The sequence below is a fragment of the Motacilla alba genome, chromosome 2, assembly GCF_015832195.1.
Source record: "Motacilla alba alba isolate MOTALB_02 chromosome 2, Motacilla_alba_V1.0_pri, whole genome shotgun sequence".
In the NCBI taxonomy this organism is placed as follows: domain Eukaryota; kingdom Metazoa; phylum Chordata; class Aves; order Passeriformes; family Motacillidae; genus Motacilla; species Motacilla alba.
The window spans coordinates 20,060,565-20,132,653 of NC_052017.1; the positions used below are offsets into that span (position 1 = coordinate 20,060,565).

General features: G+C 37.7%; 2 protein-coding genes across 3 annotated transcripts; one reads left to right on the top strand and one right to left on the bottom strand.

Moving 5' to 3' along the window:
- Positions 1–289: 289 nt before the first annotated feature.
- Positions 290–32,657, bottom strand: STAM (signal transducing adaptor molecule). The gene is made up of 14 exons (XM_038126849.1): positions 32,483–32,657; positions 21,905–21,989; positions 15,361–15,436; positions 15,181–15,276; positions 14,477–14,623; positions 14,118–14,208; positions 12,929–13,121; positions 12,499–12,593; positions 11,166–11,254; positions 9,507–9,594; positions 7,000–7,054; positions 6,511–6,664; positions 5,820–5,995; positions 290–4,748 (listed from the first exon to the last, which is right to left on the bottom strand). Exons 1-14 carry the CDS (start codon positions 32,520–32,522, stop codon positions 4,499–4,501), a joined length of 1,635 nt encoding a protein of 544 aa, XP_037982777.1. The 5' UTR covers positions 32,523–32,657; the 3' UTR covers positions 290–4,498.
- A 9,254-nt stretch (positions 32,658–41,911) lies between these two features.
- HACD1 (3-hydroxyacyl-CoA dehydratase 1) lies at positions 41,912–60,468 on the top strand. 2 transcript variants are annotated; one of them, XM_038126851.1, is made up of 7 exons: positions 41,912–42,250; positions 46,361–46,478; positions 47,706–47,724; positions 47,812–47,894; positions 50,617–50,738; positions 53,199–53,377; positions 54,861–60,468. In XM_038126851.1, the coding sequence occupies exons 1-7, from the start codon at positions 42,120–42,122 to the stop codon at positions 54,941–54,943; spliced, it is 735 nt and encodes a 244-aa protein (XP_037982779.1). In that variant the 5' UTR covers positions 41,912–42,119; the 3' UTR covers positions 54,944–60,468. The 2 variants fall into 2 exon arrangements, with proteins under 2 accessions (XP_037982779.1, XP_037982778.1); XM_038126850.1 differs by having other exon boundaries at positions 41,914–42,250; positions 47,806–47,894.
- The last annotated feature ends 11,621 nt before the right edge of the window (positions 60,469–72,089 follow it).

Here is a 72,089-nt window from a genome sequence, read left to right on the forward strand (position 1 = left end):
ATGGAATGTTTTTAAACACAACCATTCTAATTTAAGAAACAAGGCTTCAAAAATGTATGTAGTGTTTTTTACATACTGAAGCAAAAAGTTCAAATGTCAAGGCCTTCTCCATGGTCTCCTATGGTGTTGGACAGTGTATGTATGAAGGTCAACATGCTTCACTGCAGCTGAGAATGAGAAAGGAGTAGCTGTAGTGTGAAGTTGATCAGCTTTACTAAGGTTGAATAACAGAGTAAAAAATGATTCTGCCTGCAATGAAGGTTTTTGTAACTTTTATTCTACCTTTATCTTTAAAAACATCTCTTCCAGTTCTTAACTGAAAAGATTATGCTCCCTGGTTCTTCAAAACAGATACAGACATGTTCTCCAAAGGAAGGTGCAGTTGTGTAATTCAAAGTGCCAGTGTAGCTGTTTTAACTAGAGATGCCTTTTTTCATTCTGTGAACCCCAGCAGAGAAGGAATAAGACAAGACCTTTGTATATAAAGACTGCACAGATATCTTTGAAATATGAGTGAAAAATAAAGTGATATTAGAGAAAACACTAAAAAAATGGAGAATGAGGTATTAAGCAGTTCTCCAGTGTAAATCTGATGTTCCTGCCATCTAGAGGAAATCAGAGAATTATAGTAGCAGCCTAGAGTTGATCAGCAAAATTTATATATGGTATTAAAAGCAAGCCAATCTCTGTTACATCTAACCACTTGCAATTTGGCAGAATTTTCTGAAGTTCAAATTTATTTCAGTTCTCCCTGCCTCAAAATTCATGAACAGTATTTTGATATAAATACTGTGACATGAGGGCAGCACGCTGCTCCACACCTGTTGAGAAGTATGCAGGAATTCTTACATTTTGCTCCTTTTTATTGCTGTCTCTGTGTGCTTTGGCCAATGACATTACAGATACATCTACACAGCACCAGTTACTAAACAGGGCTGGGCAAATATATTGTGACTGTTCCTGCAGCTGCACACTCCGTAACACACTGCCATGATGTCAATACAGAAGTACCCCAGGATTTTTCTTGGGAGGTTTTACAGTAAATCTTGACGCCTTTGTTGTGCCCACATAAATTGAGATGAGACACATGGCTAAAAAAATTTTGCTCATAGAAGTGAAATGCACAGAAGGCACTTTCCAGAGTTTGCTCCAGTTCATGCTAACCAAGATACTGAAATGCCCCTTCTGATGTTAATTAGCATTTTTGCATTCCTTAATGAAAGGATTAAGTAAAAAAGGGTTATACAAAAAATCTGGAAGACATTTTAGCCTTAAACTGACAATTTACATGTAAAGAAACAAGACATTCAAAAATCAGGTCTTCTATTGGAACATGAATAACATTTCCAACGATTCCTTACTTTCAAACAGTTTACATTCCAACACTTTATTTAATTGCTAAAAAACTTTTCCACACAGTACCTGTATGAGTACTTTCCCCTGCTCACTAATATTTCAGTGTTCAACACCATAACAAGGTAGACCATAAGTGAACTTGGTCAAAACAATGCATAAACAAGGAATCTGAGAATAAATCATGGCAGAGAAGCACCAGCAATGGCATCTCCAGGTTCATGGTAACAAACCAGCAGAGAGGATGTGAACTGAAGTATCATTTCTAAGGTATAAGAGAGAATATGAGAGGATGACTGCAGGAATTCATGCAGTGACAGCTTCTAGCAAAGTAGGAGAAGGCATCACTTCAGAGTATCAAGCATACAGGGCACAACTAAGCAGAAAGACATTTTCTGATTAAAAAAATCAACATGAAGTAATGCAGCTCCAAATTCAATTTAATCTGAAAATTGCACATGAAATGGAAAATGTAGGTTGCAACAGAAACACTAAGAGTCAGAACCTAACATTATAGTGACCTACTCCACCAGCTGTAGACAATGAACTTTGATTCAGTCAACTAAAATTCCCAGCCTGCAACTGGAGATACCTTAGAGCAGTGACTTTTATTAAAGTATGAAGGAAAATAGAAAATGTCTATCTTTTTTTCACAACTTTCATTATATTGAATTTAAAGGGGCGCTGAATTTTAGCAAGTGGGTTTTTTGTCATGATGAACATGAAAGGTGATTTTAATTTTCATAAAAATGGATGAATGATAAATTAAGCAAGTTGGAGAGCAGAAAAACTGTGATGCACATAAGGGTTCAGTGTTCAGGTGAGAAACCAGGATCCAGCATTTCTGTAAATCAAGGAAAAACTTCAAAAGTTTTAAAAACAATGACAAATTACTAACAAAATGTATTTTTGCTAGGTCATTTCTGTAAGAAAGTTCCACATGCCCTTATTAGGGAACATGTGACTCAACATGTGAAAACCTAAGAATGCAATTGTTAATATCAAAAAGACTATCTTGATTCTTCAAGCTTCTCCTTGAACCAGGGACTAAGAACAATGGAATAAAAAATTTATTTTCACTTTTGTGTATAAATTATACATTTCTAAACATTGACTACCTGATTTTGGAATAAGATACCTAATGCACATAGAGAACACTATCTAAATTATACCACAAGTCCTTTCTAGAGACATCACTTCTTCAATCCATAAAAAGTCATCCATGACACAGTATGTCAGATTATTTTTTTCTTTAGTATTTCCTTCCAAATTCCACAGCCTTTTGTGATGACACCAAGTACTGAAATAATTAATGACAGTTTGCAAGGATGCTTAAAAATTTTAGAGAAAACAAATGTGTAAAAATCCTATCATTAGATCAACCAGCTGGCTAGACCATCCTCAGCTGGAATAGATCAACCATGGGCACATTTGTAACCCCCCTAGTCAGAAGTTAAGCAAAGCAGTCATCAGAAAGTGTCTGGCAAAACACTGATGTCAATTAAAATAGCGAAACAAAGGCATGTTAGGTAACTGTGAACAGATGCAGGAGTACATGGGATAACAGAGCTCATTTTATAGTATAATGTACAATTGCAACATTTAATTCCAGAAGCATCACGCTAAAATATAGTACACAAAACAAACAACTTCTGACATAGACACAGGACTAAAACAAGATCTGATGTTGAAGCCACCCAGTATTGCTCTAGTGGAATTAGAGCTGCTGGAAAAGATGAAACCAGGATGCATTACAAGATGGAATACAAACACAAAGTAACAACAGTCTTTGTACAAGAAACTCTGCTCATGCACACCGGCAATGCTGCCTTCCATTACAACATTTCTTTTGCAGCACCTCATCCACAGAAAGAAAATACCATGCTTTACAAAGCCATGTGGCTAAGTTACTAAGGAACACAAGGGTTTAAAACAGGCTAATGCACGTTGCCGCAGAAGAGAATTTAAAGTAACCTAAAAGTGGATTTAGATGAGATGCTTCATGAACTATTCAGACTATAGAAGGCTAATAAACTCAAATGGTACAACTGGAAATTGAAACAGACATTTAAGGCAGAAGTGTTTGTGTTAGAACAGTAAACAGAACAAATTGTTAAGCAAGGCCACAAGAGATATAATGAAGCCCTGAAGGTTTGTTCAGCAAAGTGATTTACATGTCCATAATTCTCCGTGTTCTAATTAAGAAGACTTGAATAAAATAGTGTAATTAATGTTGTGTGTTCCAGCTTAAAACTCCATTGTTTCTCTTTCAAATCAATTCCTCTGTCTTTCTTTGGTGTAATCTCTACCAACACACATAGAATACAGTTCTGGTTCTCATTTTAAAAAACAACTTGGAAAAATAAATTACATGCTTCTCATGATAAAATGCTGTTCTGTTTCATGGTCCCATGATATGTTTAGCAGCCTCTGAATAATAGTTTTAAGTTAGTAATTATGTCTGAAGCAGAATCATAATTTGCTGTTATCCCCCCAAATTATTTACTAGTTAACAAGTTTACTTTGGTAGATAAACTATCTAATAGTTATGATACACTTGCGTTCAATTCAAGAAGTAGTGAAACTTAGATAAGTTTATAAATTCATATATAGACCTTAGCTTGTAATTGTAACCATGATATGCAGAATTACTGTTTTTCCTGCACTGGAAAGAGACATTTTATCTGTCTTAAAACTAGACAAAACTATGAAATATGGTTGTCAGTTCATGATTAAAATAAAATAGTAAAGCAAATTATTTTTAAACATTGTGTTAAATATATTCACATGACCACCATAGTTATACGAAATGGGTACTACTGCAATCACACACTATATGTACATAACATATATGCCACAACAGTTTGCAATGGTTGAGTTTTCACAAACTAGCCAATTTAACCATACATAAATAATCTTGTACCAATTTTAGGCATTTTAAAATTAAATTTCCTAAATATATCAGTTCTTCCCCAAAATTAAAAAAAATCCTAAAAAGTCAGTGCAAATTGAACTTGTTCACCAAGAGAGATTCTTATTAAGCTGAGGATAAACAAAGTTTAAGAGATTAAATGAAGGAACTCATAGAATCGCCGACCGCCTTGAGCAGAGGTTAAAGAAGATTAGGAATCAGAAGTCCTGGATCCTATAGCAGAGCCTTCTGAGAGTAACTGTGCTGTGGCTGTTGAGGTGGTGGAGGCTGTGGTTGTTGTGGAGGTGCTTGCTGACTGCCTGCTGTCTGTGGCAGAGCTGTAGATGCTAAGTTATAGTTTGGCACCTGGGACATATTAGTTCCAGCATTCTGATAAGCAGCAACATCAACAGTACCAGGTGGTGGACTGTACACTGAAGGCTGGTTAGAGTAGGTACTTCCAGCAACAGAACCAACCATTGCACTGAAAAAAAAAAAGGAAAAAGAAAAATAACACTTTAAAGTAGAATTAACAATTGCCAACAGAGCAGCAAAACTTTATTGCTTCTTCAGTTGTTCTATTTCTACACACAAAAATCTTCTAACTCTGGACACATGGCATATTTAAAGCTGTAGCTAATGAGTATTCCCATTAAAACTCAAACACACTCCTCAGATTTAAACATACAGTAGACATACCCCATGGATTTAAAATTAGACCATGTATCTGTACTGATTTATTTTAAGGTGCAACATGGAATACCATATATCTTTCATTCTGTTCATGAAAAAAACCAAAACCCAACCGTTTTAAATAGCAAAACAAGACAGATGAATATGCAGAAACACACTTTGTCATTGTATGCTTTACTATCCCAAATAAGTACCTCTGGGGACAAAGACTAACAAATACACTAAGACTTAGATAGATGTCTCTCCAAGTTTTTTAGAATAAAATTACTTTCCACAGAGAGTAAACAAAAACAGAAAACCCAAACAAACAAAAACCACTTAACAAAAACCCACAAACCTTTCCACAATATAGATAACTTAACCAAAACTTTGCATCTTTGGCCATCCAGCCAATGTGAAAAGCCTCTTTTAGCTTCCTTATTTGGGCAAGCTGTATAAGCTTAAGTCAGTATTCAAAGCCCATTCACTTCTTCCCCAAAATGAGCAGAATTCTCTCCATTCTTCTGCGGTAAGATATTTGACAAAGGAGCAGTAGAATTTACGCTCTCAGAAATTATGCAGAGCCATACTACTAAATCATGTCTGTATAATTTTCTCTGTGTTTTATATAAAAGTATAGAGCTATATAAATTACATATTTTGTATACAGAAAATTTTAAACTATATAAAATTAAAAAAAAAAAACAAAACTTAAGAAGTTTGTCAGGAATTTTTACCAAATGCATGACACCAATAAAAAGCACTCTGGAAATGATTGCACTAAAGTATCTCTAAGTTGTGTTTATAATTACACTTCTGTAATTTAAAGAAGAGCCTCTGTTTAAATTGATTTAAACTTGAATTGAAAGATATTTAAAATTACTTTGTGTAAGACGTCTGTGCAGGCTGACCGGGAATTACTGAGCTGGCAGATGGAGTAACTGTGCCTTGGCTGAGAGAAGGGAGCTGTTCTGGAGGAAGATTGTAACCTTGAATGTGGCCCATCTGTGCACTCCCTGCCACCAAATATGCATTACCTTGAGTTTGCCCTGGATAAACCTAGGAAGTTAAATAAAGCAGTATTAGAAATAAAATACAAGAAAATTTGGTATTTAATATCTGACTTTAGAACTTAAAGACTTCTCAAATATTTTTGTTTCCTTTTTTTTTTTTAAATATCAGTGAAGAGCATTTAGCATTTAAATTGCTGAAGTTAAAAATGGTAATTCTTTCATAGCATCATTTTCATGCTGAATTATCTATGAGTGGGCAGGGAGAAATTGTACTCCTTTGGTTGTTTATTTTCTTTGACCCACTATGCAAAGCCCTGGCAATTTTTTAATTTTATGCAACTTAAAGCCCAGGATGGGCTTTTTCCTTGATCAAAAAGAACTTAACAGAAAAACACTAAAAGCATTAGAACCCACAAAAGAAGAGCATCCAAAGCTTGCAGCTGAAAGCAAACTTTTTATTTTTATTTTTTTACATACTGTGCAAAAAAACTAAGAGAAAATACTGCTCAGTCAGTGTCAGAATTTGATAAGGTCAATAGCTGTTAAAGGTTGCATCCATACCTGAGAGCCAGAAACACCAGATGACTGCATGTAATACTGCTGGTTTTGTAGTTTTGCATACATGGAATACATTGGGTCCTCATTCATCAATTTATTATACAAAGAAAGAGCCTCCATTGCTTTAACATTGAGCTCTGAAAGTTCTGAATGTTTCCTAGAAAATATATATTACAGTTACAATATAGTTCATTTTAAAATTTAGATAACTTTATTATAGGACAGACAACACAGAGTAATTTCATTAAGTGTGTTAAGTAATTTTTTTTACTGTGAAGTGATGCTTGACAAGTGCCAAAAAGTGAAATGGCACAACACTATAAATTATTATGCAACTATGGGAAAAAAATCTTCAGACCTATTCTCAGAGAAACTACTAATAAATACACATATTATCTTTGCCAGTATTCACAGAAATTAAGATATTATCAAGTAACAACTCTAGTTTCTAAGAATGAATTTTAACTTCGGTCAAAGCACATTTCTTTTTACCTGTCTATATCCTCCAATTTTTCATCTATGAGAGGTCCCATCTGGTGGCACATTGCTAGAATAGAAAGACATTAAAATATATCAGAGCAATAAACATTTCCATACTGCAAAGTCAGAAAGCAATAAAAAAAAATTAGATAGAAATAGATGCTTGTCCAATTTTGTTTTAGTTCACTACTGTAACCTGTATGTCAAAAAATTTTTAATAATAGAGGTAGCATCATGAACAATTTAAGAATGAGTCCCAACTAAAGTTGTCAGTACTGGTACAATTTTATAAGTATATTTTGAAATAAAAATAAAGTGAAACAAAACACATTTAACATCTAGGATGTATAAAACTGAAACTATTTTGCATAAAATGTTCTGGTGAATTGAAAGCTGATTTCTTCTTCAAGGAAGAAGATTTGGCACTGCAACCTAGATCATGTGCTCACCCAACTTTATTACAAGAAGACTATGTGAAAACAATGAAGGAGAAAACTGGTTGCAATGATTCAATCATCTGCACATCAAAGACACTAACAGCACATTAGTCTCACTAGAATTCTAACTGGGGGAAGGGGGTCTTTTAAACCAGTGACATGTGCAAAAAACAACACAAAATCTTACAGAATCAGAATGAAAAAGCATTAAAATAAACAAAAATGCACCCCATGCCTCTTTTCAGCACAAGGACGTTGGACTCATCTAACTGCCAAGCAAACCATGGCTAATTAGCAGAAAGGCAGAGTTTGTCAAATGTAAAATAAACAGACACAGAAGCTGAAAGGGAAATTTAGGACATTAGAAATGCAGAGGGTTCTGAAAATGTCTGAGCCATAATAAGTGAAAGGACATCATTACTGAGTTCCTTGAAGGCAACTCCAGGTAAAAGAGGAGTTGTATGAGAGGCTCCCATCTGCTTCTTTGAACCTGGGATCAGCAATACATTGGCAGAAATGCTGGGAAAAGATGTAAAAGCTGTTGAAGTTCTGTCTGCTTTTATGCATAGCACAAAGTGTGGCAAAAGGCATGACAAGGATTGCTTAGATGTCTGTTAACATGATGACTGCTCTGCTGCCAACCACAAACTCTGGGCTCCTGAACACCTTAGGATGAGCTCTTCCATTCAAAGACATTTGTGACAGGACATGTGGATGGCAGAAGAAAATGAAGTGGTTTTTCTGTCAAATTTTTGCTATGGATATGCTTTGAGTTCTTGGTTCCTATCAGTGGTGGCAGATGCCGATCAACATTTGACAGAAAACCACTTCATTTTCTTCTGCCATCCACACATCCAGTCACAAATGTCTTAATTAAGTGCAGAGCAAGTAATCTTGAATTAGCATTGTAGAACTATATGTAGGCATATGTTTGGCAAATGCTGTTGCAGGTAGCTGGGGAGTAGTCATCTGACCCCACTACTGCCTTCAGATTCTCGGAGCAGTCCCACGGCTCAATATAAAATTCAGCATTGCTTTAATGATCTCACAACGCATTTTGAAGCAACTCCTAAAGTAAGCCATATCTGCAGGCTGGTTCACAAGCATATCTTTAAGTTCTCTGCCTCTGTCCTGGATCAGACACAGGCAATCTGCTCCTTAGACAACAGCCTCTATAGCTGTATTTGGGACTTGAAAGAATAAAACCAGTCATGGGGGGTTTTTTTACCTCTCTTAGTTTCAGTGGAACTAGAATATGTGCAGACATGTTGCTGATGTCAGTTTCTAGAGCAGGATTCCTTTACAGACATGATGAACCAGATGGGTGTGGAAAGACCGGAGATATCTAAAAGTTCATAAACCTATGCATTTTTAAATTGTTAACTTCTATCTAGATGTAGAAACTGTCATTTTCTTAACAAAGTCTGGTATCATCTGAATTGGCAGTTTAAGCCTATGTTCTGTCTCATAATCAGGAAGTTTCCTTTTTTTCTTTTCCAAATTCCATTTTAAAAATTTTGGTGCATCTGTCAGCCTAGATAAAATGACCTATAATGTCTCTATGAAGAGGTAGTCTAAACAATGACTCTAAGAGTAGGATAATTTGTAGCACTCTATGAGTTATTTGTTAATATGCAACTCCTCCAGAAATACACATGCAAGTGAAAAGCACGTGGGACACCCACAGGTCTACTCTAAACCTCCCTAGTATTTCTGCTTCCTCTCATGGAATCTTCCTGACACTCCTTTTGCCACTCATGCTGTGCTACCTGTGAAGGAAAAAAATGATGAATGAAAATGACCAAATTAGGTACTTATGTATCTTGAAAAGGAAAAATAATTTAGGAAACAGTTATCTTTAGAGAAAAGTAGATTTGTTCTAAGTTAACATTTTTCACTTTGGTCTCATAGATGTAGGAAACAAGAAATGAGAAGATAATTATGGCTCAGGCATTTTTCTCAGGCATGCTTCTAACATGTACACGAAGCTGAAGTAATTTCAGCTTAATTTCAATTTGTGTTGATACAGAAAATTACCAGTGAGGAAAACCACAATGAAAAAACTCATTCTTTTTTTGTTACCCTCGAGATGAAGCAGTTCTGGGAGATCTGGCTGGTCATCAGATGGATCAGCACTTTGTAACATCTGCAAGAGTTGGTCCATTTTATCCTGGAACACAAATTGTATTATTAGGGCAAATGTGGCAGCAAGGGAATTAGCACTTTCAGGATAGTAAATTAAAGAAGCTGTTTACAACAGCCATTTTGATCTCTTGGCACTTGAGAATCAACTAGACTAACTTCAAGAAAATGCAAATTATACATGCTACTTTACAGGAATGAAGATGCTTGAACAAGGAAATGCTAAATGAGAAAAAATAGAGGTAACAAGTGGAATGTTCAGAATACTCCTTTATTCCTAGAAGTCCTTCTAAACATTTATTATTTTCTGAGCAGTTTCTATTTTTCCAGCCTAGATATTACATATGCAATATCACCACCTAGTGGGACTAGTGAAAATGTTTTGACAGAATACATTGAGAAAGTACTTCAAATTCACTGAAAAGCAATTTTAGGTGCATGAGACCTAATCAGTACATGAGCCATGTCATTACCAATGTATGTGGAAGTGTTGTTTTAAGAGGTTTGGAGGCACCTCAGGATTTACTTCAGAATAAGTCAAGCTTAAGTAAGGAGTTTAAATGCAACTCTTTTATAATAAAAACATCAAAGATTAGAAAACAAACAGGCATAAACTCTTTGAAAAATATATCTTGGAGCGAAGTATATTGGGTAAAGTACCAAAAACATTACATGTCAATTATTTTTAATCATTTATTAGCTGAGCACTATCAAATAAATAGCCTTTTTCACATTGAGTTATGTAGGTTGCATTAAAGTAGAAAATAAAACCAGGTTTTGTCCTCCTTAAACCATGGGAAGGTGGAGAAAAGTCAAATTAACTACTTCCTTAAAAATTATACTGTGGCAAATTTAAAAACAAAAGAAGACATTAAACAAAAATCAACAATGGACTCACAGAAAACAAAAGCTGGAAGGCACCTCAAGACAGACCTCAGATAATCTATTTCAGCAGATTACAAACTAGTATCTCCTGGGAAGAAGAGTTTTTAAGGTGGGACTTAAATAGGACTTCAGGAAGGCAGTAACTGATTCCTCTTTTCAAAAACAATGACAGAACCCAGGTTGAGGTTAAAAAAAAAAGGGGGCAAGAAAAACTTCCTGGACTGAATGCTCCTGGAAATCCTATAGGATCACTGTGGTGAAATTGTAAATATCTTACTAAATATTACTTACACAGGAACAGAATTTCAGACTTTTCTGGGACAGAAAGAGGGTAGACAGTGGTGGTTATACTGGAAATAAATCTAAGTGAGTAGTCAAGATAGGTAGCTCTGTGGTGAAGTTCTTTAAGCAAAACTTGAAAGTAGATGTGCCACTCAGCACTAAAATTCTAGCTTGGAGGTAAATAGATGTACAATCCTCAAGTAGGGCCCTAAATGGAATGCAGCTCCAAATTCAGTTTCAGAAATTCCTAAAAACTTCAAGACTCTTAAACAAAAGAGAATACTGAAGATTTTATTTATTACTTTAAAGAAAACTCTCTTTCCACACTCTTTTTATCATATTTTTGAAGTACAAGATGAAAGGGTCAAACATCACATATTTAAATGTCCCAGCAGTGCATTTTATACCAATCAGCATTTTTGCCATGCTTACTTCATCAATATAAACTGGTTCTGGCTCAGGTTCTATTGTCTCTACTTGAACTTCATCACTGAACTGCACTGTTTTCTTCTCAGCTTTCACTGCAAGATAAACAGTCAGATTTAATTTTATAAAAGAAAAAATAAACAATGACATAGATATTATATAACCTTTAATTTATAGGTTCCTTGCATTTGAAACCTCTACTGTGAAAATTTTACAAATTAGTATTTTATTGACATTTGAAAGCCACAGACCTAAATAATTTTCTTATCTGTAAATCACATTATAAAAAAATAGATCAGTTCACACAAGCTCAGCAGAAATATGCTTTAGCAAGTGAATGTCTTTATCATAGTCTCCTTACACATAACACATATTAAAAGGTCATCAGGATAAAAGACTCAGAGTGCTTGGAAACAATAGGGCTATCAAGTCAAGTTTAAGATAAAACTGCTAAAATCATCTATGGCAAACTGAGCCTTCTTTTCTCCAAAGCAAAGTCCACAATTGAAAGGTCTCAAGTTTCTCTATTCTTTCTTCACCAAATCCTATATGCAAAGCATCCCATTCCTCTGTAGTGGAGACTAGCACAAAAAAGTTCTATATTTAGCAAAAAAAGCCATATTTGTATGACTCTTATTAGATAGTCTTAGCATAGCACAAATGACTGGTACAGCATTGTAATTCTGCTGACCTGCTCACACTTCTAGCATCCTCAAATTGAGAGCACAGATTAATCTTGCAAACCCATGAGATTTACAGAAACCAGCTCTAGAATCTTGAAGTCTTACCTAATATTTAATATTTTTGTTAAACATTTAAAGTAGATTGGATGGATATACATAAGCTGCATGCAGAAAATCCCTCTGTTCACTATGCACATGTACATACCTACAGTAGGAAGGTTTCTTGATCTATTTGAACAACACTGGTAATCTATCTCCAAGTCCTATCTGCCATGGGGCCTTCAGTTTCATCTCAATTAAATATGCACCATTGCAACTGGACAAAAAGGCAGTTTAGAAAAAAAGCTGCTGTTGTCTACGTTTATTTAGGTGTCAATGGAGTCATTTCATGAGTCTCAAAGAAGCTGCTGACAAAGACAGCAGCAGACAGCAGCATTTTTCAGGAGGTTCATGAATAAAATAAAATAGTAAATTATTGTGCAAAGACAGTTTGGCTAACTTTGGTCTGACTGTTGTTTGTGATAGCATAGCAAGGGCTCCTCAGTTTTAATTCAATTATCACATTAAATTGCAACTGAATCCATCATAAGGGAAAGGAAATCACGCATGAGCCGTGGCAGAGTTAAACATATATACATAAATGTAATGTTACTTACTCATTTCAGGCTCAGCAGAAAGATCAGCTGTTACAAAATTAGATGGAAACAATCCTATACCCTGATGAGTTTCACCCTTCCACCAATTTGGATCACTAAAGATTAAAAAAAAAATAAGTAAATCCCCCATACATCAGAAATCCCATACATCCCATACTCACATGGAACTTTCTAGCAATTGCACAGTATAGGCTTTTCTACCACTAGCACATAAATATAACTCGCATATATGCAGAAATCTTTACACAGGAATTTTTATGCAAATACATTTATTTGTAAAAAATTGAGAAGATAACAAAATAAAGTATTAATACAAAAATACATTTCCATTCATTGTATTTCAAGGTATACTTCTACATAGAAGATATAATTATTTCTAATTAATTTTTACAGTTTAAGATAATTCTAGGAGGCTTTCTATATAACTTACCTGTCATCAAGTATAGTTATAAGTTCTCCAGCTTTAAAAGTTAGTTCATTATCTTCAGCAGCCTCAAAATCGTAAATTGCACGAACCTTTCGGCCCTCATGTTTGTGGTTTGTTAAAAGGCTTGAAGTGCTTGGATACAAACTGGAAAGTGTTGTCTGCTGTTGCCTTTGCTCTTTTAGTGACAGCTCAATAGCTACAAAAGAAGAGTTACTCAGATGAAAATTCCCTATAAAAATGGGTTGATGGATATGAAAATTTAATTCTGTGAAAACTTTTAGTATAATTCCATTCCTGTGGCATTTTAATGACTTTATGTCTTTCTCTTAGAATTAACAGTAAATAACCAAGAGAGCAGAATTCTGCCTATGAATTTACTGAGGCTTCCAACATGGACAGGATGAATAAATAGCATTTAAGAACAAATATAACAACTCCACAAAGTCATCCAATTTTTATTATGATATTATTTTTACAACCTTGAACTGATGTAGAATATTTACATTCTTATTTTACATCTTACACCATGTTGAAGTTTTCCAGATTGCTTGAAACATTAAAAAGATGCATCTGTTCCAATGCACATTGGTTCTCTGTTAAACAGAAGCCCTTAACCTGAATTCACAGAATCAGATTTACACAGACTGGCTGAAGTTGGAAGGCACCTCTGGAAGTCATTTGGTCCAATACCCTGTTCATGCAGTGTCACCACAGCTGACTGCCAACAACAACTTTTTAATATCTCCAAGAATAAAGACACCATGACATCCCCGGAAAACCGGTGCTAGTGCTTGGTCACCTTCACAGTGAAGTGCCTCCTTAATTCATAATTACCAAAATGACTTTTGCCTAAACAAGCAAAAAATTGCCCCTTTCTTTATTTTCCTCCCTATCATTCCTTGAATAATTTCACATTTCTGGGTCATTTTCAATTAGGCTTGACTGAGCAGAAAAGTTTCATTCATATTAAACTCAGCTCGAGTTTGCAGAAAACAATGGATCATATTTAAGAAGGGGCAGCATGGACACAAACATTATGAAACTCATGCAGATATGCTTTTGAGACACAGATCTCTTTAACAGTTAACTTTGGTGGGTTGTCTATTGAAGAAACCATTAGTAACACATACAGCTTGACTATTGTTCATTTAATAAATCAATATGCACCATGTCAGCAAATAAATGCACTCACCTTTAGCTAAATCCTCCTCTTCCTTTTTGGTGGCTACTGTACCAGGATCTTTGGCAACTAGAGCTGGACTTGCTTTTGCCTGTTCAGCAGCCTAGGCAAAAGTAAAAGATGTAAAAATGAATCCAAGAAAAAAAACTGACAGTGCATTAAGTTCACCATTTTGCTTTGTATTCATCTACTATATAAAAATCTAAAACAATTTAGAGCATTTCACTCCTCAAAGTTCTATTAAGACAAGGTAGCTTTCATTTTGTTTGCCAAACATTTTAGAATTCAAGACTACAAACTGTAAAATACAGAGCTGAGGATAAAAAGAATTTGTGACACACTTTGAGAACAACCATAAAAACCTAATATACCTGTGAACCAATAGCTGGGAAAGTAACTCCTTGCTCCTTAAGATTTTTTATCATAGCGGATATTAAACTAAGCTGCGGGTCATTCTTGAATTCATCAGTCCATTCCACCATAAGGGCTTTCAGCTTTTCACAAACTTTTGGATGACCCTGCATGGACAGTAGAAACTAGTTAGATAATGTTAATTATTTAATGTTAATGTAATTTAATGTTAACTGATCTGAATTTCAAGTAATTGCATGTTACTGCCAATATAAAACACATAGATACCTTACTTTGTAGCCAGGTTTAGCCCTCAGTCATTATTAGAAAGGGAGAACAATACATCAGCATTATGTTTATGCCAATACAGTATGTGCTAGGCCCAAAATAAAAGTAAAATAGGATTACACAGAATCCCCTGTTCTATCTCCATTTCATCATATTTGTATTTAATGTTTTACTGAGGTTATTTAAAGTGAAAATACAGTAGCTCATTTATAAATTAACATGCCACACCTGCCCCAGACAGAATACCTATGTTAACTAGTATGAAGTGGCATTCAGGAAGTTCTGAGAGCCACAGTCTTTACAGCAATCTTCTCTCCTTCCCCTCCCCTGTCTTTCCAGTCCTCTAAAAGTAGATTCCATTCCACTTTCAGATTACCTCAATTCTCTATCTAATTTCACTTACAGGTGAAACGTAAAAGTCAATGCAATACATTACCTTATTCAACACATTGCTTACTTCACTGGCAAAATCTCTTGAACAGACTTCTAAATGAAAGATTTTGCCACAGTTTGATACACATGCTCCTAGAAGCTAATAAAAGAAAGATTAAAACTTAGAAATTTTTTGCAATGTAACTTTTCGGGAAGAAAATGAACTACATTAAAAAGAGCCTACTGTTAATGCTTGCATAGCGACGTGTGGATCTTTATGGTTCACTCTCTTCATAATAGAGCGGAGGCAGTCTTTAGGCCTGAAAAACACAAGATAGCTTCAAAAGTATGGACTGGAATGAACATTTCCTATTGCACACATGACAATGCTGACAACATTAGCAGATAGCAAGATCTCCTGAATACCGTGAGTAAATTATTTAACAGCTTGTAATTTAAAACAAGAACATTTAAAAATAAATTAAACACTATAAACAATTATAGCCATTTCTACCTGTAGGATTTATATCTCTCTTAATTATCAAAACCTCTCAGTAATTTATTTTACTTCTTGTACTTAGAGCAAATTACTGTAAATACTCTAGAAATGCATAAAATCCCTTACAATTAGAGAACTGGAATTCTCTGTAGTTCATGCACCTACTCCTCTATATTTCACATATATATGTAAGAACATTTCCTTACATATTGATTTACATTTTTTGATATACCACTATATCCCTCAGAGTCTCTTTTAATCTACTGAATAACATTTATAAAGAAGACATGTAATAAACCAATAATTTCTAAAAAAGACCTGTTAGAGAATCTACATCAAAGTTTCAAAATAATTACATACAGAATTCAAGTCTTACCTATGTTGTGGTAGATAGAAATAACATGAAAAGCAACTTCAACAAAGAATTTGAAAGGGGACTTCAGAAAGTTTAGCATATTAAAATTTATGTGACTTTCTGATACTTTGTTCCATCTATAAAGTACTGGAAAGCTGGGCCAGGCTGAGGTAGGAATTATCAAGGGCATACAATCATTATCTGTTGAACAGCCCTGGAAAGACAACCCTGGAAGAGGGTAAGTAGAGAAGGAGGAAAAGAGAAGGTAAATCTAAACTAAGAGATTTTACACACTTACAGAGTTATAGCATGGCTGTCTTTGGAAGCAAAAGTATTTTTCTGTTGAACTGATATCCAAAAACTAACATGAAACTCAGGTATAAGTTACACCACTGCTTGGCTATACTATATTTGGCAGTGTCTACATTTTACAGAAATGCCCACCTCATATTTAGTGGCACTAATTATAGAAAGTGCTGTCACACAGCACAAGTACATATCATTCAGTGTATACCTTCATATACCAATCATTACAGATGAAGGCTTTAAGGCAAGTACTACATTTTATCTATTAATTATCCAAGACTTCTCATATGTTCACTTTAATTAAGAAAGAATACAGGTAAAATTGTTAGAAATAACTGCTTTCTTAAACCAGTAGTTTATGAGTAGGATTAACAATGTGATATGACTGCAATCTCAAAAAAAGTGCTTGCCCATTGTGAAGCCAGTATTTATAAAGGCAGGGTGCAGGATCAAGAGCTTAGCAGTTCAGCAATAGGATCATTAGCCTATGGTGTTTTTTACAAAGGAATCCAAAGTCTTATTAAAAGTAATAAGAAAGCCTCAAAGCCAAATGATCATCTACATGTCTCAAGTACAATCCACTTGTTCATATATTTAAAAGAAAATATCAATATTTGAGTATTAAATGTTTTTAAATACTCAAATGTTTAAAATAAGAAATCTTTTAATTACAGGAAGATAAAGAAAATAATCCAGGTGTACCAATCTTTAGTCACACAGAGTAAGAAAACCTATTCTAGACAGGCCTGTAATTCTAATTTTTATGTCTAATTAATTCATCATACAATTTAGTGTGTAAATTATGAGAAGCAGAAACCAGAGGGAAGCATGCACTCTATGAGTGTAGAATTCTATCTACTTATTAGGCATCTCTCCAAATTGTACTATACAAATACTCAGCCACAGTTCCGCTACAATGATGATAATTTCAGAGGCACCACAATGAGTAGTAATAAAAAAATAATAGGGTGAAAATATGGCAAGATACAATAGAAGCTACATATCATATGTGGCATCATATGGTATCATAAACCAATTCATATAGAAAATACAATTAATTTCAGGTTTAGTTTTAGAAAGTAGAAAAAATTTCTGATTGCATTTTATTTAGCAAGAACACAATTGGCAGCATTTGCAATCTAAAATACTGCTCTGCACAAAACATTTCAGTTATGTTCAGGAATTTACTGCTCATTTACAGTCTAAAGTAACTCTGTGGGACTCAGCTCTCCTCCTTGCTCCTTCAGAAACAGGCTGGTCATAAAGCTTCCTGGTCAGCCTTCGAGACATACCCTGCAATTACAATGTAACATGCTACCGAGATTGCATAATGTGAGGGGGAAAAATGGAAGACACATCGCAAAACAATCAAGTAAGCAATTTTGCTGTTCCTTCCTGCATGAACAGGCACAAAAACAAACAAAGAAGAAACAGCTAAACAGAACACTGACTTGCTGAGGTAGTGATTAATCTTAAGGAATCAAGACAAAGTTAGGCAAGCAGCAATATGGACAAACCAGTGCTGCAATGAACATTTCTATTTACTCAACCCTTGGTGAAGCCTCTCAGCCACTGGCTCCATTTTTTTTAGACATCTTTTTTTTTTTTTTTAATTTTTTTATTAAGTAACTTTTCTGGAAAAAAACCTGAAATTGTGAAAGTTCCAGAGTAGACTGATATGTCTCATGAAATAAACAGTACAAGTGTCTCAAAGCCAAATGCAAACCCAATGGGAGTTAGGAACTGGCTAGCACTGAACTGAAGAAAGGAGGGCATCTTTGCTAAAATATACCATACCTGTCCATTAATTTTTCCCTTTTTTTGTTTAATGAACCATCCAAATTTTATAATGCTATTTTATTCTGAAATGATAAACTATAGATACAGTTTTGTAAGCACTTTCATTGTAGAAAAGCAACACTATGCAAAAATCTATACCTTTCCTTTGTCAGATTTAAAATGCCAGTCAAATTTACAATCATAGAACATCCTGAGATGGAAGGGACCCCCAAAGATCATTGAAGTCCAACTCCTGGCCCTGCAAAGGACAGCCTCAAGAATCACTCAATGTGATTAAAATTTTAAAAATTTTTTAAATAATCAAGATTTCAAGAATGCTGTACAAAACCAGAAGACAGAAACGATTGCCTCTAACAGTAAAACCTTTGATTTAATCATGTTTCTATGCTGAAAACGCAACTTGCTCATTGAGCTAACATTGGCAAAAAACAGGATACAAACAATGTGATGTGCAACTGCTGAGCTGTATGAGCTCCTAATGGAAATTCAGAGATTAAAAAAAGTGTCCTCATCATTAGACAAATTTTAGATCATCTAAGAACCTGATATGCCAAACATGCAGAAAATGTTAATTCTGTACTACATAGAGTAGTATTTCATATAGGCTATTGTAAACAAGTCATATTGTTTAAAATATTGACATATCTTCTGTCTTTCCTGTGTTTTCTATAAAAATTCTAATAGCAACTCTGATTTTGAAATTCTCAAAAAACAGAGAAAGTAGTCAAAGACAGGGATTCAGTGGAATTCTAACTTGCTAAAAATCTGTTTTAGTTGATTGGATTAAAGGACGCGAGATAACATTTTCAGCAATTTGCAATTATCAGCATGGAGAGTATTACAACATAAAAAATAACAGTAGCACTTATGTTACGGAACTGTAACTAATTTATCTTATGAGAAAATGCAGCACCTTTGTAGCATAACAGGTTTCCAACAATCAATCTGGATACCAACAAGTTTGCAGACAATGTGCTATACCAGAAGTGCTACTTAATGAATAAGTGTTTTTCTAGGCTGCTGTGGCCTTAGGTGTAAGGCAATCCACATCTAGAATGCTGCAGGATGCAATGGAGCTTATAGACTAGTACAAAGAAAATCCACAAAGGAGAGATTCTTTTAATCTAAACTTCTGCCAAGAACACTAACAAACAGCTTCTACTGGAGCAGAACAGGTTAAAAGATTAAAGCCGATCCCAGTTAAGAAGACTTGCATCCTTGTCAGAGGAACTTAAACTGCAGGAGAATTTCAAACAGCATATCTCATTTAAACTTCTTAATGGGAAACATTGTCTTCCTTTACCTTGCTACTGCACAACATAATCCATTAAAAACAAAGGAAACCCACTCTCAGCAAGTTTTAACAGAATCTGAATTAAAGCAACAAGTCAGCTGGCAGCCTATTACAAGCAGGATACATATTACAAAGGTTAAAGTCCCACTTGTCTTTTATAAAACAATTTTATTAAGAAAAATATTTTAATACAAATACACAAAAGAAAAAGACCAAAACCAACACAAAGAAACCTCAGGAATCCTAACAGGAATTTTTCTGCACATTACCTCTAGATCTCTAGCTTTACCTGTACTGCTGTCTCTTGCAGCGACACACTTTTGAGCACTGTTCAGGCTATGTTGCTGCGAGACTAATTTCATCTGTTTTCCACAGAAAAACAGGCTTTCAGTGACTAAATAGAATACTGAAACATTCAGTAATATAGTTACTGTTACAAGCTTGTCATCAACATGCTCAAGGAATAGAAATGCAGTTTTACATATAAAGACTACTGTGAAACATTATTACAACTTGCCAGCTTTTATCTTAACTAGAGTTATACACAACAGCACAGAAGTCTCAATATGCTGTGCTATTTTTATGTACTCCTCCAGAGACCATCTCTAATCCCAAGGAATAAGCTTATTTGCAAACCTGTCCTTGGGAACAAAAGTCTCAGGTGGGACTTTGCTGTCTGGCATCTCATACTGTTTCTAGCAGTTCTACAAGGCAATCAAAGTCATTGTCAGAGAAGCCTTCCACAGCATCAGTGGCAAAACTTTGAGTTTTTTTCCATTCCTAAATTTTTACAATAAATGCTTCAAAAAGGAGTATTTAAAACATTTCCAAGTCCTAACACTACACTGACTGAAAGCACAATAAATACTCTGAAATTATGTCTTTAAACAGTATTTTTGGTTGCTTGTCCAAATTATACTTTATCTTTTCTTGTCCAACAAGTAAGTTCATGCATAAATTCTATGAAAGAGCTCAGTAAATAATCAAACATGGAAACATTAGCAGCCCATATTAAGATGTGTTTAATTTAGTATCACATCTTCAACATGTACATTTTCCAAAGCCCTGCTGACAGAGAACAGCTTCTGAAAACAAGGAGAAGAAACACAAAGCCTTATTGTTTTCTGTGACAAAGACACTGGTGGCTTGATGGTGAGAACAATGGCAGGCATCAGATGCTTTATACCTTGGTTTTAGCAAATTTTTGTCATACAGCTGAAGCCCTTGTAGTGTCCTTATCACATTGCTGGTGAAATATGGGCTGGATAAAGGTGGGTGGAAAACTGGTCTCCTAGGCTCAAAGAGTTGTCACCTGTAGTGCAAATTCCAGCTAGCAGGCAGTATCCTTCAGGATTTCTACTGGGAGCGACAGTGCTCTCAGTAACTTACTGACCAGAGCAAGTTGAAGGGGAGCAATCAGTACACTAGAGGCCATGGCTAATGTTCAGAGGGACCTGGACAGGCTGGAGAAATGGGCAGACTGGAAGCTCAATAAGAACAAAGATAAGGTATTGCATTTTAAATGAAGCCAGTAGCCGACCACATGGAAAGCAGGAAATCATCTACAGGTCCTATTGGGTGAGAGGTGTCAGCAGTGCAGCCTGGCAGCTAAGACAACCAACCGCATCCCAGCTCAAACTACAAGTCAGCACAACCAACAAGGTCAGGAAAGTGACCCTTTCCCTCCATTCTGCACTTGAAGGACTGTGTGTGGAGCATTTTGTCAACTTTGGTGCTCCCCATTGCAAGAAGGCTATTTACACACTGCTCTAAGTCCAATGGATAGCTGCCAGGATGGTCAGGGAGGGTCACATGCAAGGAAAAGATGGGAGAGGTGCTTTCAGATTTGAGAAGAGCAGCCAAAAAGTGGGGCTTACTGCTTTCAACAACCAATTAATCAGAGTATACACAGAAGATGCAGGCAGATTCTTTCTTAGAGCTGCACAGTCACAGGACAAGATGCAACAGACAAGTTGGAAGTAAAAATTGCAAACAGAATGCAGAATTATTTTTTTATTTCCTTACTTAGTAAGTAGAACTAGTTAAATACTGAAACATGTTGCCCACAGAAGTTGCAGAACCTTTGACCTTGGAGGCATTCAAGACTCGACACGGTCCTGAGCAACCTGATCTAATTAGACCTGTTTGAAGCTGGGGGGGTTGGATTAGATGACCTCTGGAGGTCACTTCCAACTTCGATTATAATTCTGCAAGAAAAATGCCTCATGAAGCTACCTAGGTTTACAGTGATAACTGCTAAAACAGATCAATTTATTTTATCTGTTACACTGGAGAAAAGCTGCTGTACACGAGCCTAATTTTAATGCATCAGCCAGTATCTCCAAAGTAAGGATTGCAAAATACTTCAGCAGAAACCCCATACATTTTCCTTTTACTTGTAATCAATTTAAGTTAAATTCAGCTGTTGCAGAAGTTTGTAAAAGATAACCAAAAATTCACTCCTCTCACCTGGGTATGAGACTGAAATAACAGAATTAAAAATGTTTGGGGAGGAAATTCCTGAAGTTACTTACCCTGTGCGTGACTGTCCAACTTTATCACAGATGTCTAAGATGAGGCCCCAGTCCTCTGCAGTGTTCATCTCACTGGTTGCTTTCTCTGATAAATAAAGTATAAGTGAATCAAAATACAAATTTAAAAAAATAAATTATTAACAAAGACATTGATATATTACCTCTTTGTATATTTCTAAATGTATGAAAAATCCCTATACTTAATAAAACTCATATATTAACAATGTTATATCTAATTATTTTTAATTTTCTAATGTTCACTTGTGACCATTAATTTTAATTATTAAGCAAATATATTTTGGGGTTTTTTTTACCACATCATAAAGACGCACACAAAACATGACACAAGCAGTATCGCTATCAACAGATTGTTTTTCCACACGAACTATAAAGTTTAATAGGATATTAATACCCAAAGCATTGGTTCACTGTTTGCAGAGTCAGATGCAACTGAATTTATCACCTTTCCAGACACTAAAGTGCTGTGTCTTGCATTTCCTTTCATGTATTACATCTCAACAAGAAGGATTTAAAAAGTCATCATAATCACTAAACTTCCATATTCCCATTTCTACTTCTGCTTTGGATGATATATTTCACTGTTTCTTTTCAGCTACAAAGACTGCTACCAAAGTTAATTTCAAGGAAGCCATTGTGACTCTTCCTTCCAAATTTTTTGAATAGGACAAGAGTCCCAGGTAAAGATGAAAGAAATAGAGAGAGGAGGTAGAGAAGAAATAGATTCAATGTCAGAAGAAAAAATAGACTCCCTCCCTATTTGTCCCCCACAAGAGCTTAGTTACAGTAAGGATAGCAGTAAATAAAAGCATTAAAGGAAACTGAGCCTTACACTGCAGCTCAATAGAAGATTATCTAAACACTGATACAACAGCTCAGGATTGGAGAGCATAAAGGAATGCACATGCATTTAACCAAACAGTAGGAGAATGGGCATAGAATAAATCAGAAACTTTGTTTCCCATCTCTGCTCTTCATCTAATGTGATGTTTCCCAATCTGCTCTTCAGCTTCTTCTACAAAACACAAAATATGCCTCAGCAGTAAATACCATCTTCAGGGTATGGTAAATACCATCCCACTTAGTTTTATGAAAGGAACCAAAGACTTCCTATAAAAACTTCTCTGCTGGGAAAGATTCATTATCTAGATTAGCACTGGCAAAATTGCAAAGACAAAGACAAAGTAAAGCATCTAATCTCCAAAAATTACAAGGATTATTCATATCAAAGTTGATGGCTTTTCTTATGAATGAGTTTCTCTGTCCTACAAATTGATGTAGGTTACAGTTAATTCATTTCCTTAATTGAACAAAAATGCAGAAAAGTAAAACTCTATGGTCATGTGCTCCCAAAGCATTTCTGAAGAAAAATTGAACACTGACATATATACAACTGAAATGATAACTCATCAGCTCTAGTGCCTGATGCAAGGAAAATAGCAAAACAATATAGGGAAATCCTAAATGGAAGTTAGTTACTATTCTGTATGTTCTCTCAGATAAAGTAGAGAGACATTACCTCTTCTCTCTAAACCCTATCAGAAAACTTGTTTGATTAGAAAAAGCATTCATAATCAACAGAAATATAAAAAATTGTGGGTAGACTTAGTGCTAACATCTAGCACTAAGATATACCAGCTGAGCAACCAACCACTTCATTTTCCTTTCAGTCTGCTCTTGTTCCAATTCATGCTTATGACTAACAATCATAGAAATTTGTGATTTCCTGGTAAGACACTTGAACTCAATGCCTCGCATGAACCATCACAGACCAAGGCAGTCTTCCGAAATTGCAGTCTAGGCACACAGCAGCTGTTCTGCTCCAAAGACAGCCTCAACTCTGCAGCACCAGAACTGCTTTTTTGAAACACAGAGCCTGACTTTCCTACACTGCGTTCCTCAGACTGAAAGCAGCTGATAAGCACAGTCCAGAGACACACAAAACAGACCACATGGAGGCAGTTTACTTCCAGGACTCCACTGCTTCAGTTGGTTGCCAGTTCTGCTGGAGCTGGACCAGCTCCAGTCAAAGAGTGCCTGCACAGTTCCCTCCAAAGCCCTAAGATCCTGCCAGGCTCTGAGCTCGCACAAGGAGCTCGCAAACCCAGACTGGTCACTCTTGCCTAATGCTGCACTTCAGCTAGCACATCCTTTAGCAGAGAGATGAGCAATCCAATGGAACTGAAACCTTGGTCTTTTCCATTGTTCTACATAACAGAGAGTTGTCTGTATTTTTGACAACAAATGATTCTTCTTTCCTCACTATGTCAGCAAAGAGAAGTGGCATAGCTGTCGGTTATGTCTTCTACAAACCAAGGAGTAAAGCAATGCATGCTTAATGTTTTAATATAACAGCAAACTGTGCTTTATGCTAATTTAAATACTTTGGCTAAAACTACAAATAAGATAGTGATTGATGAAATCCCTGATCCACATTAACTACACCGATTATAGCCTTTATTTTAATTCTCAATGAGAACATTTTGCAAATTTATCCATGAGTACAATTACAAGTTTTCTGCTATGGCAATGTTCTTTCTTGGCAGTCAAAGTTAGTCCCATATAAAAAGTACCATTTGCTTGCAATGCCTCCCCTGGGGCATTTCCTCCACCAACAAACACTAGATAGTTTCTTAGTAAATTTCAGCCTGAAAACAAGTTTTTCTGTATACTTTCAGTCTTCTGTAGTAATAATCATCCAATAATTCAATCAGATAATAAAATCAATGGCAAGACAAGAGAAAAAAAAAATGCCTCGAGTTCTACTAAAATTCTGTGTCAAACAAGGAAAGTTAAAAGTTAAGAATGTACTGAGAATGTTAGCAGCACACTGTCTGAGCTGACTGTCCACAAAAAAGGCCTCTTACTAATGCTATGCCAAACACAAAGGAAAAAGGACTACATCACAGCTCTCTTCCATGAAGCTGCACCACACAAATTCAAGGCATTGTTTTCAGAGCATAAGCAAGGCCTACAATAGTAATTTTAAGCAATGCAAGACTGTACAATCTTATGTTGTGTCAGGTTAATTTGTAGTAATTAACAGTTATTATTAATGCTAATTACTATTAATATCAGTTAGTAAAATAGTAGTTCCAAATTCCTTAAACTGTTTTTTTTCCTTGTTTTTTTTTTTTTTTCATTACTTGTCTTTACCACTCACCTTTATTTTTTCAGGAGTTATTTAATATTCTTTTCTTACCAGTAATTCCATAAAGACACGCACACATATTTGTAAGAGCCACAATTTCAGAGGAAAACAATAATTGGATCTATAGGTTCTTTGGTCAAAAACAACAATGATCACGCACAATATAAGAATACCTTTCTAAATTATTTCAATAATTTATTTAGTTCCTAAAACAAACAGAAAAGAGACAAAAAAACTTTTATCATTTTTTGGCCACTTTGCAAGGCGCAGAGCTTGGAATCACTAGGCCTCTCTCCTTATACCTCTGCATTCAGAACACTAGCCATACTGGGCCAGACCAGTTCCATCCTGCCCAACATTCAGTCTCTAAAACATACATTATACCTAAACCAGACACCTAGGAAAACATAAAAGAGAACAAGGTAAGCATTAATGGTACTTTCCTACCAACACACCTTTCAGTGACCAGCAATTTGCAGCTTCGTAACTCCTGAGTCAGAATTGGTGCTCCAACCATGCAAACATTGTCATAAATCACACACAGAACAAATAAAGCATTCTGAAGCAAAATGCACTTTGTTTGGTGGAAATCTCAGCTGTGTTTGTATCTGTAGCTTCTCAATGATTTGTATCTTTACCTTCTCAATAATTTGTAGAATATAATGTCCTTTAAATAAAGCACCTGAAATCATTCTTCCAAACATATATTGTATCTTTTTTCATGACACTGAATAGCACCTGGCTTCTAAGGAAAACATCATTCCTCATTACAAATGCCATAGAATCTAACTGAAATACTGTACCTAAAATCCAGAAAACCGAGTTACACCTATTGAATGAGAAGCCAGGCCAAAAAGATCTAAATATATGAGTTTAATTACTTATGCATTGGTTGAAAGTACACACACTATTGCATGGGCTCTTTTGAGATAGCTAAATCACCCTGCCTCTCCTTGTGTCGTAAGGTTCATTAGGTGTGCTGAGGCTCCATTTCCCTCTAATTTACACAAACCTGAATACTTGGAGCATTGATAAAATTCTGTTTGCTCCTCTGATTTCGTGCATTATTTATAAATTATAAGCAAAGCAAAAAATATTTGCACTGTGATTCTATTTGAAGTTCCCTATTACACACAAAACACAATTGCAGTTGATTATTTTAGGACAGAAGAAAAAAAAAAACCCTTTTCTCAGAAATAAAAATAAAAATTTCCTAAAATACATACCTGTCCTAAAAGAAATTTATCATCGGATTTACAAAGTACTATTAGACAGAAGAAAGGTAGTTCATGCTGAAAAAAATCCCTTGCCAGATTTAGCGGCTGATGCTTTAGGTGCTGGTAAAAGGAATACAAACATGGCTGCAGATTTGCCATGGAAATATGTGCTAGTCACTTGATTTCTCTGCCTTAGTTCTGCATCTTAACAATAGTATTTTACTGCCTTAACAGAAATTTTCACAAGTAAATACTCTCATGACTGTTTGGATAGCGCAGTGAACCACATGATGCATTTCTTAAGGCAGAAAACTTAGCGACTATCCATTGCTAACATCATTTTCAGAGGGAGTTCTTGGCAGGCTTGAGCTTCCCAAGCTTCAGTTTTTACTGAAGTTTATTTCGAAAGAAAAACCCCAGTCTAAGAACTGAGCTATTTTTCTGCAACAAAGTCTCAAAGATGTTAAAACTAGTAAAATTTCAAGAAATAAAAAAATCTAGATCAAAATACCTTCAAACCCAACACTTAAAATGTAATTATTTGAAGCAGTTAAAACAAGTAGCAGTAAAAACTGTCAGAAAATTCTACCAATACAAGGTTTTCAACCATCCTACTTATAATTTGCTGTTACTCTATTCATGGATGTAACATCATTTTCACAGTTGGACATCATTAAAATGAAATACTGAAGTTGTAACTTCAATTACAAAGAGACAAATGGCTACAGAAAGTCTTCAAAAGAATAGCTGAAGAAAGTCTTCAACTCACAGACTCATGTTACAACCACTTTCTAGCATGATAAAAAATCCTCAAAAATCTGTTATATCATTATAAATAACACAGATTTAATGAAAAATTCAACACTCCCACAAGCCTTCTCTCCGATTCTGCTCGAAGTTTTCTTTTCTTCACATAGCAAAATAAAGAAATTTCCCTTCTCTATGAAATTGCAAACACTAAAATTCCAAAGCAATATAGTTTAAATAGCCCATAAAGACTGAAAGTGACTGCAAATTTTTCTTTCTTTTTGCAGGCACTTGCTGAGAAATTTGAATTATATGTCACTCTACATCACTGAAATTAAACACATTTAAGTTTTGCTCTTTTTGTCTGTCAAATAAAAAGAACAAATACATTTGTTGGTCCCTTCTACAGAAGCCACCACTTGAATATTAACCATTTTGCATTTCATTAACATGCTCAGAACTGCACAAGAAGAATATGTCCAAACAGATTCCATTTAGACAAGATTGAAAATACTCCTAACAGGCAATGCCACCATAGAGAGAAACTTGAATTCCATGTACCATTAACTTTGATAAAGCTATTAACCAATTTCTGCAGTTTAATTGTACATGTGCAGTGTTCCCAAGTCCTTCTGGGAGCAATTGTAGAAGGTGTCATGTGAAAGCACTGCAGGTGATCTGAGGCAAAGCAAGCAACAGTGACTGAGGCCACCTCAGCCCCTTCCTTCAGAAAACTGTGTAAGACCTCACCGTGCTTACAGTGGCCCAGCAAAAAATGAACATCCCTCGGCACAATGAACTGAGCAGAATGAAGACAAAAGGATTCACAACCTGGTTAAAAAAGGCTGAAATCATAAGCCTAGCTGAGCAAAAATAATTTAGATGTTTAGATCTCTCACACAAACCCTAACAAATCCACAGAACTCAAACTACCTTTCACCCAGAAATATTACAACACAACAGGAAGGTGAGCACATTGGAGATACATCAGAAGGATGAACAGTCTGTAAACAATGTGTATCACAGGCATGTCATATGAACAAAAGGTGCCAGGATATATTTGCAGAAGCCCACAAGCCAAGCCACAGTACAAGAAGCATTTCAGGAGGAAGATCATCAAGAAACTTAATTTTCCACATCAGGTATGCAATGTTATTTTTATCAGTTAGAGGAACAGATATTACATGTTGAAGATCTACTTTGATTCTTCTAAATTCTGGTATTATAATACACACTGTCACAGCTGAAAGGAGAAGCACTTAAGTGACAGTTCTTCCCTGGGAGGAAAGAAAGAGAATTACCAGAAAAGTAGAGTCTTTCACTATGGAACATATTATGTTGGCTTCAAAGTGCCCAGCTGATCTGACAGCCTGCTAATTGACAGTGGAAAAGATTTTTTTTGTTGACTGATACACTGAAGGCATGTTCCACTTAGTCTTATCCTGTCAGCATTGCCATTTTTCACTGAGGACCTATCACCAAAGTATCTTTAAGTAAGAAGTTCCTGTTTTTCATAAATATTTATAAATCACTGAAAAGGGGGGTGGCTACAGCTCCTTTTCCACACATTTTCTACTCGGTCTCCCTGTTAGCTCACAGTTAATGTCCTTTGTAAAACAAAGCTGAGAAAAAGAGTACGCCAACTCAGGCAAAAAAGTGCCAATCTCCTGACAAGCTGAATCAATCCTTGGAATTCATCTTTCTTTGCAGCCAGATGTTAACTCACAGTCTGCAGTCTCCATAATGATCTGGGGTCAAGAAACTCCTCTATGACAATTTTCCCCTCTTTGGGCAAACCTGGCCCAACAAAAAAGTTCAGCTCAGAGACACATGTAATTGGATGTTTTGAAAATGTTGACTAAGCAAGACGATAAATCTAAAGAACAATGAGCTTAAATAGCAAGAGGATTTTATTTGACGAAATTGCACCATGGGAATCATGGTCAAACCATTTCTTACATTCTAAGAGCATCAAACTGTAGGCTGATCATATGTAATTCAAGCATACTATTAAATATTTGAAGAGTCGATAGCATAAAATTATCAACAACTGCTAGAGTTAATAAAACATGGGGAAAATGATTACAAGTCACATCAAGTTCTACTACCTTACTAAACCACCTGCTTAATTTCCTATTACTATAAATAACAAGCCTGAATTTCTTCCCAATCCTGTGCTGCCTCAAACCATCAGAGCAAGCACAAACACCTTCAACATTTACTGTGTGTAAGGATAAAAAAAAAAAACAACCCAACCCCCCCCCCATGTTTTAAACACCTCCTCCTAATATTACATATGATTTTTATGACACTTTATACCAGAACCTGAGTTACAGATTTTATTCTTGAGATATCTAAATGACACTTGAGAACTCCTTTAGCAGTAAGTTCTTCATCAAACCTAGCCTAAGCACCACTACATCACTAATAATCCTGTCATGACAGATTAGTAGACAGTCTTTTGGTTCTTAAAGCAAATTTCACCATTATTTTAACTGAGTCAAACTTACAGATAAATCTGCATTTCTCAGGAACAACTCGGTGGGAATAATTTGATGATTAGGACTGAGAAATACAGCAGAAACAGAAAACCCACAAACCTAATAAGAACACTTTTAATTCTAACCCCTTAAATGGAAGATTAGAGTTTCTTAATTATAATCTTAACAGGCCCAGTTCTTGATGATTTTTTTCTTTTTTTAAATTCCATTATTATGTTCCTTACTTGGGCACATCATCAAAGGTTCCCCAACTTGACTGTGAAAAGTTGAGTCACCACTGATTAGCATCCCTTCCTGCTGAAATATTCCTAAATATGATAAAAAAGAAACTTCAGAAAATGAAAAGCATTTGGGCTTCATCCAGAGATTTGGACTCTCAAGAATTACAATGGTTAACCTTCTCAAATCTCTGGGCATTCTTTAATATTATTAATTTAATAGCAGTCTTAAACAACATTCTTTAGCCAACTACATCTAAAAAGCCAGGTGTACAAAGTTGGTACAAATGGCAAGCTATTATGGGTGACCAGGTTCCACTGCAGCAGCATGCTGACAGGACAAGCCAAATACTGCTAGTTGGCCAGACAAACTGAAAAATTTGTCCTGAATGTAAGACATATTTATGCTCCTCAAAATGATGGAAAACAATTTCGTTCCAGATATGTTCTCTGCAATCCATTATCCTAAATGGTTCCAAGATAATTTCCAAGTACTCCACAGTACTGATCAGCTTTTCAGTAGACAAGAATGCAGTTATTACAATACTATCAACTACACCAATGTCCAAATTCATATGAAATTAAGAATAGCTGCTGACTGCCTTTCTGCTTCAGGAATCAGATTTTAAAAACAAAACTTTCTTGCTGGATAAGAACAAAAATAGTGCACTCAACTTTCACTCACAGAAAACAAATGAAAAATAGCACTATGGCTTGACAACTTTTGGAAGTTTCCTGAGAACATAAGAGCTTACACTACAGCTGATGCTATCTTATGAAGCCTGCCAAAAAATTAATCCAGATAATAGCAAATTCCCAAAGGACCCAGAGAACAAGAGGCCAGGGACGCTTTCCGGGAGACTTCATCACTCCCATCTCCCTGGCACAAATCCAGTTAAGTGACGGATAAAGGCAGCAGGCTCCTGAAAGCAGGCTGTCACCAACTGAACAGCCTGCTGCTCCTTCAGTCTCCCTCAGGACACCATGAAAGGGGCCAAAAGAAAGGGGCTGCCTACCAGTGAAAATCAGCTCATTGGTCACTATCTGCTTTTCCAAGAACATTTTGGTACTGAGTGGTTATTTCTAGCTCCTCATATGGTTTACAGAATAACACTTTTGAAAAGTCTTCATTGTTGATCATATTAGGCAAGCACAGTAGGTAGGGGGGGGGTTGGCATCCTCTGCACCTGGAAAAGAGCGAATGAGGCACTGAAGTAACTGATGGATGCTGCTGCCTTGCCTTGAGACTCGCAGTGCTGAGGAGCACATCCAGTGAACTGAGCTCTAGAGACACCCCTTCAAGCAGTCTGAGCTTCCCTACCAGCCAGAGGCACTAGGAAGAAAAAAAAAGTAAACACCTGCCAGAACCGGAGCCTATCACTTTTTAATCTTATTAGTTCAAATAGTTCTCTAATAGTCCATGGAAAACTGGCAAGCAGTACAATCTCTTCCTCACTTTCAGCTCCCAAATTTCACTAGAAGACAGCAGAACAACTAAGAAGAATTATTTACTACTTTCCAAAATAAGTCAGTCAAGTTTGCTACCAACAAAAACATTAATTGAAGCGCAGTCTTCAGCTTCAAAGTGTTAGCAGTTCAAAATGAGAAGACCGAGCTGTGTCTTATTTTGATGCAATAGACTAAGAACTTCTGATAACAATCATACAGAATTTATGTTTCAGTACTTTGTTTATGCAATAATCCTTTCTCCTGATAGGTTACATACTTTTCAAACGGTTTTTACTTGGTATCTCTTTAAAGAGCTGGAAGAATTGAAGTGGAGCCTAAATGCCTGAAGTTTGATAAACATTAAGAAACAATGTATCTGTAGCTGAAAGTTACATCTAGTTCAATGCTATTAAAGAAATTACTTTCAAGAGACTTATACAATGTTACACTTCCATTAGGAAATAGCCAAGGGGTGTAGTAATCCACATAGGAGAAAAAGTCCCCTTATATTATGGGATTCCCCAGACAAAGCCTTTATGGCTCAAAGCTAAAGAGATGTCAGCAGCAGGTCGAAAACAAACCATATTACACAATCTCAAATAAAACACACAAAACTAATTATTAACGGCCTATATGTTATTTTATCTTCAGTTTCGACATATCAGGACTAAGTACAATTTTTGTCAAGTAAAAGCAATATACTTCCTCTCCATCTAGTCTGGCCTTGGGACAAGCAAGGTGGGGACAACACCTGAGCTCAGTACGTAAAGCTTTACTTGAAAGGAAAAGAGAAAGCTCCCACAGGAATCCCCTTCAAAGAACTAGATACAAAACGCTTTAATGATTTTCTCAAGCCTGTCTGTGAAGCAACTGTAGATGGTGCTTTTTACTGTTCGTCCTTTCAAAAACACTCCAGCGCGGACCTTTCGCACCCCTTGTTTTGCTGTGCTGCAGCGTTACTCGTGCTGAGCAGGCCAGCTCGTCCCCCACGAGCATCCCCGCGCTCGGCCCCGCGGCCCGCAAGGCCAGAAGGGCCCCGGCGCTGTCCCCGGCCGGCCCCGCCGCCCCGGCCCGGCCCAGCCCGGCCGCTCCCGCCGCACCGCGGCCGCCGGGCCGCCGCCGCCGCTCCCGCTTCCCTGCCGGGCGCCAGCGAGCCCAGCAGCGCCGGGCCGGGACAGCGGGCCGGCCGCCCGCGGGGGATGGAGCGAGAGCGGGTCGGAGGGCCGGCCGGCCGCGGGGTTACCTCGGGGGGAGGCCGGGCCGCGGCAGCCACTCACCCACATCCTGGTCGAAGGGGTTGGTGGCGAAAAGCGGCATGGCGGGGCGGGGGGCGGCCGCCCCTCCCGGCGGCGCGGCGGCAGCGGCGACGGCGGCGAGAGAGAGCAGCCCTCGGCGGCGGCGGCGGCGGCGGCGGCTCCTCCTCCCGCCCCGGGCAGCTCCGCCGCCACCTCCTCCCAGGGCCGGGCGCCGCCTCCCGCGCAGCACGCCGGGAACCGGGGCTGGACCCGCCGCGTTCCGCGGGGGCCCGGCGGCGACACCCGGGCCCAGCCCGCCCCGCCACCCCAGCAGGGCATCTTAGCGCCGGCACGGCTACGCCAGGCGGAGGTTTATGTTATTTAGTTATGTGGAGCTCTTTCCTTCCCCCTGCTCGGGAGGCGAGACGGTTTTGTATCCAGACACGTTTGCTCTCTATGGAAGATTTTTGCAGCTTCCCTATACGTTGGTCTGACTGAATCTTTTCGTTGGTAATGCCGTGGTGCTTGTGACATGGGTTAGCCTGACGGCAAAGTGCAGACCGGTGGTTATGCCAGCACGTCTCAGAGCATCGCACGGGAGCCTGACCAGTTCTCCGCGGCCACATCCCACGGAGAGCAGCCGCTATCAGCTGGTCACAGGGCCTGGAATATCCCGTGGCCTCTGCTTGCCTATCTTGGTGCTCCACTTTGTAAGCCTACGTTGCTGGCTTAAGTGGGGTGTGTCCCGCGTTAACGATATGATTCAGAGGACAAGACACCTTCTGCCTATTCTTGCTGTCACATAAAACTCAGGTCATTATCCTTAAAGCCTTTTAGTACTGTTCGATTACTCTGAACTAGTTAGATTGCAAATTAAGTAAAACTAGGCTTATGTATACACCTGGGGAAAGAGACACACAGCAACAGGGGCATATCACTGGCGTGGAAACAAGAAATGAAAAAGGTACTATGGCTGTTTGCAGGGCAGAAACACTAGATGCAATCAATAGCACAAACCATGCTCAATAATGAATGTGATTGCATGCATTAGGCAGACTTCTGACACATCAAATGAAAACTGCACACCAAGCCTCTTCCCGCAAGGATTTACAGTCACTAGGCACTTTGTTATTTTACTACAGTTTTTTTTCCCAGACCTCTAGTTCTGCTTCTTTACCTATCCATAGCGACTGTTTTCAGCAGCTAATGCAGGTCAACATTGATCTACTGTGTAGAACTGACTAGTTGTAAGGAATTGCATGTTTGCTTTGGATTCTACCTCAATTCAATGATTAGATATCCTCAGAGGGATGCTTTACCTGCTCCCCATTCATCAACCCCCATTATGTTCACAAAAGACATATGGTAGATGCTCTCTGAGCCTGTTTTATCCCCTCCTTTCTCATCCCTTCTTTTTGATGGGTTCTGAACTAGTTGTAGGAAACCTTTCAAAACAAGCAGAGCTTTTATTCGTAGTCCTGCAGGAAGAGCTAACACAACACTCACGGGGAACTGGGGTTTTAGAGTACCTTCAGCCTAAAAGCATTCCAACCCAACTTTCCTTCCCAGTACCCTACTCAACATTTTGAAAAAAAAGCAGTCTATACCAGAAAGCATCTTAAGGGTCTGTAATCATGACTCATATTTTGGTTCTGTAATGTTTTGCTTTTTTTTTACTGTAGACCCAGTATGAAGTCCTTCCAAAACTCCATATTGTATTGTATCTCCCTCTTTTCCCTGTCTCATGGCTCTATCATTTTTCCATGGCACAGCAATGGGTGGTAGGTAGAACACTCTCCCAGGAACTGCGGATTTTGCTATCTCAGACATAAATGGCTATAGAAACCAACTTTTCTACCTTAAGTGTGAGTAGTATAAAGAATATGCTATTAAAAACAGGTGCGTTAATCTATATGCTATTAATAAACAGGTGTGAACTACATCTTTACTGGATGTAGTTCAAAATGCTTGTATTATTTCCTACTGCTGCCTAAGTTAGCTATCTAAAAGTAAGGCATATAGATCAAAGGTACAGTCTTAAATTGCATCTAATTTTGGGGGATCTACAGCTGAAAGAGAATGTAGCAACACTGCCCTGTGCCCACAACTATGTGCTGCCACCACATTTCTTGTATTAGATTTGGAATTTGATCCATTTCATTTGTGGTTGCACAATCAGCTGATCCAGCTGAAAACTACCTCACTGCAGAGAAGTTCCCTGTTGGATCATGTCACGCCTCTGACTCACCTTGGAATTGGATCAGGCATGTGAAGAGGTGGGAAGGCCTGGCTGGAGGCAGTACTGCTGCGGTCTGGGTCAGGAAAAACAGGCATGTCCAGGGGATTATTCATCTGTTCTATTTTGGACCTCATTCTGAAGATGGCCTCTGTAACAGTGACTCTGTGGATTTCACAGATGAGCCTATCTGTCCAACAGTTCTCTGACTTGAGGCTTGTCTCTAGACAGCCTTATAGCAAGTTTCAAGTAGTGTGTTTTTTTTAAAACATGTGCTACTTTTGTCTGAAGTAAGCAGTCTCAGATGACTGGTGCAGACATTTCTTTTTTCTTTGCACACCTCTCTTTTATATAGTACTGTTGTTCAGATACAGCTGAGAGATCATAGAATGGCTTGGGTTAGAATGAACCTTAGAGGTAATCTAGTACCAAAGCCTCTGCCACAGGCAGGGACACTTTCCACTTTCCACCAGATTGCTCATACCCCTTTTCAATCTTTGAACCACTGCCAGGTTTGGGGCACCCACAACTTCTCTGGGCAATGTGTTCCAGAGCCTCACCACCCTGACAGTAAATAATTTCTTCTCAATATATCATCTAAATCCACCCTGTTTCAGTTTAAAGCTGTTAACCCTTGTCTTATTGCTGTGCCTCTGCAACGTCCTTGTTAAAAAGTCTCTCTCTACCTTTCTTGCAGGCACCCTTCAGATACCAGAAGGCTGCAACGAGGTCTCCCAGAGCCTTCTCTTTTCAATCTGCACAGCCCCAACTCGCTCAGCCCATCTCCATAGCAGAGCTGCTCCAGCCCTCTGACCATATTAATGGCCTCCTCTGCACTCACTCCAGCAGGTCCACATCCTTCTTATGTTGGGATACCCAGAGCTGAATCCAGTTCTCCAGGTGGAGTCTCATAAAGGCAGGTAATTTCCAGCATAACACACTTCCTGGATTTTAAAGATGTGACATACATCTAAATTTGATTAAGTGTTTTATTTATGTTGTTTGTTTATATAATTTATTACTTATTTTTTAAATTCTGACAAGAGTTTATCCATATGAAGGTAAATTCTGGATTCTGATGATATACAATTATTCATTTCTTTATAGTCTTCAGTAGGAAAGGATACCTAAGAGGAGCAACTTGTAAATAACAATCTGCTGGGGAAGTTCTAGCGTTCTTTACAATCACTCAATTGACACCCATCTGCATTAGACAAGCATTTTTTAAAAAATAAAACAAAGCCATTGTAGCCATGGAGGCCCACTGCAGCTCCAAGTTTGCTGGGGTAGTATTTTATTTGTCATGCCCATTTATTTTAGCATATCTTAGTTTTGTAGGTGCTGCATTGTAAAAATAAGGTGTACGATGCCAGGAAAAAGTCAGGCCAGTACATTTTAGCAAGGAGACAAATATGAAGAACAATGATTGTCTCACAAATCAGTCCCACTGACCTTTATTTCACTGACCTTTATTTTAACTGCATTTTCATTATAGTCCACTGTGTACATTGTTTTTGGAACTGGAAAGTGTGAAGAAAAGATAATCAAAGGAAAACAGAAAGGCTCAGAATAGAGCAAGTGCCAGCCATCCATTTAATCACAGCTTTTGTCTTTGACAGGGCAAGTACGAAATGTTTTGGATGGCATACAAGATGCTGTACTGCATAATGATATGATGATATGATGAAGACAAAATTTTTCCCAGTTACAGAGCACATGTAAATGCTTTAGCTACTGGACCACAGTGATTTACTTCCCATCTATAATCTTACTGTATATGTTGTAATATTTTGCAAGTGTCCAAGCAGCATCACTTACAGTATTCTTATCTATTTCATTCTGTATAGAGAAAATATATGAAACACATCAATACAGTAAGTCTGGTGTCTGCTGTTAGGAAATCAGGCTAAAATTATTTAATTGTCCCTTTTTGTCTTAATATTTATGAAGTATGCAAGTAGGATTATATGAAGCATGTAACTGGGATTCCTTCAAACCTATGTAATCTTAGAACTAGGCAAATATTCTATAAATAAATTTCATAGAATAGTTCATTTTGCCCTGACAACATTAAAAATTGTGATGTGCAATGTTTTAGTTAATATTTGCACACAGATGCCAGAAACAAGGGTTTATAGCTTCCTCAATCTCTCTGAATTCAAATCAGTAATTTCAAAGCAACTCACATGATGTAATACTTCATATATTTGCACTGAAGTTTTGTTAAATGATTTTGAATAACAAGTTCACTGAAGTCAAACACAAAGATGTGTTTATGCTACTTAGTGCTCTTATGGTAATGTATTGAGATATACCTACCTGTGAAAGGCAGATGACCTGTGAGGTGCTGGCTGCTGGATCTCTGTGTGCCTGGGCTTCCCTGGGGGTGCTGGCCAGAGCATCACTCTGTGCCAGCTTCCTGACACCGCTGTAGGGAACCACTTGTCCTAGTGCTTTTTTAGGCACAAACACCTGTTCTCAGTGTGGCCAAACTGACTACACCCAATATGGTCACTTTTTCATGCTGATAACTCAGACTAGTTTTCAACCAATAATGAGGGTAAAATTAATATTTTTGTTCTTTGCCACTCTTTGAAGAAGTAGAAATACTTCTACTGACCACAGTGGGCATCAGATTGGAACACTACTCACTTGATAAAGAGCCCTTTTTAACTCAAGCTCTTGAAATAAAACTAAATAACAAACTTAGATTGTGCCTGCTCTGAAACTAATAATGGAAGTGGTCTCCTCTATAGAGATTGTAGCCGTCACACAAGCAAGCTACCATTGAAATTTACAGAAAATCAGAAGGAATTTTTAATATTATTGGAGTGTGTTTTGTGAAACTCTGCAAAAAATTTGCCTGATATCTGTTGGGCAAGGTAGAAAAGCTTCTTTAGAGGAAGAATATTACTTTTACTGCATACTATAGAGAAGGAATTTAAGAATATAGTTATGCTACCAGTTAATTTACGAAGTGTATTTTATTTTACTCACATGAACAGTACAATTGAAGTTAATAGTACTAATTTCAGTTTTAATCATTATATATATATATATATATATATACACACAAAATTAGCATATTAAAGTGGAGTTAGTTTCTTGATACAGTCAGTCTGCAGTGTGCAAAGATTCCACCTGTGCAGAGCACCTCATATCTAAAATATCCTATAAAGAAAATAATTGTTGTACAGAGTTCAATTAGTCTATTATAGCAAAAAGTACACTTGAGTTTGGATAAATCAAAAACTCAGATAAACCAAACTCAAATGATCAGGATAGCCATCTCCCTTTAATATGTGTTTGTTCTTCAGCATTGAAGTTTGCATTATGGTTTTGTTCCTGGAGAGGATTAAATACACAAGGGCATCCCAGACTTAATTTACTTTTCAGAACATTTAATAAGCCAATAGGTTTTGGATATGTAGAATCAATAATTTCCATACAAAAAATTTTAAATGTTCATAGCAAAATTATTGTATTTTTATAACAGAAATATAAAATTACACTTCAGCCTGTGTTCATGACACTTCTTTTTCTTTGCTGACTACTTAGCTGTACAGTCAGAGGCTTTAATATGAATAATTTATTTTGCAGTAGCAGTGCAAAATTCCAACTGCCTCAGAAGTGCCAAATATGAGATCTTCTAGTTCTTCCTACAAGATTTATGCAATACATTATGCACATCTTTTGAAAACATCTTCTATCAAATTCCTAGCATAGTAAATTAAATAATAGATCTACACACCTGGATGAATGCACAAAAAGACTCACACACAGTGTTTAATTTAGACAAAATTCTGTTTACTTGCATTTATCCTTGAATATCTCATTGATTCCTGCATACCACAAACATAGATGAGTGTGCAAGTAGTATATATAAAGTCTGTTGTCTAAACCCAGTCTCAACACATCTTGCAGTGTGTTTGGAACCTTAACTGAAGGCAGGGCAGAAGGACAAGTAGAATCAAAGCTGTTAAATTTTTTGACAAATTCCTCTTGCCAGGATTTTAAGTTACTGTCTAACAGTTAACTAGTCTGAAGTATAAAGGTAATTCTGCAGGGTTCATATCAAGTAGTTCTTGAAATGTTCAATAGTAGATGACTTTCCCCTGTGATAGTGGAGCTGATAAGTCATAATTTTTTCCAAGCACTACAATTTTTCATTCTATAGAAGTGTTTCCATATTGAATAGATAAATTTTGTAACAAAAAAACCCCCACCAAAACACTGTAGAACATTTCATTAGAAAATAATCTCGTATAAGCTTCACTTTGTATTTCTGGAAATAGATTGGAAGTAAAAACCATTCAGCTTTATAAGGTTTTGAGTATCTGTGTGTGCAATAGGAATCTAGAAGTAAAGTATATAGGTAATATCAATCATGAAGAAGACCAAGAAAACCACTTATTTTTGTAGTAACAGTATAGCAGTGTTGATGACTTGGAGCTAGAGTAAATAAAGGTAAACTTCCAGGGAAAGTTGAGAATGAATATGAAACACAATGATGCTCTCACCTACAACATAAAAGACCTTGATCTAACTGTCTTGAAATTTATTGGAAAGGTCGGTTTGTGTTTGAATAACAACAAAGTTCACCTCAAATGATAAGCCAGTCATAACTGATTTTAAAAACTGATTTAGATAGTGCAATTATTATATCAGTTTATTCATGTCAATTGATTAAATTTCTGTATGTAAAGAAAATCTATCTTATTAATCATTTTGAGATTTTTGGGGGTAAAAAGGTGCTAGCCAAAGTTGAAATATTAGATCAAATAATTTTGCTACTATAAAAACATTATTTCTAATTAAGTAAAGATACTGGACTTAATGCTTTGAAAACAGCTGTCACTTTATAAAATTTAAATAAAGGATTCAGAAAATACAGACTAGTAACCACAAATACACACATTGTAATTGACAGAAATCGTGATTTAAAGAATAGCAGTAGGAAACTTATGAAAAAGAAATTACATTTCAACTAATTTATTGCAATTCCTGGAACATGCAATTATAAAAACAGATTTGTTAAAAAAAAAAAAAGTATTAACACAACAAATATGCTTTGAAAATGCTGCTGAAAAAATGTCACACAGGAACTACCCAGGATATGAAGTAGTTACAGATTAAGGAATAAAATATCTCCATGGATTAAAACATGGGAAATAGAAACAAGGAGCAACTTTACTACAGCAAAATTACAGCAGTGGGGTGTTCATGAAAGTTCTGTGATATGTTTTGTGCTTGATACTTTAATAAATGTTTGGAAAACATAGCCAAATGGGGATGACACATCTTGCAAATGGAACAAAAAGTTTAGTTTATTTCAATCCAAGAAAAGATTATGGGGATATTCAGAAAGTTTTCATCAATTGGGTGAATGAGTGGTGTTGATAGCAGGAGAAACTGTAAGCGTAATAAATTGTAACGCAATATTAGAGCAAAAGCATTGAGACGCTTATCCTCACCACTGAGTTCTGAATTGACTAAATTAACTGAAGACAAACCCAGTCATCATTACAGATAATGTGTGCATCCAAAATCAATAAATCTGAGCAAATAAATAGGGGAAGGAAAGTAATACAGAATTCTGATGAGAAATAGACAAACTGCTTATCAAATTTCAAAAGATTCTGATCAAAAGCCTGGAAAACATCCAAGGGATTTAAAAATGGAAAATTTTTACTTCAGAAAGAAAATAGGATTTGTTGCCTCAAATCTGCTCTGGAAAAATCTCAAAAGCAACACAGCAAAGGACAGCCAAAAGTAGTAAAAAATAAAAACTGATATTAAAAATTGGGATTGAGTCATGCCTTTCTCCATGTATCATAATTTAAGAAAGTCTTCATCAGTTAATGAATTCATAAATTGACAAGATCAATTGAGGAATAAACCACGTTACTCATAATATTGTTTAATTTTTGATGCCTTTTTCAAAACTACATTGTTAAAGCCAAAACGTTAGAATGGTTTGAAAGGAGAAGAGGAATTCAAGTGGAGAAAATGTGTAAGTAAGATAGCAGGAATATCCAGAATTAAAATAATAAATATTGAAAATATTCTTGAAACTAAAGTTTAAACCAACTTATAGCTGTCACATTGAGATGACATGTAGGCTCAGATTAACCTCTATTGGCAAAAACTTCTGAGTTGGATCATTCAATCCTGTCTGTAAATTCTTTGTCTTGATTTTTTAACTACAGGATTCTCAAACTGGATTATATTTATTTCTTGAACACAAGAAGCATCTCTGTATGTGTAATACTGGTACCTAGTGTAATCTGAGAGCATATATAATGTGCTGTTTTGCCTACTTATTTTGCACATTTTACATTTGCTGTTGCCACTTGGGTGTATGTTTTGTGGCTGAAAGATGAACACCTGCTTGTGTGCTTTGGTGAGGAGGGGGAGACTTGGGTTTTGTTTGGCACATCTGCTTATCTTTACATGAAGGCCCTCGACCTGAGACATCCAGGTGTCTTCAGCATTGAAATACCCACCCATTCTAAAGTAGATAGATTGGACTCTTTAAATTCTACTGAACAAGTAGCATTTCAAATATATCCTGACCCAGTTTTGGAATTTTTCTGCCTGCGTATGACTGTGTCTGAGGTAGTTGGGCTGAGAGGCCATGGTCACCATGCTTAGCTGTGGAAATGAGGAGCCTACATCCCCAGGCTAGCAGAGACTGAGCCAGGTGTCAGGATAGTGGGTGCAGCCAACACTTTTGAAGCATCATGTCACATTAGCTCAGGCTAAGGCTGTCCCCCTCTCAGAGCCAGTCTCAGCAATGCTATCTGTGCTGGCTTAGCTTCCCTTGGCACTTGCACAGAGAGCAGACATTTACAAGGTAACCTGCGTGCTCAAATCTCATCCTTTAGTCTGCCACCTGGGTGCTCTTCAGGCCCTTAGAAGAAATTTCTGCTTCTCAGATGGGAGCCTTATGTATCTTCCTCATGTATTGAAGGTGGTATTTATGGGTACCTCCCAGACCGTCACCCTGGTCACCCTGGTGGCTGTTTGGCCTCTGAGGTGGGGGCCTGGGCATATTCCCACCAGTCGGTCTCTGGCCAGACTCCCAGGTGTTCCCAGTCTCGGACACCTATTTCTGTATTTCCGAGAGCTGCGCTATCTTCTGTCGCTTTTTCTGAGGTGGGCTGTCCCGCTGCTGCTGCCTGACGCCAGGTACCATCCCACCAGGATGTCCCCGCCGATGGAGGCTCGCCCGTCCCCCGCAGGCTCCGGCTGACCCGGGGAGACCCGCGGCGCGGAGGGAGGAGCGCGCAGGGCCATGTGAGCCGCTGGCAGCGGCAGCGGCCCTCGGGGAAGACAGATGGGGTGAGAGACAGCGCCCGGCCCGGCTGTCAGCGCGGCCCCAGCCCCGCCGCGGAGGGAGCCCCTCCTCCCCGTGCGCGCCGCGCTCCCGGCCGGGGAACCATGGCGTCCAGCGAGGAGGACGGAGGCGGCAACGGCGCCGTGGAGGAGAAGGAGAACGGCAAGAAGAAGAAGAAGCTGGGCGTCCTGGCCACGACATGGCTCATCTTCTACAACGTCGCCATGACCGCGGGGTGAGCGGGCGGCGCGGCGCCTCCGCGGGGCGCGGAGCGGGGGCGGCGCGGCCGGGGCGAGGCGGGGGCCCGGCGAGGCCGGGCGGGAGAGCCGGGACGTGGGGGAGCCGCCGGCAGCGGGGCTCTCCTCGCCTGCCGAGCATTGCCTAATACGGTGCAGCGCTGCCAGCCGCCGGCGCGTCACCCCGCGCCCGCCGCGGAGGTTAAGTATAGCCGGGACCGGAATGCCGGGCGGGGGAGCCGCGTCCCGCGGCGCGGCCTCGCCGGATGCGAGGGGGCTGCTGGCCGCCCGCGGGGAGCCGACAGCGCTCCTCGCTGCCGCCGGGGGCTTCGGGGCCGGGGTCCCGCGTGGGGCGGCGCGCTCGGGTCGGTGCGAGCTGGCTGTGAGCGAGCAGAGCCCGCCACGGCTCCCGGCGGGCAGAGCTGTCCAAAGCCAGCCCGGCCCGCGGGCAGGAGCGATGAGCGGGCAGCGGTGGAGGCGGAAGAGTAGCCCAGGAGGTTCATTTGAGCTTGTGTTCCGTGCTGCGAGGCTTTGCTGTGAGGAAGGAGAGTATTTATTTTGAATAACTGGTCATAAGAGCAGTCAGGTTTATGTTGTTAGTGCTCGAAGCACGTATTCTCACTTCTTGAAAATTTTCGCTGTTCACTAACTCTTGGGGGAAAAAACCTCAACCTATTCATTTCCACGTGTTTAAAAGAAAGTTAAGAATGAAAAAAATTACGACTTCTAGTGTGATATTCATCATGAGAACAGTTTTACTTTGGTTATTAGTGGGTGGTCTCACTGCCCTTCGAATCCCGTAGAGTAAAACTGACATGCCGCAGTTGAGGCAGGAGCTCAAGCGCTGCTGGAGAAAGCCAGGAATGTGATCGTAATGGCTTTCTTCTCACTAGCAACTGTGAATCTTGATTATGTATTAAAGTCTGTTCATATATTACTGCAGCACTTTTTGAAAAGTGCTTTTACGTGTGGTTAATGTTACCTCATTGAATTACCAGTCTTGTGCTCCATGTGTGAATTTGCTAATGAACACTGACTCTTGCCACTGACTTTTATATGTCTCTAAAAGATTATCGAACCATATTAGTTTTGACCTTAGGTGCTGCATCAGTATCTCCCACTTCCTTCTCTCTCATTTTCCATTAATATCAAAAGAAATTAAGACACACATTTTTTTTATGTGGAAACAAACAAACAAAAAGAGATAGGAATAAATTCTTATAATCATCTATGGGTACAATTTAAGAGAAAAATACATATTTGAAATACAGGTATACCTAACAGAGACACTACACAGGATAGATATTTAACTAGAACAGTATATTTGTCCAGTTGTCCAGGTAGTGCAATATAGCAAAATGTTTCTGGAGTTTTAACAAACTAATGCATAACTACATGTTAACAACCATTCTAATAAAAAAACCCCGCAGCTTATCTTTGTTTCTAAACAGATTTAAGGGACTAAAATGACAGATCAATACTCAGTTTTGCTGAAAGTCCCAACTGGAGATGCTGCCTTTATTACAGAAGGTGTTTTCCATTTCCTGGTGATTTGTAATAATCAGTACGAGTACTTTCCTGAGATCCAGAGTCAGAGCCATTGACAGCTGAATAAATCTATCTACAGAAATTTATGTCCACATAAAAAGTCCTTAAGAAAAATACATTTGCTGTCTTTGATTCTGGGTGTAGTCCAAGATTAATTCTCTCTGCAGTGCTTATGCTTTGGTTGTGTAATGAGATGCAAAAAATGCCTTGTTAGGTTAAATGTATTATGACTTCTCAGTCTAAGTCTCAGAGCTGTTGCTGCCACATTTGTGCTGCCAGCTGGATGTAAACTCACTATCACCTTCCTCTTGTCAAACACTTCACTGTAAAATGGGGCAGCTCCACTGTAAAAGACTTCCAGTGATATTCCAGTAATTCTTTGTTTCCACAGTGGTTGGAGACAACCTGAAATAAATGCACTCATATTTAAAATCCATTATAAAATCTAAGTAACACTTGCAGGGGAAAACTTTGGAGCACTGACAGATCAGATTCATGGGCTTAAAGTAGAAGGGATCAAAGAGGGGAATCATTCCTGCTGTGTGGGGAAGCCTGACTAATTCTATGTGAGTTTGAATTGCTGTCATGAAGTGCTGGAATGGGGCAGACCAAGTGACTGCATAGCAGTAGCGCCGTGCGTAGGAGCTGTCAAGGGGCTGATACTGAAGTCCGTGCCATCCGAGGTGAACAGGGAGCTGTCAGGATCCAGGCGGCTCTCATGATCCTACAGCAGAGTGGGTCTGACCAAAGATTACTGTTTCCAGGTACCCTGTTTCCAGTGCTAGCCTTTACCTTATGCTCAGGGAGGATTACAAGAGGATGAGTTAAATATTTGTCCAAATGTTTATGTAAATATTTCTCTGAATGTTTATAATCTCTCTGAATCTGTCTCTGAGTGTTTCTGAAGCCCTTTTGCTTTGTCACTTGGGCCCTCGCTTAGCCAGAGCTCATGCTGCTGTAGAATATACTTGCTATGGCTTTATGGAGAATGAAAGGACTGAGTATTTGTTCCCAGCAATTTCAGAGAATATATTAAACTAAATTTTTTGTCATTTTTTATTTTGATTTTTACCTCTCAAAATAGCCATCCATAGCTCTTGTTATGCCTATGTCTATGTTAAAGAATTTTTGTACTTGCTTAGTTTTTTTTTGGATTGAAACCTGAAGTTTTCAGTCTTCTTGCTAATGTGATGTTTTAAGAATGAGGTATAGGTCTAAAAGGCTGAGAGAGTTGGGTTTTTTCAGTCTGGAGAATGGAAGGCTCCAGGGTGACATCATTTCAGTTCCTCAAGGGAGCCCACAAGAGAGCTGGAGAGGGACTTTTCACAAGTGCCTGTAGTGATAGAATAAGGGATAACGGGTTTGAACTGAAAGAAGGCAGGTTTAGATTAGATATTGGGAAGAAATTCTTTACTCAGAGGGTAGTGAGGCACTTGCAGAGGTTGCCCAAAGAACTCCTGGATGCCCCATTCCTGGAAGTGTTCAAAGCCAGGTTGGATGGGGCCCTGAGTGACCTTGTCTAGTGGAAGGTGTCCCTGCTTATGGTAGAGGGGGTTGGAACTAGATCTCTAAGGTCCATTCCTACCCAATCAATCCCATGGTTAAGGAAGATACAGTACACTGTTTTGAAAATCCTTATTATATAAAAATGGGGTTATGACATGGAGGGAATTCCTCATGCCTTGGATTATTTTAGAGAATCTAGGCAGGTGGTGGGATCAACCCACAGTTTAGATGTTTATTTTTTACCTCAATTTCCATTCTAAATCTCAATATAAGTTTTATGTCAAATTCTACTACAATTATAAGATACTGTTACTTTTTCTTTCTTTTACATTAAGGGTTATTAGTTGTCATCATTGTTCAGTTTCCTAAAAAAACAAAACAAATTTATCCAACCCCCTCAAATGTGCTAGTTAAATATATCTGCCTCTTGAAGTCAGGAGCATAAAACACCCATCTTTCAGCACTTTGGAGTCTGATTTTTAAGTCAACTTTTAAAACACTTCTCAACACATTGGAAAACATAATTGTAGTGGAATCTTTGTTTGGACAATCACAAACAGGAGCATTAAAATCACTAGTCAGTCCTGAAATCCGTGAGTTGAGAGGCCATGAAAAAGGTAAAACTGATATGCATAAATTCCAGTCCTTTCCTTTGACAAACTTGCAACTTGAACGGTGACCTCAGTGCCACGCTCATCATGTGGTTTCAAGTAACAGTATTTAACAGTCAAGATACATGAGGATTTAATAGTAAAAATATGTAGTCACTGATGGAGAAAAGTCTGATGGATGGGTGGTTTTGGGGGGTTCCCTCAATTAAGTCAATCCTCGGAAGGCAGCAAGTTATTCTCCATAATTTTCCAAGTAAAGAGATGAGTGTAATGTTTACATAATATTATATCCTATTTATGTCTAAAGATATTTTTTGATGATCTAAGAACACTGACAAGTGAAGAATCAAAGTTAATCTGTGAAGAAGAATACTAAATTATTTACAATGGATGGATATTTTTAGAATTCTAATTTGAAATGTATCCATTCTCTTTCTTTTATAGGTGGCTGGTATTAGGTATTGCCATGGTGCGGTTTTATATACAGAAAGGAACACATAGAGGCTTATTCAGAAGCGTTCAAAAGACGCTTAAATTTTTCCAGACATTTGCTTTGCTTGAGGTAAATTTTAAACATTAGTTTGCTTTACTGGATGCTGCATATAGGCAAAACACATTATTATCCTGAATTTAAAATAAAAATATTATATTAGTACTAAAAGTCCTTTTTACTTTGTTATTTAATGAAGTTTTGGGGGTGGGACAAGGTGATTACTTGAAAGAATTTGGCGTGTGTTTCTCAGACTTAATTCTAATATTTCTTTAAATCAGTGCCTGAGAACTGCTTTGATTTGAGAGTCTTTAATGCAAAAGGCAAAATCTTGAAGGCATTACAGCCAGCAGATCAGCCCTCTAGTGTAGTAGATATCACCGTCTCAGAGATTATAGCTTACCTTATATTCCTTATACTGGACTTACTATCCTTCTGTGCCTTTCCTGCTTCTGCTTATTTCAAGATGGGATTCACTCACCCCATATAATCCATTGCAACGGGGTCTGTGCAAGATGTGCAAAGTATTCTTTAAGTAATACTTTTGCAAACTGTGCACTAGTGGTCTCAGTTCTGGTACATCTGTTGAATGAAGCTTTATTGCTGGGTTTATGGAGCACTTGCAGTTCTTTCCCAGGCACAACAAAGAATGCCTATCTACATTTTAATTTTTTTTTCCTCAATCTGCCTACAACATCTCTAGTTCAAACAACTGTTCAAATCATGTCACCAGCTGCATATAGGCTTTTGTGCTGTTAAACTATCATTGTAAGTAATTCTATTCAAACCTGCCAAATAATGAAAAGCACTTCATTTGCTAAACGTTACTGACCAGAAAATACATTGTATCTAAAGCTTCATAGCTTTAGTCATCAACAAAAGCATAATAATGTTATTAATCTATAATAAATGCAGAACATTTTAAAATTGCTGTGTGTTTAGCATTCCTTATGTGACTTCCTCTACGCTGTCCTGTAAAATTCTTCTTTGAAGATGGTAAAGGAAGAGAAGCTTACTAGTTGAACAAAATGCTTTATAAGTATCTAAATATCTAATATTTACAATTAATTTGGAAAGCAAATGTCTTTCATGTATTTGCACAGCTCAGAGATTGAGACAATCCCTGACAAAACAAACACTGATTGCCAGGGCTCTGCCATGTATTTCATTTTAAGACTGTTAGTGGGAGACAAAAACCAGAATTTAGCCTAGGTTTATATTAATATCAAAAGGCCATGTTTATAGGGTAGCTAGTAACATGCCACGCATCAGTAACATCTGACTTATTTTCATTTGCAGGTAATCCACTGTGCAGTTGGTGAGTTCTTTGTTTTAGTTTCTCCTGTAACTAGTTAAAACATGAATTGTGGAGCAGAGATAACATGTTTCTCTTTTTAAGGAATAGTTCGCACATCTGTGCTTGTGACTGGGGTCCAAGTGAGTTCAAGAATCTTCATGGTGTGGTTCATTGCACACAGTATAAAACAGGTATGTGTCTAAACAAATTATGTTTTGATTGCTTTTAAGGAGAAGCTATTACTACAGTTCTCATTTCATAAGGAAGACCAAGCTAAAAATTAAATATATTCCTGTAGAGAATGCTTACATATTTGTAAGCGCATTATGAGTGCAATTTTGGAAGTTAGGGTTACACAATATAATTTGTGTAATTCTTGCCAGGAGATGGAGTCTGGGTCGTAGCTGTGAATCAGCAGTGTTTTCAGCATTGTGCCCTCTGTGCTCTGCCTAAATGAAATCAATGACTACTCCTATTATTTAAGCAAAACTACCCTAGTGTTAAAAGTTCCCTTTCAAAAATTTTAATTAGCACTTGCTGAATTAATCCAACTAAAAGGTAAATTTATGTCTTGAATTCACATGGATAAACATGGTTGTGATTTTGCTATTTCTTTAGAAACTTTCTCAAAATTTTAATGTTATGGTAAACTTAACATTTGATGACATCTATTGTGTCGCAATGGCACTTAAGGACCTGTGTAAATGACAATGGCTTATTTGCCTGGCTTTGGGTGGCTGTTGTAAGGCTAGTGATCCATTACCAGAATGAAGCAAGCAGTTCTCAACAGTAGGTAGGACATTAGGTTCAGTTTGTGAGGTGTGCTTTCTATGAAAGGCATGGAAAAAAATTAAGTGATAGGTTTTGTGCTCCTGAATTTCTTCAGAACTTGAAAAGCTGAGCCATTAAACTGTCTCACCAGCAGATGGCATAGGCCTTTCTGCAGATGAATTATCCTAGCACCTGCCTCAGTTATCAAGTCTTCATTTCATTTCACATGAGGACTTGTTTTCTACACAAACCACGACAGCATCTTTTCCTTTGACATGGAATAAATTAAATAGGCTTTTCATAGGGTTAAATTTTTGTTCTTCTTTTTTCTTCTTGTTGTTTGTTTTTTCAGTTTGTTTTGAGTTTTTTGTTCTGGTTTAGTTTAGTTTGGTTTTTTTTCTTGTAAGCTAACTTTTTATATTTTTGTGTAAGGCAAAATGTCTCAAAGAGTAACAAGATTCTTATATTGAATATCTGCACGTGAGCTGGACCATAGCACTGCATTTTGCCTTTTTTATTATCTGCGGACTAAATCTTAAGCATATCCAGCAATTTCTTTTATTTCCTCTATCTACACTACTGTAGGCCAAGCTGTGTGCAAGAAGAAATACATTTGAATGTATGTCTGATTGTATTTCACGCTGTTATTGCTTAGCAGGCATGAATGTTCAGGGTCACTTTAGGTGGTGAGAGGCACGCCAGTGATAATAGCCAGAGCCAGACCTCCCCACTTGACTGATTTGCAAGGCAGCAGATAGGCATTCTCTGCATACTTATTTAAAGCTCTTCTGCTTGGATTTAGCACTGTGACATGAATCCAAGTTTGAGTTATCAATGTTTGTCTCTAATGGCATGAGGCAAAGAACAGCCTAATTCTGTCTTTACCTTTGCATACTTGTTTGGTTGTCTTTGCACTTCAGTTGCTGCTATTTGTTTGTGATTTTGGTGCTATTTTTATGTCTCCATTTTCTTTATGATGATGGTGAGTTCCTTGTGCTAAAATTGCACCTTCTTTGATTGACACATTGAGGGTGCGATTTTATGAGCACTTACAATTCTTTTTGACTTTTGTCAGAGTTGTGGATTTTTAGCACCTTGGAGATATATTAAGCTTTGTCACCATGTTGCATTTTATTTTGAAAAATCATTTCCCTTTTTTATAATTTTAACAAAACTTGTGTTGCTTTATTCTATTTCACAGACATCCCTGGAGCTTTTCAGCCTTCAGGCATAGAAGTGTATTACAAAATTCCTTCCCTCTTAAAGGAAAGAAAATTACTTGTGTGTAATTCTTCCTCACAGAAGGTAGTATTTGTAATAGATCCCCAGGTGTCTTCTTTGTATTTGGGGACTTCTGCTTATTGGTTCACTCAGAGTGAAAAAGAACTGGTGTTTTGAAACAGCAGAGATGTGCTACTTACTGATGAGGCAGTTTAATGACTCAGAACTTAAATCTTACATGGGATTGTTGAGTGAGTTTACCCAAAGCTCCTGATCTACCAACTACTCTTCATTTAGTGAACCATCTGTGGTCCAGCTCCTTAACTATCTTAGAGCTCCCTGAAGTCTGCCAAACTTTATCTTCTGTGACCAAGTTCCAGTTAGTAGGTTATGTAAAGCAATTCCTTTTGTCTAAAGTTTCATGGAGATGTGCATTATATATTGAAGAAGAAGCAAGATAAAAAGTAAGAGAAAATCTAGGAAATGGAGTAGTGAAATGCAGAATAATTAAAAAGTGATTATGAGAAGAACATGCCTTCTGTAGCATTTTGTTGTTCTTGCTGTTTTGAGGAGGAAAAACATAAATAAGTAGATAAACCACAAACAGAAGAGGGATAGGTAGTCTAGTGGAATCTAGGTAGAGAATAAAGAGGAAGAATAAGCATAATTATAGGGTTTTATATTTTGATATTGGCGTTATGGATGAAGACTGCTCAGCTGACAAATGTCTGTATGTTAGTAATCACATATGATAATGAACTGTACATGGTAATAGTTTCAACATATCACTTTTGTGCCAAAATTTTCTTTCTTTACAAGGTATTAGTTCTGTTCTATATATCTTAAAGAGAAGTCTGTTGCAGTTTGCACAGAAAAGAAGCCTAAGGATGAAGAAAATGTTGGTTCTTTATCCTTCTGCAGATCCAGAATGAGGAGAGCGTTATTCTTTTTCTGGTCGTATGGACTGTGACAGAGATTACTCGATATTCCTTCTACACATTCAACCTGCTCAACCATTTGCCATACTTCATTAAATGGGCCAGGTGGAGATGTCTTGCACTTAGTTTCTCATGATTCTGTGCATGTTGGTTTCACGCATGCTGAACTAACACACAGGAGAGCAGATGTTTGAGCTTTGGTTATGTGTCAGCAAAGTGCAAGTCAGTTGCTTTCTGTACTTGGGATCATTGTTGCTTGGTTTAATATGTTAAAATATTTTAGCTGAGGTTTTTGGAGTATGGTTTTTTCTTTGCTTTCTGTGTCTCACAGTTTGAACTCTGCTGTCACTTACTCTAATTTTTTTTCTCTATCTTTTTAATTTTATCTCATCTTTTAATTTGCAGTATGACTCTTTATGATGCTCTGAATACAGTGTCCAAAATGAAGCGCCTGTGCTAGTTTTTGTGGATGTTAGTTTTTTGAAAATGTGGGAGTTGTTGTCACTCAATCTGTATTATTACTTTATATGAAGTTCTGCTTTATCAGAGCTTTTGTAAGATTATATTCATGTAGTGAAGTTAAATACTGACTTAGTTTAGGCCACCAAAAATTGAGTTCCAACTCAAAACTATTTTGATTTTAAAGCATTCTTAAGGTTGGCCGCTAGATCACATACACTATAGAGACCGTGTGTGTTTATCAGGAGACTTATCTGGAATAGTATTCTATGCAGTCATTATTTGAAAAATACATGTAAGGCAGACTTATTATGTTAGAAGAAGAATATCTAACCCACATTCAGTACAGGTGACTCTTATTTAAAAGAGTTTGTTTGTTATTTTCCTTTATTTTTGTTTTGTAAATAATGCAGGTTTGATGCTTCTAATGCACTTCTTTGATATGTCTGATATTTTGATATGTCCATTCTTATAAAACATTTCCTTTTTGCTACTGCCTAAGTGAGAGACTTGTTTAAGCACAAAATGACAAACTTAAAGATAGTCAGATTGGCTACCATCAGCAGTTTTTTATACAGACTTCAGAAAGAGAAATGCACTCAGAACAAATTACACTGACAGATAATAATTTTTGCCATCAGGTCAGTGTGCCTTGAATAACAGAATTTTGTTTCCTCAGTATAGACAGTAGGGAAAACCAACATTCTCACTGAAAAGACATATGGTGAAATATTAATATAAACAAAATATTTGAAAATATATTATTTTTTCATAGAGTCTAAAATATCCCTTCAAGATTTATGGATAAACAAACAGTGCACTGGGCATGAATTCAGTACCATGAGAGATGGAATTTCTGATGTTTAGCATATAACTGCATAGAGACAAACAATATGTAAGGTATTAGTTCCTTCTTATCTAATCTACATTCTTCTCAGTGCTGCCAAGCGATAGGACAGGAGGCAAAGGGCAGAAACTGATGCACAGGAAGTGCCACCTGAACATAAAGAAGACCTTCTTTACTATGCACATGACCGAGCACTGGAACAGATTGTCCAGAGAGACAATCCAGTGTGTCCCTCATTGGAGATATTCAAAACTCATCTGAACACAATCCCATTCCATGTCCCTTAGGATAACCCTGCTTGAGTGGGGAGATTGGACCACATGACTCATTGTGGTCTCTTCCAACCTGAACTATTCTGTGATTCCCCTCATCTGTGAGTCTTCTAACCCCTTCTGCTTCTGGGAGGATTTCATGCTTAGTTGCTGCTGTTTTGGATCTTATTTCTTTTGGTCAGGGAGTGCACATTGTACCTTTCTCTCTGTGTGATAGTTCTCATTGCTGTTCCCTATATGAACTGGAGAATTGTTCCACATGAGAACCTGCATATCCATGGTGCACTGTGTGAAAGGACAGCACATAGCCTATTGATTACAATTTTCATTTTGTCACTGTCTATGTGGCCTTTGGCATTCAAACCACATTTTCTTTCAGCTGGATGCTCTGCCTTTTATTTGAACATCATCTCACTTTAAAATGGATCTGATAAGTTTCTGGCATTGTAATTTTTCTTTTTATTCCAATTTTCATTAGTGGTAAATGTAGTATTCCCATGTTGTAGTGAGTAAAACAGGCTTCAGATGTTTTTCAACATTGTCGTTATCTTCAAAAAATTCATAGTCCATACAGTTGACCCAGTGTGTGTGCACTGTGATGAAAATATGCAGGATCATCTGAATCTGAGGTTCAGTCCTGGTCTGAATACTGGCAGTGACAACAGGAGTAAAAACAGTACATTTTAAAAAAATCATTTTTGGAGACTAAAAATTTGAGGGTTGTTCTATTAGAAAGAGATAAAAACGTTCTGATACTTCACTGGTTTTTAAACAAAGCACTGAGGAACGCATTCTCTTGTCAATCTAAGCAGCTCTATCGAAAGTAACTGAAACTGATATTTTGTGTCAAGTCAGGATGTGATCCCTGATTCTGGTGCAGGAATTACTTTAATACATTTCTGTGCCACTAATAACAACAAGAGAAAATTTTAAGTCTATGGAGTGTTTCTCACAAGGTTTTTTTTTTATTATTATTTTTCAATGCAGATACAATTTTTTTATCGTTTTGTATCCTGCTGGAGTTGCAGGTGAACTGCTAACCATATATGCTGCTTTACCCTATGTGAAGAAAACAGGAATGTTTTCACTGAGACTTCCCAACAAATACAACGTCTCCTTTGACTACTATTACTTCCTTATTATTGTCATGTTCTCCTATGTGCCATGTAAGTACTGTTTAACTGTAGAAACATTTTAATATCATAAAAATAAATCTTCAGTGATGCTATAAACACTGCCTGTATTAAAATTTTCTGAATACTTACTTTCTACTGTAAGAGCCTGCTTTCTGTTGTGGCAAGTTTTACTGTGCTTTAATTGGTTAGGCTGAAATTTTCTGTCCTGTTATCTGCTTAGGAACATAATCTGTCTTAAAAATTTCAATGAACATACTAAAATTATTTCTCAGACTTGGACGAAGTAAGAAAAGTTGCTGCTTACACACAGCTATGTCTGTCACTGTGTCGCTGGGACTTTCTAGTGCCTCTCCCACTTTGAAGTCATGACTTTAAAATAGTTCTGCAAGTTGTGCCCGAGATTTGCTGTGACTTTTTACTACTAATAACCATTTACTTTGGAAAAACCATCATTCAAACATGTTCAGGAAAAACTTGAAGCAGCATTCTCTAAGATTTCATTTTCACAGAAATCAACACCCCCCCCCCCCCCCCCCGCCAAACCTCTCAGAACATCTGCAGTCCCTGGTTTAATCAGTTTGTCCTTGTACATATGCATGCCAGAAACCATGGAGGTAACAGCAGAGAGAGTATCTGTCTTTCACTTCCAGTGTTATTTCTACTGCTACCTAAGCAGTGAAGACAAGGAGAAAGCAACCTGATATACCAGATATTCCACCATGAATAGGGCTAGACAAACTAGGCAAATGTAATATTTTATATAATATTAATAATAGAATATATAATATTTTTAAAATAATCTGTACATTGAGGCAGCAGATTAGAGAAAGAAATTGAAAAGCAGGAAGACTGAAGTTAAAGGGTCTGCGTTCATGAGAGGTATTCATTTGAGAAGGCAACATTCAATATGGACTTTTACAATATGCACACATACTTAAATTTTTTGTCCCAAGAAGTCATGAAGGCCAACAAGAGAGATTTATGTCAACAAAAAATATTCTAAGGTGTGATAGCTTACTAACAGTTTTACATCTGGTTATGTATCAACACTTCAGGAATAAATCCAGTTTTCTAGCCATTAAATATAAGGATCAGCCCTGTCTGTAGGACAGTAATGTAATAGATGACAGAGGGACAGCAAAGAGGGATCTCCTTACTTCAGACTTGAACAAATAGGGTAAATTTGTATCCTCCAAGTCTTCAAAAATGCTTAGGACAGATTTGAAGTCTTCAAGCACTACGAGAATGTGGTTAAATCCTATTTCTACAAGGAAACCGTTGGAGTAAAGTTCCTTGAACACAGGGTATTTATTCAGGGATGAATGAGCTTTGACTAATTATTGTTTTTTAAATCACTGCAATGTTCATGACTTGTTATTATTCACCTTAATCAATTCAACCACTATGTGCCATAATTTTTACTCAGTTCATCATTCTGTAAAATTGTGGTTTTCCGTTATGTGATCTGTTGAATTTTTCCATCTAATTTGCTTTCTTTTATGCTTTGATCAAGTATTTCCACAACTCTACTTCCACATGCTGCGGCAGAGAAGAAGGGTGCTTCATGGAGAAGTGATTGTGGAAAAGGACGATTAAATCAAGCTGTGTAACCATGGTGCTTTTAGTGGAAAGGAAGAGAAGAGAGGGTAAAGACCCAAAACTTCCTCTGATTTTTCTGAGTCCAAGTTTTAATACATGGAACAAGAATAAACAACTGTGCCTGTGCCTGTGGACTGTATTATTTTTGCAATTAATATATTTTGAGACCTACCTTTTCATCTTCAGATTCACTTTGGTTTTTAATTGTTCATTTCTTCAAAGAAATATTTTCTTATTTTCAATAGGTTGACGACTAGCTTTAAGAATTAGAATAGTTGGCTACTGTGCCTTCTGTTCTGAAAGTTCTGTTATGACCTGTAGTCATTATCAAGAACAGAAGAAGAGTTGGTAAGTTGTACTGAAAGTGAGTCTTCTGGAAATCGGAGTGTAAATTAGGTAATGATGTTTTTCATAGACTAGGTGAATTGAATGGTATTTAAGCTTTATGTTAGGTAATACCTTTCCAGTTGTAAGTACTGTAGCACGTTGTTTAACATTTTTTGAATTACAGTATCACATGCAGAATTCCAGAAGGACTTTTGAAAAGAGTTGAATTCTTGATTGTTAGTGCAAATTTAGACCTCCCTGTATTTTCATTTGTGATTTTAAAGATACTTCAAGGAATAGATAAAATGTTAACTGGTTAAAAGTTTGTGCTGAGGAGAAGACAGGATATGCCTACCTTTCTTTAATCAGTGGCTGGAATGGGACTCCTTTGCAGAGCAAAGTTGATTGTCAGCATGTTTCCTATTCTACATTTAAATTATGTATGCAGAAAAATCAGTATTGCATTGAAAATCTCTATCTATGGTGAGATATTTGACTTCTTTTCAATAGCTCGGTGGGATAAAATATATTTAAAATATCATCTTAAAATATAAATTGTGCTTTGATTCATCCCATTGGGCAATTTTAATTGCTCCCTCCCCATTAATTGTTTATACTGTGTTGACCTAATTCTATTTCATGTCTTCAATAATCTGCAGGAAGGATCTACAGTATATTGATAGAAGTTACAGATGTTATCATACTATGTGATACTTGAGTGGGAGAGGTCCAACAAATTAGAAGATTTTGATCTAACAGCCTAGCAGATTCAGAGAAAAGGTGATGCATTTGAGGAAACTTGGATACTTAGTGAGAGAGAGAAGTTTGAAACGTAGTCATGTGGTACAAAGCCTTGAAAATGTAGGCAGCAAACCAGTCTTGTTTCTGGCTTCACTGCTGTCAAACGAAGTGTATACATATGTGGAAGAGCTGCATCAGGCAGCTGTAAAATCAGGATACTTGTGGTTGCTGGGGTAATTTCTGGAGTACAGTCTTATGTTTTGGCTACCTCAGGGATGAAGAATTGGATAATCTTCTGAAAGCTCAGAGAACAGTAACAAGACTAGTTGAAGTGAGAAAGAAGTCGGAAAGATTGAGTTGCTAATACGTGTAATTCTTTGTTCTATGATAAATACATGGAAGAGCTTTTCTAAGTATGGAGGTGTAGCTATGATGAATTTGGAACAAGGTAAAGAGCCAATGAATATCAGAAGAAAGGTTCTACTGATTAGATCAATTATGGAATGACATAGTAATGCTTATCAATGCATGCACTGTCTTGGAAGGGTTTCAGTTAAAGTTGGCAAGAGATGGAACTACATATTCAAATAGGCAGTTTCCATTTTTAGCTTCAATGATAATATGATAATGCAGCTTTTTTGAAATTTGTAGATATGTCAGAATAAGGTGTATCAAGTAATTTAATAAAAAAGCAAGGATTTGCTATATCCCTAACTTTTAAATTCCATGTTGTGCCTTGGATTTGTAATATTTATGTATGTCTTCATTACACGTAAATGAGTTTCCTTTTATGTGACAGGTGCATAGTGGACTTGAGACAGAACAGTTGTATTTCTTTAAATTTTAAAAGGTTTAATCTTTATATTCCTTAAATTTCACACAAGGTGCTCTAATTTAACTTACTACTTCTGTTTTATATGCAGCTAAAATTATTAAAGTTTAAAATATAAATTACAATTTCAACACTGAATCACAAAATAGTTGCGTTACATGTGTTCAGACTAGCAGTTGTATGTGTCCAACATAATTTCAGTACTGTTTTATAAACTATGAGGAACATATTGGCAGTCTTGGGAAATAAATCTCCATTAGCAAACAGAAGAGTGTGATGAAATATGAAAAACTAAGATTAGATTAAGTTCTGTGTCTCTTTTTACTGTCAGGGCAGCTCACTGAAGACCATAGCTATCCATTCATTGAAAATGCATTGGATACCTAAGGATGTGATTTTGAAATCATTTATCCGATGAGTGAATCCTGTAGATAGTATTCTTACTGAAGGGAATACTTGCACTATAAAAGTGTATTATATTTGTTTTCATTGTGGCCTAAGGATATTATCATATGTTAACCAAGGACCTATTTTTATATCCTTTTGTACATACGAAATGAAAAAAAACCAACACTGCTACAATCTTGGGTTGCACTTCCATAAAGCAACAATGTATTAGGTAATGACACAATTTAAAACTGGATTTACAGCTACAAAACAGTCCTGCTAAATAATGAATTTTTAAAAGTAAAGCTAAAAATTGCTCACAGTATCACGTTCAACGTTTCAGTGACCAGAGAGATTGCCATGTAGATTAGTTTACATGACATTTACCTAAAAAAAGTAAGCAACGTGGTCTTTTCTTCCTCCTGTTTTTTGACTGAAACCTTTCACTGAAGCCTCCTTTTCACAGAATCAGTAAGGTTGGAAAAAACTTCCAAGGTCACCAAGTCCAACCTTTGACTGACCACCACCACATCAACTTAGACTGTAGCACTAAGTGCCATGTCCAGCTGCTTCTGAATGCTTCCAGGGGTGGTGCCTCCACCACCTCCCTGGGGAGCCAGTTCCAATGCCTGACCAGCCTTTCCATGGAGAAATTCTTCCTGATGTCCAACCTGAACCTCCCCTGACACAGCTTGAGGCCTTTTCCTTTTGACTGGTTGCTGTTCTGGTAACATATCTTCTGAAACATAGTGAGAATTGCAGGTAAAATTTTCTTGCTATTGGCTTCAGATGAGCTAGGATTTTATCCTAGGTAGATGTATTTAAATTTCAATATACCATCTTGAAACATTTAATTAACCTGTCAAATGGACATTAAAACTTAAGTATGATTTTCATATGGTGCTCTCTTTCCAACTTCTTTTTTACATCTGTCTTTTTGTCTTCCTCTCTGCAATATTCCTAGTTTTCTAAAGCATTTCTATCCTCCTGCTTAGGTAAGATTAGGAATTTATTCAAACATGAGCATCTCTAATGTTTTCATGTAGTCTTTAACAAATTGTCCTTATAAAGGTATTTTTTTACTTGTTCTGTATAGGCCCTCTGAAATGAATTCATATAGAGCATGGCTTTGTGAAACTTTTAGAATAGCAGCATATAGAAATAGGGAGATTCCTTTTAATCAGGTGGCTTTTCCTACTATTGGTACAAACAGAAACAATCTTTTGTATAAACTCTACCTGAAAGCAGCTGGATTTCTTGAGGTTCTCCCCATCACTCACATACTTGAAAAGCTGTTTTGGGATAGATTGGGTTGTTCACAGCTCAGCCCAGAATGTTTGGAGGTCAGATTCTGGCTTCAGGGCATGGGCAGCAGCAAGGAATATGGTGCTGAGGTATTGCATCTTCTGCATTATCTGGCTAGGGGTCACTGAGGCCGTGGTGAGCAGTAGTTGATAGATGTAATTTCTCCCACCCTGCAGGATGTGAGATGACAGGAAGCTCAGTGTGCTGTCATTACTGTCTGCTGAGGGAGCTCAGGGGCTCAGCTGGGAGGATCTCTGTGCACAAAGGGTGTGTTTCAGAGAGGGCTTTCCCACTCCACTCAGCTGTGGTTTGTTTTCCTTTAGCCTGCATGTCTTCAGATATAGAGGTGTGCCAGGATGGGCATGGCACACCAATCTCAACAGTGCAGTTCAACATAAACTGCCTTGGAGAAATGGTGCAGGATGCTGTTTCTCATTCCCATTGAACATAACACTTAGCTGGGTTCACGTTCATGGACAGATTGCAAGTCTACTTAACAGAGAGATGCATGGAGACCTTTTCTGTGACCAGATGGAAATGTATATTTTAAATTTAGCTACTGCTCTGATTGTGGTACTCTCGGTCTTCACAGTAGCTTACTTCAGTGGATATTAGGATATGTGTGTGGTTACTAAATAAACCAGAATGAAACCAATTCATAATTGTTACAATAATTTGTAATTTCAAATTAGTTTAAATGACGTTAACAGTTTTTGAATTGAACTCTTGCTTAATCGGCCTTAGAAAGAAAAAAAAGAAAGGAAAGTTAATACAAATAAATGTTCTGCACTAGGCAGTAGGGCTTCATAAATCAAAATTTTCAGGCAGGCAAACTGGCTGCATTTCATACAGGATTTTTAAAGTGGGTTTTTTTGAACAAAAAAGGTGAAAGCTGTTCTGAAATCAAAGTTTATTTCATAATGTATATTTTAAAATGTGCTGAGACTTACTGTATTATTTATTACCAATTTACAATTTAAATTCATGCTGAACCTGCAGTTTTTATAGATGATTAACTGTATCCCATTAAAATGTTTCATTCTGCGTTCATTACAATGGCTGTTTAAAGAACAAACTCCCCACTTTTCTGCAGAGCTCTGTGTTCTCTTGCTCAGGTGAGTTTCAGTATTGTCCCTGCCTGCGATGCTTTGCCAGGCTGCTGAAGTGGCAGGTTTCAGTTTGCCAAGGGCAGCTCCATGAGCTTGCTTCCGGAGGGCACAGCTCCACAGTGGGTGGCACTCTCGGGTCGGTGTCGGGCACCGCTGTGCCACCGGTGCAATGCTGGGGTCTCGAGTGCCTTCAGGACTGCCAGCTCTGCTGATGTCCCCAGCTGATTCATCCCTATGACTTCCCAGATGGAGAGAACTCTTAGGTCACAAAAGCAAATCTGACAGGTGAACTGAGAGCTCTCCCAAGAGAACTGTGGAGACCTGAATGTTGGGTGACTCCAGCCCTCTCGAGGGAGTTGCTGTCAATTTCACACTGCAGCTGGTAGTGGCTGGTGATGTACAGTACTTTCTGTGTCATGTTGTACCACCTGAAACATGTTGTCCTTTTTTTCATACTCTCCTGCCTCTCTATTTGGTCTGGAATGTATTTGAATGTCCTTTCAGTTTATGGCTTTGTAAAAGTGTAAGTGCAGAAAAATTTATCTAAGTGTATAGAATGTATATGTATAGAATTGTACTTCAAGTTTCTTAATAATGTAAATGCACTACAACCGCTTGTTATTGTTACTTCTTCTAAAATGCGTTATCATTAGAAGTTTACACAGACAGGAAAGCAACACAATATGATACTTCTAATAACTTATTTATTTGCAAAAAGTATAATTTTTTTTGATCTATAGATTCAGATGTTTGTTTTAGTGACTGTTAATACTGTAGCACTGTAGAAATTAATCATCAATTAAAAGACGTATTTTAAACTTTGTTCTAGTTGATTTTTTAATTTTTTTTTAGCATGTAGAAGTCAGTTCATATAAGCATTCAGCATATTACACCAGACTGGTACTGTTTACAAATATTATACTTTTTTATTTGGAATTATTTCACAAATTAATCTTGAGGTCCCCTGTAACAAATTAATTTTGAGGTCCCCTATTTACTCTTACCCAGACAACCTTTTCATATTTCTTAAAATATATTCCATAAAAACCAGGTATGTTTGAGTAGTAATAATATCAAAGAAGAGCAGAAAACTCAGCGCATTCAAGAAAATGCCAAGACGTATGAAAAAAATATGCATTACAGTGATCCTGAAATAGATGTTCCAGTAGTAGATGTTTCAGTGTTTTGGAACAGGACTTTTTTGTGGTATTAACCTTTGAGAGGGGTCGAGGCAGAGAACATCCTCTGTCTGTCCTTTGCCATGTGACTAACAATGACATTGCAGCTATGAGGATTTTGTTGCCATGACAGTATGAGAAAGCAGTTTGTGAGCATTCGCACCTACTTCTTTTGCATTAGGAATCAAATGGTTGCAACCCCAAGGAGCTTAACTGCATATAGAGCTTAAATCCTGTTAGTGAGATGTATTATAATGGAGATGTGGATCTCCTAATCTGGAAGTCACAGAAACAGTCTTCTGATCTAAATTTACAGGACAGGATTTACATGTCCTGGCCCTCTACCAAGGTTAAGCCATTCAGATTTCTGTAGAAGCTAGTGGAAGCCACTGATCTCAACAGGAGTGTGATGGGACGAAGACATTTGTGTGTTCTGTTCTTTGTAATTCTGGATTTACCACGGAAAGAGCGAGCTGTAGGCTTCCTGCTAGTATTGTCTGGGAGAGAGGCTGTGCTTGTTGTGCATGAGCTGTTGCATGGTGGCACACTTCCTCCCAGCTTTGCAGGGTGCCCAGCACTGCTCCTGCAGAATGCTCCAGAACACCTGGAAATCTCCAGTAGTACACCACTATTGCATTATACTGATTTGAATTCACCAGAGTTGTAGAAACTCCCTTCACATAAGTTTTAATCTAGGCCCAGTGAGACATCCCATTAAAAATAGGCAGGGTAGATCATCCCTTACAGCTGCTTGGACATTCCTAGCTTGAAATGCTGCCGTCACTGAACAACTTTCATTTTCATATGTAATCTCTTGGTGGTTTGTGCTCATACCACTTTTATAAGATGGCACTTTGCCTGCCCTTAAGTGGCTGTTCCAGATTTGATAGAACAAATTGCAAATGACCAGCAAGAAAAGACTCAAATGGGTGTCCTGCTCCACACACCTCCTGTGCTCGGAAGAGAATCCCAAATCCTGCCTGCCTTTTAATTTGTCATGTATGAAGCCCAATAATATAATATAATATAATATAGACCTTAAACTCATGAAGAAAGGAAACAAATTTTGTTACCAAAGACATTACATTACAAGTGAATTACATTTTATTTTCTAAATTAAGTCTGGGAAGACCATTAAGACCGAGACTCATTCAGTGACAAAACAGAGACAGTATTTGGGATCTTGCAGCCGACATCTGCTGCCAACTGAAAGCAAGTATTTAACATTACTTCTGTTTTTGTTCAAAGTGAGGTGATGTTACTAAGAATAAAAAAATTGAATTCTTGCCAGAAGGAGTTTTTTTACAGTGATCATCTCTAACCAGAGCTCAATTAATTTAACTTTCCAATCTCTACATTATATCCAGCCAACTCTTAATGAGAGTTCTGTCTCTAGAAAAAAACAAACCTGAAATCAATTCCTCTAAAGGTTCTCAAATTGAAAATGTACTTTTGACTTCATAAGTTATAAACATTTTTGAACATTTTCATACGCTTGAGAAACGTTTCTTTAAATAATTTGAAGATTTATTTATCATTTATTTATTTATTTTGTTCTCTGTTCTTACTACAATACTAGAATGCTTGAAAAGGTGTTGGAAATGTAGAGAACAATGCCCATATATTATATATGCTGGTATTAGATCTTTGAAAAGGTGATCATAACTCAAGGTTACCTGAAAGAAAACAGAGCCACAAACTAAGTCTTCTTAAATGGAAAGAGTAGCTGAAATACCACACCTGGCTGTTCAGCTCCATTTGATCCACAGGCAGTGTCCACTGCTGTCTATTATAAATGTCACTGTGTTCATACTTGCTACAGAAGTTTTTGGATTTTTTAAAATCAATAGACACAAGTAGTTACTGGTGGTAGAAAAGTGTTACTGCTATGTGCAACTTGAGTCAGGAAAAAGAGGGCATGGTATTTCCATTTCTCAACACTTTTGCATTGAAAGATTGTCTTAAGAGCCATATTAGGCAGTGTTGCCATCATATTTTTATTTTGTCATAAAACCAAATATAAGCTACTTTTTAGAGTATCACTTTCCCACAATTTCTTTGCTGTGTAAAAATAAGTCTATGGTCTTGAGGATTTTCTCAGTTGTCTCAGGGCCCTGCTGTTTTACAGGTCAGCAGTAGTCCTCAGCTGGAAGAACACTTCATTATATTCCTAAATTGGTGCAATGGCTTCAGTCTTTAGGAATAACTTTATCCTCACAAAAATTGCAGGACGAAGATAAAATATTCTATACTAATATATTTTATGAATGTTCTTGCCTCCTAAAAATGTCTATTATGTGCGAATGGGTCTGTGTGGTTTGTTTGTTTACTTTTTGGTTGTTTCCACCTGTATAGCTCAAAACTAATTACACCCTTGCCTACTGAATATGAAGTCAGTGGACTGTGGTGGTTTCAGATAGGAGAGTTCCTCAAGTTTATGGGAAGTCTGTAGTAAACTTCCTTGATCATTAGCTTCAACTCTTAGCTCCAAATATTTGTGGGAAAGATACAATGACTTCAGCTTCTGAAGTGAGCATTATACTTCAGAATATCTTTCTGAAGGCATTCAATGTTTAAATACGGTTCTCTTTTGTTCTGCTTCCTTCTGATCTGTGCAGGATGCTGACAGAGAGGGAACAACCATGATGTCTCCTGTAAATAATGTCAGGTTGTTGTTCTCTCTTTACTCCCCTGGCTCATTTGAAAACTTGCTACAATCCTTGAGCTGTTAGACAGCACTAAATTGGAGGTAACTCAATCACCTTCCTCTGGTCTGTAAAGCATTCAGGGTTAGACTTCACAGAGGGCAGAAAGCCAGCCGAGAGCAATGGAACTAACACTGTGTGCTGGGTGAAGATTGAGTGGCTCTAGCCATGTGCCATGTGTAGTATGTAGGATGTATGTTTGGGGAACTGAAAAGGAGACTGTGTTTCTGAGTCACTAACTTCTGGAAGGCTGCTGTGCTTGTGACTGGAACAAACTTGCTGTTTAGCCTTTGGTATTGAGAAGACACATGAGACGTGCTTCACTGATGAGAGGTACCATTTATATATCTGCTCTTGGTTTTCAGTTCTGGGCACACTATGTGCCTGCAATTTGCATGGTTCTACATGTTAAAAGAATTAACACCTTCTGTCAGTGTTTTAATGTAGTTTAATTCTGAGATGTCAAGAACTTCTTGGAAGAAATAACACCTTGGACTGATCTGATTCCATCTTGAGAGCACAAATGTTTCAAGGAGCAGAAGTAAATCTATTTAGGGTTTTGGGTGCCCTCCATAAATAGTTCTGGCAGCTCATTCAGTCCAGTCCCCCATCTTTCTGATGTCATCTTCTCCAGCATAATCTATCTTCTAATTCTTTCTGCACTATGAAATCTCATTACACAAAATAAAATATGTATGAAAGAGAAATAGGAGGTATGTAGTTGAGCCAGCATATTGAAAATCTGGGACCTCTCCTTCCTTATTGTAGTCTTTTGTGACAATTGTGGAAGGAATATCAGACCAACAATTTTGAGGAACAACAAAACTGTTGGTCACCAACAATGGTCTAAGAGTTTTGTGACTGAAACTGTTTAAGCGGAGTCTGCTCAGGGATGTGTTTCTTGCAGGTGCTTGCTGAGAATTTCAGTCACAAGCCCTTTTTCCCAAGGCAGTCTTTTTGCTTGAAGATCATTGTGTGTCCTCCACTTCAGAGGTGACGCTTAAACCTTCAAGATATCTAGTGCTAGTGCTAAAATTTCTACCTTTCAAAGGCTTTAACCTTTCTGTGATTCAGTTATACTCCCATTAGAGGCCCATAGCATCCCTCCAGTGATGATCTTTCTTCATTGTGTATTTCTTGTTTTCCTGAGACTGATGTATCTAAAAATATTCACAGCCCAAGTAGAATTACCTAGTATTTCCTCTGGTTAAGAAGGTTATTACCCTGTATTTGGTGATTGTAAGCATGGAGCTTTTTGATCAAGGCATGCTTAGTTTCAAAGCTGTGAGATATACAACAAATCTTAAATTGGAGGAAGGGGTTAAATTACTTCATTATTCACTAGAACCTCTGAGACTGTAACAGGTGCATATTGGAAGAGATAATGAGACATGTTTAAAGTCAGCTGCAGACAAGCTATTATTTCACTATCTCTCTCTGAGAAACCACAGGTAGAGAATTACTTTTCTCATGATGATGGCCACTGCCCCAAGCACTAACCAGTGTCATCCTGTACAGCTCCTCTTCTGTGAGAAGCTGAGAAATAATTACCATGGAACTACCCTGAGCTCTAAATAGCTGTTATTCTTTAGGTACACTACTTACCAAGAGGTTTCATCTGCAAATAATACCTCTTGAGAATGTGCGCAGGCAGGATGTGATAATTTACAAAAGCCCTTAAGAGATTGCAATTTGAAATGTCACAGCTGGGTAGGTTTGCAGTTCACAGTAGGTTTGGAGATACAGATCCTGGGGCCAGATCCTTTGCTGCCATGCCTCAGTGGAATTGTGCTGACTTACACAATTTTGAAGACTTGACTTTTAAAAGAGCTTTTCTAAGAATAGTTCAAAATTTGAATAGGTAGTACATGTGAAATGGTGTTTTACTTTTTTTTTAATTTAGAAGAATTTTAATTTATTTAACAATTTTCTTTAATAAAACTGGAAACAGTGAGGGATTTTCTTCTGAAGTAGTTTTAGAATAAACATTTCTCTGAATATTCTAATAATGTGAAAATGCATTTTTGACAGAAAATTGCATCATTTTCCTAGAAAATTCTTGGCTAGCACAACCTCCAAGTCTTGAAACTGGGGAGAGGGGTATAGGGAGGAGGGTGAAAGTAGGTGAATGAAAAGCCACATTGCCTCCCCAGATGTGAGCAGCCAGTGGAGGCTCCCACATGGACACAGCTGGGGAAGCAGAGAGTGGCCACAGTGGGCAAGGGACATTTGTAACAATGGTAATAAAATCTAGACAAAAGACTTCCTTAGTCTTCTGCCTGCCAAACAAAACAAGATAATGCTGCTGGAGGACGACGGGGTGAAGGATTAATTAATCCCCAATTTGAGAAGAATACAGTCTCATTCAATGAGATTTCATTGTACTAATTTTACCTCATTCTGTCACTGACCAACTAATCTTTTGTTGTGAATTAATGTTTCCTTCCTATAAAAAGCAATGTGATAGAAACTTCTTTCATCTTTTCATGATCTGTTCTCTTTCCTGGTGCTTTTGACTTGGTATTCGGAGAACAGTGGCAGGAACTTGAACAGGGAACCACTCAACTCCTTCCTGTGTTTTACTGCAGGTCTCTAAAGGAGTGTTTGGCTTGTTCTGTGCGTCAGGAGATTAACCCTGATTGCCCTTAGCTCTGTACTGAGAAAATTCTCTAGGGTCTGTCTGAAACACCTGCCCAGCTACTCCCCTGAAGCCTTTTGGTACCCCTGAAGTAGAGTTTCATCAGAATCCAGCTATTTGAGTTTCACCTCTGCCAAGGATTTGGCTTCAGACTCTGGGAGCTTCCAACACCTTCTGATGCAGGGGTGGATCTTTGAAAGGAACCAACCACTGCCATGAATGTGACCCTTGCAGTGGTTTGTGCTTTCAGTCTGGCGTGTAGACAGAGTTAAAATAATCCTTGTTCCAACAGTTCACCCATCTCATTTTATCACTATGCCCTCTGGTAAAGATGATTGACTGAAAGAACCATAGTTTGTTCTCAGAAGCTTAGAAAGAAGCTTAATGTTGTGACAGACAAGAAACTTCTTATGAAAATGAAGGATGAAGTGACAACAAGAATGGCTTAGAAAGTAGGAACATGGGATTTAACAAGTGTACAGTAAAATCAAGCTAGTTCCAAAGTATAAATGCTTATCTTGCACGCCTGAGGTAAACAGAGGTTTCCATGCTCCCCAGATTTTTTTTTCTGACATTTAAAGTGGACAAGATGATAATTTTGTGGGAATTAATGTAGTGCCAAGAAAGTGAAGTTGCTGGTTTACAGCAAATGATATATTTGTGTCTATAACCCACATCATGTGTATTTCTCTTTTCTCTATCAATTTAAGTTTTCTAAACTGTATCTCTCTAGATCATTCTTTGGAAAGCTGAAAGAATTCAGTGACTCCCTCATTTCATTGTACTTGGCCTTACTTGGTTTAAGGCTATAGCAAATACAACTTTTCCTCTCTGTTATATGTGAGTCCCTTCTGATACTGAGAACATTATATTGTCTTCACAAAGGATTGATGCTGTTTATTGGACATAAAACTAATGGGGATCCTAAAAACAATTATAATTATACAGTATCTGCAAACAAATGGCTTTTCTGACACAAAACAACAAAATGAGTGATTGCTCTAAGTGTCAATTAATGCTTTTAATATGCTTTAATTGTACAGTATCTATTTCAGACTCATGAAATGTAGAGGTAATTTGGGCTAAAAGAAGATATGATTCACAGTCGATATGTAACTGTGACTTGACAAGGGGCTTAATAGCTGCCTGAGGCAGATCAGAATGTGTGATAATGAGAATCTAGCAGAAAAACACATCATGAAACTGAACTGCAGAGTTTCCCTGGGTAAATGGTGTCAGAGCTGGTCACGCTCCTTCTGCAAGGCAAAAAGGCAGAAGCGGTCAGTGACTGCTGCAACCTTGGAGTTAGTAACAAAGAACTCATTTTTGAAGTAAATACATGTATTCATTCATAGTCATATTAATATATAAATGTACAACCATTCATATATAAAACCTTTTTTTTTAATGCAGTTTGGTGAAATGCGTTTCAGCATGACAGAGAAGTGGGATCACGATAAAGCCTTCCATTTACTGTGCTCTGTTGTCTATTCACGTCCCTTGCCAAGTCCTTTCCAGGAAGCTGTAAAAAGAAAATTATTTGCTGGCTTAGATTTGGACTTAACTCTGTTCCCTTCACTGCTACTGTACTCTTCTCTGCAGGGGATCGTTTTACATTTTCTTAATTGCAGAGAGAGATCGTGGTGTTGGCAGTGGTTGTACTGAGAAATGGGTTTTAATGAAGTGCAGTCCACTTACTGCACTGGAACTTTAGCACCTGCAAGCTGAATGATAGCATCCTGTCAAGTTGATGTTGATGACTTTGTCACCAAGAGGACAGATTTATTTGCACCCATGCATTTTATAGCAAGATTGGGCTTTAAAAATGTTTTGTCATGTTGCTTTATGGCTACCTGTATTTTTCTGTTTGAGAATATTGATACTTGGAAGTAAAACAAAGGGGAAGCTATGGGCTGGACATTAAGGTGAGATTCCTCTCAAGTAACTTTCTATGCTACAGATGTTTGCAGCTAGAGAAGGTACCAGCCTTCCCTTTAGAATCAGGGGAGAGAAATGGCTGGTTAGTTTAACCTTTTGTAGACATCAAATTTTAATTGAGATGAGCCCCACTCCAGCCTCTTTGGCTATAAATACCATCTTGTAGCTGGCTTTGCAAACAGTATTCCTAGAGGCACGCTGATAAAGGACTCCACACTGCTCATAGGCTGCCCCATCAGGAGGAGACTGATTGTATCCCTGCTGTATATCAGCTTTCATTTGAGAAACTCTCTCCAAAACTGATCACTTTCCAGGGCTTGTAAGTACCACTTGGAGCAAATGAAGGAAAACATTGCGGACTATCTCTAAAGGAAAAAAGTCCATCCTGTATTTTTCAGGATCTTATCTATGAGAAATTTCTGTACCTCTTAGAGGCTTCCTAATGAGTGACATGTACTTTCAGTTCCTGCTTGCTCATGTCCTCTCTCCAATGGCTTTGCAATCCAATTGTGAATTTCAGCCCCATGAAAAAGAGACAATAATATTTCAAAGACACTGTATTCCTTTTTTTTTTTTAGAAAATTGTGCTTGAATACAGAAGAAAAAGCCTAGAGAATGTTACCATAAAAGAAAGGCAGCACCATCAGCTGGTCATGGGCTTGCCCCTGGCTAAACTGGGGTACATACTCTGCCTGCCCTCCCAGCACCAGCAGGCTCTGGACAAACCACTGCACCTTGCTCTTTCTCTAGCTGGTACCTGGGGATGCAATAGCAAGCAAGGACTTCAGAAATTTAAGAGCAGAATCTCAGGTTGCTGAGAAGGAAAGGCATTAGGAAGCTGCTGGGTCAGTGATGAAATGCTGAGCAGATAAAAATCTATAGGAATCCAGGCTTAAACTGATTGTTCTGCACATGTCATTTCTAATCACTTGTAACATTGTAAATACTGTTCACTTCTAGAGGTCAAAGAAGGATCAGGAGCATTTGAGGGAATAAAATGTACATACTCTTCAGAAACTGGAGCAAGCAGCTGACTTGCCTTCACCTGCAGCATCACTTCCTGTAATCCCCCCATTCCCTGCTATGAAATCCTCTTAGCATCCCTCTGAAACACAAGTGTAGAGAAAATTGCACTCTGTCTGCACTTCTATTTAGCTAACAGAAAAGAGGTAATCTCTGCTGCCTGGGTGTTGTCCAACTGTTATACTTAATGAGTCTACTTAAACACCTTAAAGAGAGAGAAAGGTATGGAAAGGCAGTCCCTTTGAGCAATTTATCACAAAATAAGGGAAAGCTCAACAGTGAAAATTCTGCAAGCCACAAAACACAAATTCAGTGCGGAAGTGATTCCAGGCTGAAACATCTGTAAGAAAGGACGAAAAACAGTGCCCCCTCACTTGTCAGGCTGGTTATAACCAACCCAAAAAACTGCTTAAAATCAGCATGTGCCACTCTCTTGTGTCTTATGACTTAGACTTCCTCAGCCTTTGAGTTTGTCTTGGGAATTCAGAGCATCGCGTCGGCCTTGGGATGTTCTGCCAGTGTTCCCTGTGCTGCTCTGCTCAGTCCTGATTCTCTGGCCTGTCCTATTGACCAACTTTTTGGACCTGCAGCTTGAGACACCGTGACCCAGGAGTTAGCACAAATAAGTTAATTTCATGCTGTATTGAACACTGTGCATAAAACACAAGACCTTTTCTTATGCTTTTAATGGTAATGGTATGTTTTGTTATTTTTTGTCCTTTGTTTGCTTCCTCTGAACTAAACATTTTGTTTGCCCTTTCTGTGCCTTTACTGTGTCCATCATTCTTTTTATCTGTGCATTAGCTTTTTGTCTTTATGGACTCTTTTACTTTTTAATGAGCCTGGATATTTGACCTGGTTTCCACCTTAGAACAGATGCAGTAGTCTATTCCCTAGAAGTGAATGTTCAAGATGTTATTGGCCTTTTGTGTAGATCTCTAGAACACCCACCATGGCAGCCATTCTGTGCCTGTGCTTAGCAGTATAAGGTTTTGTTTTTGAAATCTCAGATTAGTTCAAAAGACAGTATCAAGCTGACACAAATTTAACAGTGATGTTCTACTCACATCATTCCCTTTTGAGAAATTGTTTTTCACTGTGTAGACTGCGAACAAGTCCTTCTTTTTAAATAGGTACATTAAATCCCACTCTGCAAGCTCTTACAAAATGTTTTCCCTAGGAATGTAACAGTTCAGACCAAAGACTGATTGCTGAAAATACACACGTCTTGCATGGTGTTTCAGAGGGCTGCAGGTATACACTGATTCCAACAATGATTTTCAGTCTCTGGCCTGTAGAAATTCAGGAATTCCTTCATTTTTCTCTGTCCTTCATCAGCTAAGGATTTAGCTACTCTCTATTCTGTAAAACTGTTTTCTGTCTCTTCTAACTCTTGCAATCAGATCTGGTTCTCTTTTGCTAGTACCAAGTAATCTCTGCCTTTTCACAGGTTTAAATCCGGACTGTTGATTGAATTTTTCCCCTTGATTTTGACATCTGATCCCCACTACAATTTGCTCTGACACAGTGATTATAATACCAGTATATGGTGTATTTTGAGTTAAGACAAGTTATAGATCTGCTATACACGGCTCAGAATTTCTTCCCCTCTGATCAGTTTCCCTTGTAAAGCTGACACCTCTCAAGAGTACTTTTTTTCTCCTAGAAGTGATACACCCCTTCAGTACCTTTTGTGCTGCCTGATCACTGGCTCAAACTTCAACACTTCCCTATGCAAACCTGATTACATGAAAATCTAAAGCCTGTCTCTTAGCAATATTTAAAAAAATACCCACTTCAGGGCCATCTTTCTTTCATACTGTCTTCCCAGAAAACATAATGGTCACTTGAACTTTTTCCCCTTGCCTGATACATTTCTAGAAAATGTCAGATTTCTTGCAGTTTTAACCTCACGCCTCTCCACGGAGCACTATATTCACTACTACTTTTTACTTCTAAAACCTTTTCTCTGTTTTTGAATCTGCTTTTTCTTATTCTCTTGTTCCTCGCATCAAGGAGTATTTTTTGGCTTGGGAGCTTTTTCAGAATTCAGAATTACTGCTTTTAAGCACAGTGAGTCACTACTACAACAAAAGGTAAAAAAGAAAGACAATGTGAAGAAATAGTGCATTAGGGAGAGAGAAGAATCTATGTAGTCCTCTCTGAGCCCGCCTACAGACAGCTAACTCTGACAGGATTGCTCCAAACCAGCACATTTCAATCTCTGTCATGACCCCTTGTCCTCACATGCATTCAGTCTATAGTCACCTGCCCTTGAGAAAAAATACTCACTTGGTCAGAAAGTCAGAAACATGTTAAAGAAATATTCTGAACACTGAAGAAGAGCTATGTCCTCTGTGCAAGAGATGGTATAGGTAATTATTTCAGCTATTGACAGAGTTACAGATAGCTTTAACTATGAAACCTTCCTCAGCTGTTCGTAAAAATACTAGCTGGATGAAAGAAAAGATAAAAGGATAACATTGAGCTGTAATTGTGAAGAGGATCTTTGCTTCTGGAGACTGATGTTTCTTAAATCATGGAGGGTTAATATGTGTCTGAAAGCCACAGTTAAACCCCAAGAATCACATTAATTGAAGGAAAATTGCACTGCTATCCTGAAAGCTGATCCAAAAATGTGCTGTTTTGCATTTGCAGGATGAACCATAGTAGTGACTAGTGTGTTGTTAGCAGCAATAAATAACTCTTGGGAAGATTGTTATTGAAAGCCTTGAGAAAACAGAGATGAAAGAGACAAAGGTTTCTGGTCTCAGGTAAGAGTCACAGTTATTTTGAAAGGGGCACCTCATTCAGCAACAGAGACAAGGACTTACCTAAAGCTCTGCAGGCATAACTAACAACAGGAGGTGAAGCAATTTAATGATGTGAAAGGCAGCTTCTATAGGTGAAATATGGAGGATAACAGGTGTGGGAGAAGGGATGATTCACTTTTTAAAAAA

What these genes read in the sequence shown, in the direction of transcription:
- STAM (XM_038126849.1), bottom strand. Translation starts at nt 32,522, where the DNA reads ATGCCGCTTTTCGCCACCAACCCCTTCGACCAGGATGTGG. An exon ending in ATAACTATACTTGATGACAG is followed by an intron (nt 12,594 to 12,928) that starts GTAAGTTATATA and finishes TTTAATCTTTAG; the next exon opens with TGATCCAAATTGGTGGAAGG. An exon ending in CTGGTGTTTCTGGCTCTCAG is followed by an intron (nt 5,996 to 6,510) that starts GTATGGATGCAA and finishes TTAACTTCCTAG; the next exon opens with GTTTATCCAGGGCAAACTCA.
- HACD1 (XM_038126850.1), top strand. Translation starts at nt 42,120, where the DNA reads ATGGCGTCCAGCGAGGAGGACGGAGGCGGCAACGGCGCCGTGGAGGAG. An exon ending in TTGCACACAGTATAAAACAG is followed by an intron (nt 47,895 to 50,616) that starts GTATGTGTCTAA and finishes ATCCTTCTGCAG; the next exon opens with ATCCAGAATGAGGAGAGCGT. An exon ending in TACTTCATTAAATGGGCCAG is followed by an intron (nt 50,739 to 53,198) that starts GTGGAGATGTCT and finishes TTTTCAATGCAG; the next exon opens with ATACAATTTTTTTATCGTTT.